Here is a 72,089-nt window from a genome sequence, read left to right as displayed (position 1 = left end):
ACTCAAATAAAAATGGTAGATGTAGAAATAAAACAGAAAAATAAGAGAATAAAATTACAGTGCAGAAGAATGATAAAAAAAAATGATAGAAAGCAGTGGCAGAAAGAATTTGACCTTTTAATATATGTAACCACCCTAACCCTATTTGAAAAGTAGCAACCTACAAGCCCACAAGCTTGTAGATGTGCTATTTTTGCTATTGTTTAGAAAAATGTTAGAAAAGTGCACAGATACCCATAAGGCCGGGTTACCTGCCCAGGGCTGTGTTCCAACCATTTATAGCACCACCATGAGGCTGATTTGAAACATTTGGGGTGTCGATTCTTCCTTGGCTGTCCTGGGAGTTTCATACCGATCGGTCCAGCAGTTAGCTGTTTACAGACAGACAGACAGACTAAAAAAGACCCTATCCACACACCCCTCAACCCCTGCCTAGACGCCCAGTAGACACGGTTTCTGACAGTTTTGCAAGGACCACCACACCCCCCAGGCCCATAAGGGGTGATGTCTCTTCACTGTATCTCCACTGAAGGGACTCTTTCCCATAGACCTGATGGCCCACCTCAGTTCCGAGAATCTGGAGCTTATCAAATCTTTACAAGGGAGAGGGAGACAGCTCACTCCCCCCCAAATCATGTGGGAAGCCCCCTTGGGGTACCGAGCCACAGGTTGAGAACCACTGCTCTAAGTGACATTTTTAATTTACATTCATGTTTGTGATGACAAATGAAAGTGGGGTTGGCAATGTTCCTGCCAAGGAGTGGTATTGGTGCAAGACAAAATACTTGCAATTGATCCACAATCATGATAAAATAACCTAGTTTGAACCACAGAACTCACACAAGGCAGAGTTAAAGGAGTAGTTAACCCCAAAAATTACTTATTTTCTATCAATTACCCCCCATGAAGCAATGAATTCATGGAGATTTTTTGATTTTATCGCATTCTTAAGCCAATAATTTGATAACCGGCTGTCTCTCCTCTAGAGACACAAAGAGTCTCCTTTGTGTCTCCTACCGGATACATCTTTAGTATCGTCATCAAATTATTGGAGAGAGAGAACTTGTGTGACCCTCAACACAGGATTTGAGAATCCAAGGGCCAAAGTATTAGTATTGCCACCACCAATAATGATAGTAAAAGCAGCATCAGTGCTTTCTGCATCTGAAAAACAACTTTCACTGGAACAGTGGAAACATCTACGGGGCATGCACGTGCACACTTAGACATGAAAGGGGGCTTGAACCCCTGCCCTCTTACCCGTCGGTAAAAAAGTGCCGTCTCCGGAAAAAAGAAAGAAATTTCAACTGCCCCTATCGGCCTAACGGTAAGGCAGACGGAAATGGCAGTGGATGTATTTAATTTGGATGCAACTTAAAGTGAAACTTAAAGTGAAGTTTGTCGCCGTACAACCTTCCTAGCCTGTGTTATTAAAGAAAAACGGGCGACAATGGCCAAAACTCAATCGAAAATCGGCGATCGAAAACCGGCGAAAGTGGACGTTTTCAAGATGTTTCGGCCATTATCTCTGGAACGGCAGGTCCAATATGCTCAGTTCACAGCGTGTTGGGTGCGTGACTTTGAGGACATTAAGCATGCATTGATACCTTTTCGGAGTTTTTGGGCCTAAAATTATGGTAATTGTTCGTAAAACAAAAAATCCAATAGGTGCCCTATTGACATTCCAGACCCTGCCTCTCCAAAACCCTCTGCTCGTCCCTGCTACGGGGCTATGGGTGTGTGATAATAAACAAATTATCAACACATTGTTGTTGCCCAAGGTTACCAATGGCAAAGTTTGCATAGTGACAGGGTGATTGAATATGCATTCCCATGGAAAAACCATCAAAAGAAAGGTGACAATGCTTGTAAGTGCAGTTGTACAACAAGCAGTAGAGAGGAAGGATGAGGAGGGAAGGGAATGGTTAGAGGAGGCGAAGTAGAGAGAACATCATTTGGAGGATTTGCCATCAGGAAGACAGTGACTGTCTGAAGAAGAGACTTCACCAAAACACCCGACTCAGAGATCTGAAACTCTCTACTGGCATCTAAAACGTGAGATCACTTTAACCTTGAGTTCATTGTTCATTAGAATAGTTGTTATTTTCAGAAGAGTTGTTTAAAATGTTTAGTTGTGTCAATGTTACATTGCACTCAAATCCAGCCAATATGTTTTTCTCTTCTAAACCCGTTGCAGGACACACACAGAGCCTTACGATGATCGACACACAGGGAAATGGCACCAACTCCTCCATCTCAGAGATCGACACCTATCGGGTACTATATACTGCTGTCAGCTCTATCAACATCATCCTGGGTCTCCCCATCAACAGCTACGCTGTGTGGCTGATACTGAGTGGAGCTGGTGGGACGATAGCCTCAGAGTTCTTTTATCTCAACCTGACTGTTTCTATGATCATCTCTTCCCTGGCCTCTGTCTTGACCTTAGTAGTGCTCTTCACATACAACATCATTGTTGGTATTATTACATTACATGACTTTGTTTTTGTTTATTTTTTCTGGTTCTCTGGTCCATGGTTCCAGTGTTGTATCTGTGTGGAGCGTTACATAGCGGTGGTTCACCCTGTGGTATTTCTCAGGTACAAAGCTCTTCGGTACAGAGTGGCCTGTTGCTGTGTTGTCTGGCTGATGAGTCTTGCATTCAGCTCGGTTTATTTTGGGTCACCAACAGTGTTGGGTTACATCTCTCTGGGCTTTAATGTTTTGTGCATTTCTGTGATGTCTTTCTGCTGCTTCTCGGTCCTCAGAGCTCTGAAACAGCCTGGACCAGGAGAAGGACAGAGGGACAGAGGGGAGGGAAACGACATGAAGAGAAGAGCTTTTAAAATTATTCTGATCAGCTTGATAGTAATGGTAGTGACTACACTTTCTAGTATTGTACATGTTACTTTTGTTGTAAATAATCTGGCTAATTCCATCGAAGTTGCTTCGTGCATCACATATACAATCGTTATGATGTCATGGATTGTGAATTCTTTGCTCTACATCTACAAAGCTGGGAAACTGCCATGCTTCAAGGGGTTCTAAAAGCAGGATAGATCTCTTACCAGACCTGTATGTAATATTATGTTTTAAATCTAATCTTAATCTTCCATGTCTGATTCAAATTATTCAGCTATTTATTATGTTGTTGTTTATTGAATTACTCATGGTACAGAAAACATTTATTATGAAAATGACATTGTAATTATAAAATGATTGTTCATGATACAAAAATGCATGTAATCCCATTAATTATTGTAAAAGTGTAAGCTGAAATGATCACTTCTCAAGTTCACTCTTATAGCAGGTGATTTGACACCACTTTTTCTGAAAGGATTGTTAGGGAATATTTAACCATCAGATCCTGTCTATCGATCAGAGGTGTCAAATGGTTATAGCCATTGGTGGAAAAAGTACTCAAATGTTTTACTTAAGTAAAAGTATCAATACTGCAATGTAGAAGTACTCAGTTACAAGTAAAAGTCCAGAATTCAAAATTTGCTTGAGTAAAAGTACAAAAGTATTGGTATCAAAATGTACTTAAAGTACCAAAAGCAAAACTACTAAAATGTTTGAAAATAGCAGATCAGTTGTGAGCGTGTGGATTGGATATTTTCAAGTAGCTTAGGTATAAAATAGGACTAAAGTGTTTAATGTATGTTTTATAATGTAATCATTTATATCTACAAAGTAACTAGTAAGTAAAGTTTATTAATTGTAGTGAAGTAAAAGTACAATATTTGCCTCTGATGTAATGGAGTAGAAGTAAAAGTATTGGAAATTAGACATGCTCAAGTAAAGTACAAATAGCTCAGCATTTTACTTAAGTAAAGTACTTGAGTACTTGTATGTACTTAATTAATTTACACCACTGGTTATGGCTTGCAGGTGGTTAAGTTCAGACATGGGTTTGATGTGGTTTAATTACTTCACTGTATTTAAGGTTTAGTGTAGAGTTTGGTGCAGGATCTGGGAAGAGTGTCTAAATACTTTAAACTGCTTTTAATTCATTCATTTTAAATCTACAATATGATTGTCATTGCAACAAAATAAAAATCTAGTAATTGTGTTGCTGTGTTTTGTCTGAGAGAACCACAAATAGACCTCATAAGCTCATTAGAATGTATCAACATAGAAACATTGGTTGGAGCTTCCCATTATATACATTAACTAAAGGGCACTCCACGGAGTGCAGGCCTTCACCAGGCTGGGTGGCCTACCCCAGGGCTGTGTCAGTCAGTGGTTTCAGGCAAAAGGATGTGAGGAAGCTGCGGGGGTGAATAGCATTTGTACAACAACATACGGTTGACCTTTTTGCATTAAGTGGAAGAGAACATGATTTTGGAGGTGTGCTCTAGGGCAGTGGTTCACAAACTTTTAAGCTCAAGACCCGAAAGAGAATTTAGACGTTTGCCAGGGACCCGAACTTGTGAAAATAGCAGACATTTTCATTTCACTTGTTCTGAAATAATTGTTAGTGAATATTTAACCATTAGATCATCTATGTTCTATGTCGATCAGGGGTGTGATCAAATGGTTAATAGGTTGCCTAAAGTGGGATGGCCTATTAAACATCCCACTTTATCCAGAATGATTGGTTATGAATATTTAACCTTTTTGCTAAAGTGCCAAATCACTACAAGTTGTCTCAAGACACTTTACATGTAGATCAGAGACCTGACATTGTCCTATCCTGACCAAGCAATTTCAACAAAAGTCCCCTTAACTGGAAGAAACGTCAGGCAGACCCAGGCTCTAGGGTGGGAGGCCATCTGCCTTAACCGTGTCTGGGGGGAAAGAGAGAGAGAGAGAGACAGATCATCTCTGTGTTTTGTGTGTTCAAATTTATAACTTGCAAGTGGTTTAGTGTAACCTAATTTCTGTTTACTTAGAGCTGGAGAGACAGGGAGACCTTTGTTACTGAACAAACACTCTATAGCAATGATCAATGATGAGAATGTAGACCTATTTAACACTTATCTTATCATATATATATATATATATATATATATATATATATATATACTGTATATACAGAAACATTTATTACGAAGATGACATTGTAATTATAACTAAATTATATTATTGTTCACGATACAAAAAATGCATGTAATCCTTTTAATTATTGTAAAAGTGTAAGCTGAAACGGGTACTTCTCAAGTTCACTCTTATAGCAGGTGATTTGACACCAATTTTTCTGAAATGATTGTTAGTGAATATTAAACCATCAGATAATGTGTGTTCTATGTCTATTGATCAGAGGTCTGATAATGGTTGTAGATTGCAGGTGTTTAAGTTCACACATGGGTTTGATGTGGTTTAATTACTTCACTGTATTTAAGGGTTTGTGTAGAGTTTGGTGCAGGATCTGGGAAGAGTGTCTAAATACTTTAAACTGCTCATGAACTACTTTAAATTCATACATCTTTAAATACATCTACATTATGATTGTGCTTGCAAACAAAATAAAAAATATAGTAATTGTGTTTTGTCTGGGAGAACCACAAATAGACCTCACAAGCTCGTATTATCAACATAGAAACATTGTTTGGAGCTTCCCATTGTATACATTAAGTAAAGGGCACTCCACAGAGTGCAGGCCTTCACCAGGCTGGGTGGCCTACCCCAGGGCTGTGTCAGTTGTGGGTTACAGGCAAAAGGAAATCGGCGTCTATGGGCTGCACAACCTCATTATGACAGCTTGAGAGCTTGTATATCGGCTATATTTGGTGAATTTTTTTTTTTTTAAATGAATACTTTACTAAATGTTACTGATTGTTATATATATTATAATATTATCCTTACAGTATTAAGCATTACTGTTACCTATCCACTTCGTGCCTTGTGGCACATAAGGCCTTAAGCATTATGTTATATTATATGTATTTATATTACAATTTCATTATGAATTTTAAGTTAAGAGCAGTGGTTAAATGTAGCCTATATTTTTGGGGTACTTAAGCATTCAGTCTATCCACTAGTGATGCACAGTTTTTTTTCATAATCCACCCACAAAGCTATTTGGCCGCGGACCCCCATCTGAAAAGGTTTTGTGCCAGGGATCCCCAGAACAGAGCAGAAGATTTATGTAAAATAAATGGTTGGATATAGCCTAGTCCAGTGTGTTATGGCTACTGGGATTATTATTGGATGTATGTAAATGATGAGAATGAATAAATCCTGTGTCTATACTATTGAAGTTCATGGTTTGTTTGTGTTCTGTTACTATGATAAAGGTTGCTATTGTGTAGTCATTGTGGGGTGAAATAACATCGACAAACTCTCTGTTTGTAAGTTTATGTATGTCATGTTAGTCCTTATTCAAAGTCAGTCGATTCCAAGTCGTGTTTCAAACCTTTCTTGTTAATTATATGGCGCTTTTTGGTGTTAATATGCTTTGATTGTATTAATGTTACGTCTATTAGGTACTTTGGTCATTATTATGTTTGACCACTTGAGGGCAACGTTAAGCCATATTATGGACCACATGAAGTCTTACAGAATGTAGTTTACAATTGAAGCATTAAGCAGACATTATTATACAGATTGTAGGCTAGCTGCTACTAATATGCACTGCATGCTGTACAACTGCCTGTTTGATACTATGAATGGTTGATGCGCAGCGCCACCTTTTCTTTACTCATGTATATTCCCTTGAGCAGAAAACTTTTACAGGACTCCTATAAAAGAACACACAAATATGAATTCCCCATTTTTTTTCCTAATACAAAAGTAATCAAAAACAAGTTCTTAAACTAAAAAAATATACTAAGGTCAAAACCGTGTTGCTCTGACCTTTGTCTTGACCATCAACTGAATCTGCAGTGCACCAACATGCTCGGGTATCTTTAATTAGATTCTCAATTAAACACAACCTAAGCTCTCTTAATGCCAAATAACAGTAACAGCATTGTTTTAACCTAAAGCTCATCAAATTGGATTAAACAAAATAAACTTGAGAATGAATTATCATTAACTTATTCAAACGTTTTAACTCAAAGCAGCACTATGTAACTTTCCTCTTCTACCCCGGATTTGAACCCAGTTTCCTGCTGTGCTGAAGTGCTGACATTTTTACCATTGAGCCAATAGAGCCTGTCTGCTTGCTCAGGGGATAAATTGAATCTTGACCATCAGGTCAAAATTCGTGTCAGACCCTGTGTCTAGGTGAGACATGACGTTTGACACGATCTATTCTAAATGTCTCAATAGAAGAGCAGGAGACTAAATACAACCACCCCAGTTGTATAAGTTATATTGTATTAACCTACTCTACCATACAGAGTGGACTGAATTACATTTTATTCATTCAAAAAAAGAGGCTTTAACTTATCACAAAAATAAAATAATTATTAAAATAAACACATATTCAAACTTGGCTCCCACAATACTCATTGTGGGATGTTTGTTTCTTAAAATAGATTTTCAGAACCACATTGAGCCAGTAATAAACCTAGCAGTGAGAAATACAAAGTTGTCATCATTCCTTGTTCTAACCAACCTCTGAGGGTGAATGCACATTCTAGTATCAGTCCTAGCTCTGAGCATATCGAGCCCCAATCTACAGATTTCATCTTCGGTTAGGAAACAGATATAGATTTAGATATTAATAGATTATGTACACTATGGCAGTCAGTGTATAGTATAGCGGCAAATAGAGACTCTCCACCATACTGTACGTGCACGTGCATGCGCATGCACGCACGCACACACACACACACACACACACACACACACACACACACACACACACACACACACACACACACACACACACACACACACACACACACACACACACACACACACAAACATGTGCGCACTTACGCATGCACAGTTTACTGTAGATATGTCGACAATGTTCTAAAACTTGTCTTGTCAAGGACCCACTAAATTAATAATGTATTTGGCCACGGACTCCCATCTGAAAATATGTTGTGCCAGGGACCCCACATCTGAAGATTTCTGTTTTTTTGCTTTTACTGCTTTTCAAGGTAAGTCAAACATTTTCAGCAGATCTACAAGCTCACTGTGTGTTTACTAGAGCTGGAGAGACCCCTCTATACTAGGGGTCTTTTTCAGGGCAAGGACCCCTTAGCTGAGAGAGAGAGATGAAGCAGGTACCCACAATATTACATATTTTCTAAGGATTTTTATACATTTGAAAACTATTATTGCTTATTACGGGGCCAGAGCTCAGCTCTGGACCTGTTTTGTTATTGGCAGTATTCTGTCACTTCTTCTTCTTCTTCTTCTTCTGCCACTTTTCGCAGTTCTGGCTAAACCGTGCAGTCGCTTTTTACGAAACTCGGCCATATGGTAGATGGTCATGAAAAACGATCAAGAAATAATTCTCACAATCTTTCGTCCAAAGGTGGCGCTATAGCACTCAATTGAAAATGGCAACTTTGAACAGGTACAACTCATGCCCTGTTTGACCTAGAGCCATGAAACTTGGATACACATATGCGTCTCCTCATGCTGAACAACTTTCACCCTCTGACTTTTGACCTCTGACCTTTAGATCTCCCACCATTTTGAATTATATGAAAAACAGTCATTGGCTCCTAACTTCTGCATTTTTTCACTTATGGAAAATCCGCTCCCTATTTTATGTCGGCAGAGGTCCAAAGTTCAAGTGTTAAACGTTTCGTGCAGATTGCTCCAAAATCCCAGGATTCCATAGATTTTAACTATTGCAGTTTTATGAAAATTATTCATCTGCGCCTAAAACATACATGCAGACTCACATTTCTTTGAAACTTTGCAGAAATGTACAGGGTCATTCCAAATATCACTGAAACCAATCTTACTCCAATTGGCCAAAAAGGGGGCGCTATAGCAATTTTTTGAAAAGGCAGACTTTAAACAGGCATAAGTCATGCCTCGTTTGGTCCAAAGTCGTGAAACTTGCTTACACATGTGCCTTGACTCATGAGGAACACATGTATCGATTTGACCATTAAGCTCCGCCCTTAGATTTTCCGCAATTTTGAGCAGTTTGAAAAATACTTGCTTTTGCCAGTTCTGGCTTAACCGTGCATACGCTTTTTACGAAACTCTGCCATATGGTAGATGCTCATGAAAAACTGCCAAGAAATAATTCTCACACTCATTCGTCAAAGGGTGGCGCTATAGCATTCAATTGAAAGTGCCAACTTTGAACAGGTACAACTCATGCCCTGTTTGACCTACAACCATGAAACTTGGATACACACATGCGTCTCTTCATGCCCTACAACTTTCGTGGTCTGACTTTTGACCTCTGACCTTTAGATCGCCCACCATTTTGAATTATATGAAAAACAGCCATTGGCTCATAACTTCTGCATTTTTTCACTTATGGAAAATCCGCCGCTTTTGTTTTGTCGGCAAAGGTCCTAAGTTCATGTGTAAAATGTTTTGTGCAGATTACTCAAAAATCCCAGGAGGAAATAGATTTTAACTATTGCAGTTTTATGAAAATTATTCATCTGCCCCTAACACATACATGCAAGACTCACATTTCTTTGAAACGTTGCAGTAATGTAGAGAGTCATTCCAAATATCACTGAAACCAATCTCACTCCAATTGGCCAAAGGGGGGCGCTATAGCAATTTTTTGAAAATGCAAACTTTAAACAGGCAAAAGTCATGCCTCGTTTGGCCGAAAGTCGTGAAACTTGCTTACACTTGTGCCTTGACTCATGAGGAACACATCTATCGCTTTGACCAGTAAGCTCCGCCCTTAGATTGTCCGCAATTTTGAGCAGTTTGAAAAACACTTAAACCCAGGATTTTTCAGCTTTTTGCGTGAAACTGTATCATCTGTGTGATCTCCTTTTTCACAGTTCCTTGTCTGTTGGGCCAATGGCGTCTCCCTTAAATGAATGCCTCACAATCTCAAGGTCAAGCCTCACTTGATGCAGACTTAATTTAATTTGAATTGCAAACAACATGACTGTATCAATGAATACATGTGCAAATGGTAAAGATAACCTGAAATGCTTATTTGAGAGTACGTTTTTTCAACGTATGACATACTTCATTCTGAAAATAGCTGATCTACAATCTCACAACTTTTCATGGTTTGTGAGCTTGTAGATCGGCTACTTTCACTAGTTTTGGTTCTGAGGAGAAGTACAATTTCTTCATTGGTAAATGGTTTGTGAACGAGTGATCTTAGTGTTAGTGAAACAGGGGCTTGGTTCATGAAAGAAGGCAAGAGTTTATGATCTTCAACAGACAATATCAGCGTGGACAAAGCTATAGCACTATAGGTAGTGTTGCAGCCTATTAGTCTGAAGGTTGAGAGTTTGAATCCTGTTAATGGCAATAGGTTGAGATGTCCAATCAAACCATTATGTTTCCATCTCTCTCTCTCTCATCAATCTATTGTTTCCATGTCACTCTCTCTCTCTTCAATCTATTCCGTTTCCATGTCTCTCTCTCTCTCTATTCACTGGCCCCGTATTATCGCTGCTTGCAGCTATATTTGCTTTTACTTTTGACACTTTAAGTACATTTCGATGCCAATACTTTTGTACTTCTAAGTAGATTTTGAATTCTGTACTTTTACTTGTAACAGACTATTTCTACATTGCATTATTGATACTTAAGTACAAGATTTGAGAACTTTTACCACCACTGGTGGTGACAACAACAACAAAAGCTCCAATGACTCTGGCTCCAGTTCAAAGCTGTTTTCAGGTGGAGTCAGAACTTTACATAGTGACCTCATGGTTCCACGGGTCATTCTGCCTGCTGTTGTTTTAACAGGCAGGTGATGGATGCATCATGGAGCAGCACATCAATCATTATTTGAATCATGTCACACACAGATCAGTGCCAGATTTTGCGAGAGAAATAATAAGCAACCAGCTTCACAGAAAAGCAAGCCCAAAGTCGATTATAATAAGCAGACCTGGCAACGCTGACACAGATATATCGTTTCAGAAAAAAACACACAAGGGTGTTAAAAAAAAGCAAGGCTTAGGTGAGGATAGTTCATTTGTTTAGCAGCACATTTCAACAAGTGCTTTACATAAAACATGAAGCATTAAGACATCAAGACACAGAGCACAACACATTATAAAGGGATTTTTGAAAATAACTCAAATAAAAATGGTAGAAGTAGAAATAAAACAGAAAAATAAGAGAATAAAATTACAGTGCAGTAGAATGATAAAAAAAAAAGAATAGAGGCAGTGGCAGAAATAATTTGACCTCTTAATATATGTAACCACCCTAACCCTATTTGAAAAGTGGCGACCTACAAGCCCACAAGCTTGTAGATGTGCTATTTTTGCTATTGTTTAGACTAATGTTAGAAAAGTGCATAGATACCCATAAGGCCGGGTTACCTGCCCAGGGCTGTGTTCCAACCATGTATAGCACCACCATGAGGCTGATTTGAAACATTTGGAGTGTCGATTCTTCCTTGGGTGTCCTGTGAGTTTCGTACCGATCGGTCCAGCAGCTAGCTGTTTACAGAGAGACAGACTAAAAAAGACCCTATCCACACACCCCTCAACCCCTGCCTAGACGCCCAGTAGACACTGTAGTTTCTGACAGTTTTGCAAGGATCCCCCACACCCTCCGGGCCCATAAGGGGCCATGTCTCTTCACTGTATCTCCACTGAAGGGACCCATCTTTCCCATAGACCTGATGGCCCACCTCGGTCCCAGAGTCTGGCGCTTATCAAATCTTTACAGGGGAGAAGGGGACAGCTCACTCCCTGGACTTCCAGCCCCCCTCTTACCTCCACACCCACACCCACACCCACCCCTTATATTCAGAGGTACCAGTCCTTTTAAGTCGGTGGTTCTCAACCTTTTCAATCCAGTGACCTCCAAAATAATATTTGAACTGGGGACCCCCCACCCTGACAAGCACTTGTAATTGTAGGAGTTGAGGCATTACATTTAGTTTGACTAAGTTCTGCAGATTATTGTGAAAATAGCCGCTCTACAAGCTCACAATGGCCCACGTTGCAAGGCGTTTTGAGCTTGTAGATCGGCTATTTTAAAATGTTTTGCCTTTTTCTTATATTATTTGACAATTTGGCCAATGTTTGACCAGTTTTGACAGTATAGTTTGTTGATTAGTCACTTTTGATGGAGTAATAGTATTTTTCCCCTTATTTCTTTTTGAGGTATTAAAAAGGTCTTAAAAGTCTTCAATTTTCACTCCACTGTCATTTGGGGAACCCCCCAAAAATCATGTGGGAACCCTAGGGGTCCCGAGCCACAGGTTGAGAACCACTGCTCTAAGTGACCTTGACCCCAGAGGAATTTGACATTGTGGAGCAATATCTCGTAGTCTGAGAAATAGAAAAAAAAAATAAAGCAACTTTTTAATTTACATTCATGTTTGTGATGACTGGGAAAGTGGGGTTGGCAATGTTCCTGCCAAGGAGGGGTATTGGTGCAAGACAAATGCTTGCAATTAAACCACAGAACTCACACAAGCCAGAGTTAAAGGAGTAGTTCACCCAAAAAAGTACTTATTTTCTATCAATTACACACCCCATGAAGCAATGAATTCATGGTGATGTTTTTGTTTTTATCGCATTCTTAAGCCAATAATTTGATAATCGGCTGTCTCTCCGGTAGGAGACACAAAGAGTCTCCTTTGTGTCTCCTACCAGATACATTAGCATCTTTATTATCATCATCAAATTATTGGCTCAAGAATGTGACAAAAACTAAAAAATCTCCCATAATTCAATGCTTCATGGGATGTGTAATTGATTGAAAATAAGTATTTTTTTTTGGGTGAAGTACTCCTTTAAACATTTGCAATTTTTCCCGCATAAGATTACATGTACCCCAACTTTCAGCAGCTCTCACTGGTCTGCTTAGGGCAGTGGTTCTCAAACATTTTGTCTTGAGACCCAAAAGAGACATTTGGCGTCTCCCGGGAACCAAACCTACAGAAATACATCACAAATTAACCACTTAAGTGCTGACTCATTGTTTGGGAAACACTGCCCTATAGGAGAGGTGTTTTTACATTTTTGTTTTTTTTATGTGTGACTAGACACTTTACAAACACATTGGTGAAAACATTTCTAGGTACAGGTAATCCCCTGACTATAAATGTCAATTGTCCCAATATGTTTGGGACAATTGTCATATTCAGCATAGTGGTGGCTGCCAATTATGAGCTGGACATACAGAATATTTGGATTCAGCACTTTAAATAAGCATATTTTCTGAAATCTAGACTATTTCACAGATGTGATGCAGCCCAGACACTTTGATAGAGAGAGAGAAGTTGTGTGACCCTCAACACAGGATTTGAGAATAGCAGGGTCAAAGTATTAGTATTTCCACCACCAATAATGATAGCAAAAGCAGCATCAGTGCTTTCTGCATATGATGAAAAACAACTTTCACTGGAACAGTGGAAACATCTACGGGGCATGCACACAAGCACGCAATGGTACCTTTTCGGAGTTTTCGCGCCTAAAAGTATGGTACTGTACTTGTTCGAAAAACAAAAAATCTATAGGTGCTCATTTGACACTCAAGCCCCTGCCTCTCCAAAACCCTCTGCTCGTCCCTGCTACGGGGCTATGGGTGTGTGATAATAAACAAATTATCAACACATTGCTGTTGCCCAAGGTTACCAACAGCAAAGTTTGCATAGTGACCGGGCGATTGAATATGCATTCCCATGGAAAAACCATCAAAAGAAAGGTGACAATGCTTGTTAGTGCAGTTGTACAACAAGCAGTACAGAGGAAGGATGAGCAGGGAAGGGAATGGTTAGAGGAGGCGAAGTAGAGAGTACATCATTTGGAGGATTTGCTATCAGGAATATGGTGACTGTCTGCAGAAGATACTTCACCAAAACACCCGACTCAGACATCTGAGACTCTCTGCTGGCATCTAAAACGTGAGATCACTTTAACCTTGGGTTCAATGTTCATTAGAATAGTTGTTATTTTCAGAAGAGTTGTTTAAAATGTTTTGTTGTGTCAATGTTACATTGCACTCAAATCCAGCCAATATGTTTTTCTCTTTCGAACCAGCTGCAGCTCACATGCACAGCCTTAAGATGGTCGACATCGACACACAGGGAAATGGCACCAACTCCTCCATCCCCTTCATATCCTCAGAGATCGACACCTATCAGGCACTATATACTGCTGTCAACTCTATCAACATCATCCTGGGTCTCCCCATCAACAGCTACGCTGTGTGGCTGATACTGAGTGGAGCTGGTGGGACGATAGCCTCAGAGTTCTTTTATCTCAACCTGACTGTTTCTATGATCATCTCTTCCCTGGCCTCTGTCTTGACCTTAGCAGGGCTCTTCACATACAACATCATTGTCTCCATTATTGCAACGTTTGCTTTTAATTTGCTCTGGTTCTCTGGTCCATGGTTCCAGTGTTGTATCTGTGTGGAGCGTTACATAGCGGTGGTTCACCCTGTGGTATTTCTCAGGTACAAAGCTCTTCGGTACAGGGTGGCCTGTTGCTGTGTTGTCTGGCTGATGAGTCTTGCGTTCAGCTCGGGTTTTTTTGGGTCACCAACAGTGTTGGGTTACATCTCTCTGGGCTTTGACGTTGTGTGCATTTCTGTGATGTCTTTCTGCTGCTTCTCGGTCCTCAGAGCTCTGAAACAGCCTGGACCAGGAGAAGGACAGAGGGACAGAGGGGAGGGAAACAACATGAAGAGAAGAGCTTTCAAAATTATTCTGATCAGCTTGATAGTAATGGTAGTGACTACACTTACTAGTATTGTACATGTTACTATTGTTGTAACTAATCTGAATTCCATTAGAGTTGCTAAGTTCATCACATTTACAATTGTTATGATGTCATGGATTGTTAATTCTTTGCTCTACATCTACAAAGCTGGGAAACTGCCATGCTTCAAGGGGTTCTGAAAGCAGGATAGATCTCTTCCCAGACCTGTGTGTAATATTATGTTTTATATAATCTTAATCATCCATGTCTCAGAGTAACTGATTCAAATGATTCAGCTATTTGTTATGTTGTTGTTTATTGAATTACTCATGGTACATAAAACATTTATTATGAAAATGACATTGTAATTATAACATTATTATTGACTTGATATATATATATAGGTGGAAAAAGTACTCAAATGTTTTACTTAAGTAAACGTATCAATACTGCAATGTAGAAGTACTCAGTTACAAGTAAAAGTCCAGAATTCAAAATTTACTTGAGTAAAAGTACAAAAGTATTGGTATCAAAATTTACTTAAAGTACCAAAAGCAAAACTACTAAAATGTTTGAAAATAGCAGATCTACAAGCTCAAAAACGCGTCGCGATGCGACACGTTGTGAGCGTGTGGATTGGCTATTTTCAAATAGGTTAGGTATAAAATAGGACTAAAGTGATTAATGTATGTGTTATAATGTAATCATTCATATCTGCAAAGTAACTAGTAAGTAAAGTTTATTAATTGTAGTGGAGTAAAAGTACAATATTTGCCTCTGAGATGTATGGAGTAGAAGTAAAAGTATTGGAAATTAGACATACTCAAGTAAAGTACAAATAGCTCAACATTTTACTTAAGTAAAGTACTTGAGTACATGTACTTAATTAATTTCCACCACTGGTTATAGCTTGCAGGTGGTTACGTTCAGACATGGGTTTGATGTAGTTTAATTACTTCACTGTATTTAAGGTTTAGTGTAGAGTTTGGTGCAGGATCTGGGAAGAGTGTCTAAATACTTTAAACTGTTTTTAATTCATTCATTTTAAATATATCTACAATATGAATGTGATTGCAACAAAATAAAAATCTAGTAATTGTGTTGCTGTGTTTTGTCTGAGAGAACCACTAATAGACCTCACAAGCTCATTAGATTGTATCAACATAGAAACATTGGTTGCAGCATCCCAATATATACATTAACTAAAGGGCACTCCACGGAGTGCAGGCCATCACCAGGCTGGGTGGCCTACCCCTGGGCTATGTCAGTCAGGGGTTTCAGGCAAAAGGATGTGAGGAAGCTGCGGGGGTGAATAGCATTTGTACAACAACATACGGTTGACCTTTTTGCATTAAGTGGAAGAGAACATGATTTTGGAGGTGTGCTCTAGGGCAGTGGTTCCCAAACTTTTTAGCTCAAGACCCGAAAGAGAATTTAGACGTTTGCCAGGGACCCGAACTTGTGAAAATAGCAGATCTTTTCATTTCACTTCATCTGAAATAATTGTTAGTGAATATTTAACCATTAGATCATCTATATTCTATGTCGATCAGGGGTGTGATAAAATGGTTAATAGGTTGCCTAAAGTGGGATGGCCCATTTTATCCAGAATGATTGGTATGAATATTTAATCATTTTGCTAAAGTGCCAAATTACAACAAGTTGTCTCAAGACACTTTACTTGTAGAGCAGAGACCTGACATTGTTCTATCCTGACCAAGCAATTTCAACAAAAGTCCCCTTAACTAGAATAAACGTCAGGTAGACCCAGGCTCTAGGGTGGGCGGCCATCTGCCTTAACCGTATCAGGGGGGAAAGAAAGAGAGAGACAGATCATCTGTGTTCTGTGACCGGCTCTTTTGATCTGGGTTGTGAATGGTTATAACTTGCAGGTGGTTTAGTGTAACCTAATTTTACCAAGGAGCTGGAGAGACAGGGAGACCTCTGTTACTGGACAAACACTATAGCAATTATCTCTAAGACAATTTAGAGCTATTTGACACTTATCTTATCACACACGCACACGCACACACACACACACACACACACACACACACACACACACACACACACACACACACACACACACACACACACACACACACACACACACACACACACACACACACACACGTGAAAAGAATGGAGAAAAACTGATGGATAAAATGACTTCAGTGTTTTATTTTAAAGAGAGGTGTCTTAACAAAAACAAACAGGGAAAAGGGCTGGTGAGTGCCAAATCAATAATACAAATATATTAATAAAAAAAATAATATATATATATATATATATATATATATATATATAATATATATTCAGCGATACAGGGGCCAAGGAATAAAAGGTCAATATAGAATAATAGCACAACAAGAATTGTGTCATAAATTCTGTTATCATTGAGTTTGCAATTTATTGTAGACAACACAGATGTATTGTCTATTTATTTCTAGACAACACAGATGGATTGTAAGTATTCTAATTCATACATTTTGTCACCGTAGCGACAATATGTGGTTAGTCGGCTTCATATTCCGACAGTGGATGTCGGGGGTGCCCTTCTGCCATTGTAAGAAGTTAACTTAAAATATAACTAATATAAAATATGCTAAGTAGTGCCGGCACTTTGTTTTCAAGCACAGCAGGGTGGACACCTACTGTACATTAACACAAGCAATGCAACAAACTAAGTAAGCTGGTGAGGAAGTTTCATAGTTGAGAGGTAAACAGGACAGTCTGGAAGTAGCTACAGAGGGGAGGATGAAGAGGAAGCTGGCTATCCTGATGAACTCCTCTAATCCGTTCTATGTGCTAGTGGGGACGAGGAGCAGTCAGCCACAGATTCATCCTCCCAGGGTCAGCACATCATGATTTGATCAGTCCTTTGAGTAGCCAGTATCCATCAGGCTCCATAAGTTATCTATTAATAGCATGGTCTCCTTTCTCTCAAGCTCAGTCGATTCTGTTTCTATGGCTTATTGCTCATATTGTATATTGCGCTTTGCATATTGCATTGCTTGGCCCCCGTATTGCTGCTTGCAGCTATATATCTTTTGTTTGTTCTTTTGTTAGTTTGTTATAACTATAAATAACCTATACAACACATAATCACCATATTGAAAAGATAAGTATCCGTGCACTTCTTTCTTATTGGTTGACGCCAGGTCAACCAACGTTCACCAATGTTGAACTCCACACGTTGAACGTGACGTATGAACGTGGAGGAGCCTCTTTCTTTAGTGTTGATGAAGCGAAATTATATCATTATATTGCTTGGCACTGATGATCTTGTTTTCCTAAAAAGCTGTGAGCTGAGAAACAGGGCTTAGTCTGCTATCCGCTAGATAAGGGCCGGAATGTACAGGTCGCAGGTGCAGCTGCCAGCAGGAGAGCGGGCCCTTGTTTTACGACTGTGCATGGGAGAGAAGATAGCACAAACCAGCTCAGTAGAAGAGATCAAATGTTTTGTTGTTTTCCTTTCTTAGCCAATTATAAGCTGACAGTCAGGGAAGAAAAAGTCAGTCTATCTGTGTGCGTTGCTGGTGTAGGATGTACGTGTATGTTGTGTGACTGTTAAGTCTTTCTATTATCATTGTCTCCGCCAGGCCGAAAGGCATGGCGAGAGAGTATGTTTTCCACCCCGTCCGTCCGTCCGTGTGTCCGTGTGTCCGTCTGTCACCAGCTAATCTCCGGCACCGTTGGCCCGGTCGCTCCAAAACTGTGCACACACACTCCCTGGATGCCAATTCAGAACCTCTTACCCAAGTTTTTCACATGGGACTGTTATAGCGCCACCAGGAGGCCGATTTGTGCAAAACCCATTTATTTACATTACTCCTACAGATTTTATCCAAACGTCATGCAAATCGGTACACAGTATCTCTATGGTCATGTGATCAACACGGATCTGTCCGATTTGCCATATTCCATCCTCATTGCCTATGGTTGGCTTCCAAAGTTTGCAGGATTGGTCCGTTTTGAACAAAAAGCCTCAAACTATGCACGCAGCTTGCGATTTCCGTGAAATTTCACACGCACATTCCCACTAGGCCGAGGAAGAAATGCCACCCTTTTCACATTGGCCTGTTATAGCGCCACCAGCAGGTCTAATTTAGCAAAACACATTTTTGGAACAAAATGCCTCAAATCATGAATGCAGTGTCTGATTGCTGTGAAAGACCTAAGAATAAATGACACCCTTTTCACATTGGCCTATTATAGCGCCACCAGGAGGCCAGAATAACGTAACTGACCTGGCGGAGACCTGTGCTCCGAGGAGCACTTTTTCTAGTTTAATATTGTATCTGAGTCAAGGTATTTGCTGATCTTTTGAGTTTCAATTCCGCTAGACTTTTAGACTGGAGTCTAAAGCAAGGATTTCCACATCAGTGTTTTGCCAGTTGCCAGTTTCCAGTTTCCAGAAATGTTTTCTTAATATTCAGTTTTTTGTTATTTAAACAAAAACTGCAACTATAACCGATACACCTACATGATCAACACATAACGACACATAATCATAATGGAGTATTTCGTCTCTGTCGGTCGGGTGGAAACCTCATAATTCCAAAACAGTAACTTTTCAGGATTCAGATCTACAAGCAGATCCACACGCTCAAAACGCTTCTCGCTGCGTTTCACAGCTTTGGTTGCTACTTTGAAGATTTTGATTATTACAAATGTTCACCAATGTTGAACTCCACGTGTGGAATGTGACGCGTCAACGTGGCTTAAAGGAAACTCCACTCCTTAACAGCACCCATAGAATGGTAATAACAGACAACCACACTAATCATCATAAATATATGACGATAAGCTCCTCAGCTGGTTTATTATTAGTTATTTTTTATAGATATATATTTTTTTACAGACACATGCATATTAAAACCTGGGAACTGCCCAGTACAACCACAGTCTTGTACTGATGGTCACTGAGAAGCTCCACTGGAGTAGTTGTGGATTCAGTGCCTTGGAGTGAGAATCAGCAAGTATACATGAAGTGTTCACTTCAGCGGGTTTTGCCGAAGTGTTGACTGACTTATCTGTTTCTGTTATTGGATGGACCGTCTCCTCAGGCTATGGGATGGAAACTACGCTGTCGACTCCATATACACGTAACTCCATATATGGGCATAAAAGGGGCACAGGCAGAAAGATATAGAAATCTCCATATATGGGCATAAAAGGAACACACACAGACAAACGGGTACAATGGCTAAACCATAACAGGGTTGGGCATGCATTAGCATTTCATTGCTGTCGGGCAGAAACCTCTTATCTCCATAGTCTAACTTTTCGTGTTTTTTTGTAGGCTAAATTAACGCCCTACTTGATCACACTACAGCGTCACACAAACGCATCAAAAGTAGCAGATCTGCAAGCTCAAAACACGGCGCGAAACAATAACTTCTCAAAAAGTGCTTATCGAAAAATGATCAACGTAGTATGGAAATGCTCCGAATATTTCCAGCTTCTCTGAAACATAATCAAAAGAAAATATTGGACAGTATTGTCAAACGGCACACGCTCATTTAGGTCAAATAGCTTAAGGGTTACAATGGAGAGAGAGCATACCCCCCCCCCCCCCCCTCAAGGGGCGCTCTTTGGCGGTGACGCATTTGCCGGTCTGAGGCCTATCTGTGACATCCGTGATGTCAGTACTATGACATCAGCACTCTGAGTCCGTCTATATATTTCGGTAGACACGTCGATCGGCTTGTTTTATCGTCTGTACCCGTTTGACCGAGTTTGGCAGTTACGACACCGCTGGGATTTCTTTCCGATTTTGTACCGTGAATATGGTTTCTGAAAACGAGACGATCGCTTACGGCAAGCCCAGCGACGAGGAGGAAGATGAGGATGAAGATGAAGAAGAAATGGTGGACCCCATAGAAGCAGTACGGGCCAAGTGTGAGCAGACACAACACTGTGCCCACCTGAAGGAGCGTCTGCAGACGTGTGCAGACCGGGTGAGCTCCAGGTCCAACACACTGGAGGACTGCACCGAAGAACTGTTTGACTTTCTGCATGCACGTGACCACTGTGTACCAGGCAAGCTCTTCCACAAGCTGAAATGAACCTCATGTCCATATCCTACTACTTTAATTGAAATTACCTCCAAAACTTTTCCGGGGTTGGTCAACACACGAACACTCCACTTGCTCCGAAACTTGCCACAGACTGTTGATCAGAGCTCTGGCTATTATTTAGGCTTCTTTCTCCGCCTTCAATGTATTTACATATTGTACGGTTAATATAAAACTACATTTCCTACTACATCTTAACATTTTAGCCACAGCAGCTTTCCTTCTTTTGATCCGGCCTAGATGTGAGGGCCACGAAGCGGCCCAAACCTCTAGTCTTCTTAATTACAGTCATGTGTTGTTCCACAGTGGTAGACAAAGTACTTAACCCCAGTACTTGAGTCAAGTGTAGATACCTCCTGGTCAAATGTTGCTCAACTTAAATACTGTACTTGCTTTTATTCAAAAAATCTTTTTAATATCAGTACATTGCTGAATTGAAAATACTTTCCAAACATAGACAACAAATGGTGAAAACAGCCGATCTACAAGCTCACAACGCATTGTGATGTGACACGTGAGACTCCCCAGAAATAAATAAAACATAAATCGAGACTGTTTTTGAAAATGGCAACCGCGTTGTGAGTTTGTGCAAGTGTGGGAACGATACAAATTGGGAATGCGTGCCCCACCCGTTTATGCAATACCCATACCTGTCAGAGCACTCATTGTACCCGCTTGTCTGTCTGTGTTCTCTCGTTCTCTATCTGTCTGTCTTTATCTCTTTTATGCCCATATATGGGCACACAGAGATCACTGGCTCTTTCATAGCTGTATATCTGAATATCTGAATGGTCTTGATCTACAGCAATATGCAAAAAATATCTTATATCCAATAAATGCCCAAAATCTCTGTACGTACTGTACAGTTACCACTACATATTGAAACAGGACAATGCACTGGAACAGAATTAGACCAAATACTACGTGGCTACTTTGAGCTTTGTGAATCGGAGGATGAAACCCATTTTCTACTGTACTGTTCATTTTATGACGATTTAAGAAAAACACTCTTTGACAAAGTACCATCACATTTGGTTATTTGATAACCATACATTTGCAATTTTGAATTATATATCCATAAAGCCTGGAACATGCAAACTTATATGCATAGTGGCACAGATGGATCATACCAACTTATTTTGTATTTCTAAGCATTGTTTTTTTTCCAGATCTACAAGCTTAAGGTGCGTCGCTTCACGCTGCCTTTCGAGCTTGTGGATCTGCTACTTTTGATGCTTTTGTTAAAGTTAAAATATGGAGATAAGAGGTTTCTGCCCGACAGCAACAATATGGTTATTGGTGCTACTTATATACTACAGTGGGAGGGTCCCCCATCCCACCCCTGTTCATCTTTCCTGACAGAAGAGGATGATTTCCAAGATCGTAATAAGACACCACTGATGCCTTGCATCTGAAGACCTGGGCCTGCTGAGGAAAAGGTCTTGCTTCAGGAGCATGCCTAACTTCCTTCATCCCTACTTTATGTTCCCTCAGCTCTAACCCTAACCCTAGCCATATAGATCTGAGAGAACATAGGGACTGACAAGATGAACACTCTGATCCATCACCCCCAGCAGCAACATGTTTCCCTACACTTATCCATCAATGACAACAAGCTACCTGCATGGTTGCAAAGCTGTTCTTGTTGACAGCGTTTTACGTTTGGAGAGGAAACGTATGTGCGCATGTTGGTCTTCTAGCATCATATTCCAGATATTGCACCTCTTCCTCCTGTCACGAGTGAACTCCGACTCTCAGACCCCACCCTTATCTGATCTTTACTCACCTCTGTACAAAGATGTTGTTGATTATGACAAAGCTAATGATGATACAGTTGAAAGTGAAACTTGTGCTGGTAATGATGCTCATTCATAAGCCAGCTGTCACTCTGTAGTTTTTAAGCTGAACTGGAAAACATACTTCAACATCAGTTTCATGCCCCTTTAATGCCCATTTAAAAAAATGCATTTTTTAAATGCATGGTGTAGATCCTTTAAGTTTTCAACAGTCTCATTTGGCACAATGTTACGTACATGCCCACCACCACGGAGTCTGGGTTCTAATCCATCGTGATGCATCCGGCTTTGTCAAGTGTCTGTTCTAACACAATAGATCTATTTGAAAGTTATTTAAAAAAATCATCAATCATTTGTACAGAGTTACAATTGTGTAATTAAATTAACACTGAGAATTCTACTATGTGTGTGTGGGGGTAACACTCGCATGGAGCCAGAAAAGGCACTCACTTTTATGGGGTACAACAGATACACTTTATAAGTGTATCTTATAAAGTTTCTCTCCTCCTCTACTGATTCTCCCTCTGTCCTCAAACCCAGGTCCAGCTCATCAGTGAATAACCTTCCCTCAACTCCGCCTCAACATCCCATTGGTTCCCCAATAATCAGTCCACCAATCATCTCCATTCAATTCCTATAAATACACCTGTGAACTTGCAATCAGCCCTTCTCCCTGGCTTCCGCCATGCTCAGACAGAGACAGTTCTGTTTGTGTTCAGACCTACAGTCTTGTGTCAAATCCAGGCCTGTTTCATGTGTGTCACAGCCTTCTGTCAGTATATTGTTTCAGGGAAATGTTAGGTAAGATTTGGGGTACCCTGTACATTTTCATCACATAGTTAAACACATTAGCTAAGGTGTGAGTGCCAACCTCTGTATTTTTGATTGTTAATGTAATACGTTTAGTTTAATTGTGTTTAGAGAAGTCATTTTTGAGTGGTGCCAACCACTCCTATATCTGACTTTGTCCGTGTGTCCGTATGTATGTATGTCCAATAAACAAACATTGATGATAACATCAATACGGGGGTCAATACGGGGCTCATCAAAGGCACCACTCTCTTCACACAGGGTGTGATTTTTTTTTTGGTTTTATGGTATTTTGATTTGGCACTCACAAGTCAGTTTTCCATGTCTTTGTAAAGACGCTAGTTATTAAAACACTATTCATTTTATCCATCAGTTTTCAGTTCCAACCAACCAAAAAAAAAAAAAAAAAAAAATCTTTTTTTCATTTTATTTTTTTTATTTTTCCACACAGAACCAGGCGATAACATGCATACAAACTGGCTCAATAGCGCCCCGTGCCAAACAGGACAATGTGGTATTGCAGGTGAAAGTGCTTTATAAGCCAGAGAGAAGTTAGTTGGAATGAGTATATCTGAGGCTTGATTTAGGCTCAAACCTTTTGAAAAACGTTTGAGGGACATAAACAATATGATAATAAATATTATTATTATTTTTTAAATTCATGGTGTAGACCCTTTAATCCCCTAGACCGCCTATTAGGGACATAACAGTAACATGTAAATATTACAGTATGTATTTGTATTCCGTCAAATGTTGAACATAGCTGACAGACCTTTTTGATGGGCCCATCTCTCCCTGATATGGGAACCAAAATGCTAGTATTTCCTGATAATTATAAAATGTGTCCCTGCGGGACATGTGAACATACAGTAACAGTTGCAGGAGCGACTTAGAAAGCATAATGACGTATGTTTTCCTTAGCCACCTTAAACCAACGTCCATATTAATAACGAACAATCTAAACATCGTTATACATTCTCTGAATGAAGGTTATGAAAAAAAATACATGTATCTCTAGAAATGTTATCAAAACATATTTTAATGCTGACACATCTTAAAATAATCAGGATTAAAGGAATGGCAGCCATATTGTTTGTTTCCACTGAAAATAATCTGACCAGTCACATGATGTGGATGTTTATGTGAGCCGTGTCACGTGCGTAAATGGATGGCTGACTGAGCCGGGGTTCTCCTTCCATTCCGACATCTCGCCACTCCGACTAGTGGCTTCCGCGTGCGGTTAGGGTTAGGGTTAGGTATAGGGTTCGTCAACGTCGGAAAGGCAACATGTCGGAAAGGCGAAATGCACCCGACTGAGCCATTTCAAAAGGTAGGAGGGACATACTGAATGTCCCTTGGAATTAATAAAGGTTTATGATAAGTGATAATAATATGCATACCGTTATTTATAAAGCGCTCTTCAAAACAGTGTTACAAAGTGCTTTACAGAAAGGATAAAGTAACATGATAGAACTAAGGAGTTAAAACAGTCAAGTAAATAACAAACATCACCAATGGCATCAATAAAACAAGTAAAAGCACACAGCAATGTACGATATAAGAATGTCTTGGTGTAATATGCTTTCAGGGGGGATTTAAACGATGTCGCAGACTTTGCTAGCCATAGATCCTCAGGCAGGATGTTCAAAAGTAGGGCGGTACTACCTAAAAATCTATGGTTCAGATAGAAGCCACGCGGGCAAGCTTGGAGAACTTCTTAGACCTTGTCTCATCATCTTCTTCTCGATGCCCTGCCCTGGAGAGAAAAACAACAGGTAGACTTGATGTATACTCCATCGCATAACGGCATCGCTTACTGACAAGAACAGTTCTTCATGCTAACAATGCAACGCGCCGCCACATGTTACTGTAGCGTGAAGTTCTGTTCTCGTCGGCAGGCGACACTGTGATACCACGGAGTAAAGAACGGATTAACTCATGGATCGAGGGATACATTTCCAGCACGGCATTGTTCTTCAATTCACTGTACACTTGAGTTCAAATTTCCGAATGAATATTAGATGTGTCAGTGATGCTTACTTGTTGCTGAATTAGAGCTAAAAGAAACCTTTTAATTCTATTTGTGCCATCTAATGCAGTGGTTCTCAAAGTGGGGTCTGGGGTTCCCCAGGGTCAAGAATTACCCTGTTCAGGTCGGCACAGTGTTGGGATTTTGTTGTAAGTTGTTGCAAGCGGTTGCAAGTTGCAACTCCTTGCATTGCAAATAATTGTTGTGGACTGGGCTTTAGAGAGTAGCACCGTAAAGACCATAAAGGGGCACTCGTTGGACCGGAAATCTCCACCAGGAGGCATGCCCCAACTACACAGTGTGATGCAGTAACGTCAAACTGTTTATCCCACACCCAGAACTCACCTAACCCCTGCTCATTATGGACAGCGTAAAGCAACTTGTAATGGAGCAGAGGTCTTCAAGATAAAAACGCTCACCCCAAAACACAGTCGCCCCGGGGCATTCCGGCAGTATTCACCTGGTATTCATAAACGTAACCTCAGTAACCAATATTTAAACCTAACCTTATTACTAAATGTAACCTCAGTAAAACTATGCTTAACCCTAAACTTATTTCTAACCTTATCCTCAGTAAAACAAATACAAGAATATAGCTGCAAGCAGCAATAATATGGGGCCAGTGAATGCAGAAAGAAAAAAGAAAGAAGCAATGATAAGTAAAATGCACAATAAGCCATAGAAACATAGAAGACTGTTTCAGTTTTGGTTTCGGACCATGACGGAGCCGTGCAGTCTCCGTGAAGGACCACCGAGGGAGCTAAAGCGACCAAGTTGCCGTCCTGAGCGGTGCGCCGTTGGAGTTATGTACCGATAGGCACAGAATCGTAAATAATGTTGTGGGGACTGCTCCGCCTCCAAGTAGGTCAGTAGCTCCTGATTACGGCCAATGAATGATCTGACAAATCGTGGGTAGGTCCGTATATCGCCTACTCGTCGCCTACTCGCCCATGCAATGGTCTGATAAAACGTGATAATCTCCCATTCAATGCATTGATAGCATTCGAAGCCGGTCAACCAGCGACCTACGGACTCACAGGCTGCCTCTCTTCTCATTGAGCTAGATATATGGCTTCCCTGACAGTATCTGTTGACATGTATAATTATTTCCGTCCATTATGAACCAAGCCTCTGTGTCCCGAACTACTCTAGATCACTGTTTCACAAACCATTTAGCAATAAAGCTTTTTTTTGTCTCCTCGGAACGAAAACTAGTGAAAGTATCCGATCTACAAGCTCACAAAGGGTTGCTATCTGAAAAGTTATCTTCATGTTATCTTTAAAAATTGCACATGCATTATTTGATGCAGTCATGTTTCGTGCGATGCAATTAAAAAGTGGAATGACTCACCCACAGACAGACAGACAGACAAAAAAGCAAAGTGCAATAATAGCACAATAACACATGGAAACGGAATAGATTGAAATTGAGACAAAGCAAATGATTCCAACAGGCAAACCTACTTTTCAGCTCGACCCAGCTGAGGTGGTCATACATAGGATGCAGGGGGCAATCCCAGGTTAAGAACCTCACTCATGGACACCTCAACCTATTGCATTGACAGAATCGAACTCTCAGGCTGAGACACGACCTGTAGTGCTATAGCTTCGTCCAAGCTGAAGTTGTCTGTTGAAGATCATAAACTTTTGCCTTCTGTCATAAACCAAGCCCCTGTTTCACTAACACTAAGATCACTCGTTCACAAACCATTTACCAATAGAGAAATTGTATGTCTCCTTGCAACCGAAACCAGTGAAAGCAGCCGATCTACAAGCTCAGAAACACGTTGCTATCTGAAAAGTTTTGAGATTGTAGATCGGCTATTTTCAGAATGAAGTATGTCATACATTGAAAAAACATACTCTCAAATAAGCATTTCAGGTTATCTTTAACAATTGTACTTGCATTAATTGACACAATCATGTTGTGTGCAATGCAACTTAAATGAAGTCTGCATCAAGTGAGGCTTGAACTGGCAACCTTGAGGTTCTAAGGCACATACTGTACTTAAAGGGATTGTAGGCAACATTAAGCCTAAATTAAAAAAAATATTTATATATATATATATTTTGCATTTTCTCCTCTCTATCAGCCACTATATAATGATGCTGGGGTGTTTTCCTGCATTGAAACACAGTCCTCTTTATGAAATCCGTATTTTCCCTACTGTTTATGTTTATGTTACGTTTGTCCGGGTCGTAAATTAACGCACGCATGTGCGCGTCCGTGCGCGTCCGTGCCCGTGTGAACTTTTTACTTTCGGTTTTAAAACGCTCTCAAACTTCGTTTTTGAGGCACAGAATTTACTTTTAAGATAGCGTGTGGATAGAATTTAGTTGTTTAACTTCATATATGTGGTCAATTTATCATGAAAGAGCCTATTTAATAATAAAAATTCAGAGAACCGTAGGGGCGGGCAGTTCCGCGAATTGTATCCACATGAGGCAACCTATTTTGGGCATGGCCCATTTTAAAAGTCCCCCCTGCGTCACCCCCTGGTGGTCGGGGAAATGAACTGCTGGAGGGGCGGTGTTTGACAACAGTTTTTTTCTTTGATTATGTCTGAACTCGCCTACAATCCCTTTAAGCGAGAAGCCATTGGACCAACAGACTAGATCATGTGAAAAAGGATCACACAGATGATACGGTTTCACACAAATAGCTGAAAAATCCTGGGTTTAAGTGTTTTTCAAACTGCTCAAAATTGCGGACAATCTAAGGCCGGTGCTTACTGGTCAACGTGATAGATGTGTTCCTCATGAGTCAAGGCACATGTGTAAGCAGGTTTAATGGCTGTCGGCCAAACGAGGCATGACTTTTGCCTGTTTAAAGTTTGCATTTTCGAAAAATTGCTATAGCGCCCCCGTTTGACCAATTGGAGTAATATTGGTTTCAGTGATATTTGGAATGACCCTCTACATTACTGCACATTTTCAAAGAAATGTGAGTCTGCATGTATGTGTTAGGGGCAGATGAATAATTGTCATAAAACTGCAATATTCATTGGCTCATTAAAGCTTCATTTTTTCACTTAGAAAAAATCCGCCCACAACGTTTTGTCGGCATCGGTCCAAAGTTGATGTGTAAAACGTTTCGTGCAGATTACTCAAAAATCCCAGGAGGAGATAGGTTTGAACTGTTTTTCATATAATTCAAAATGGTGGGAGATCTAAAGGTCAGAGGTCAAAAGTCAGAGTGTGAAAGTTGTTCATCATGAGTAGACGCATGTGTGTATTGAAGTTTAATGGCTGTAGGTCAAACAGGGCATGAGTTGTACCTGTTCAAAGTTGGCATTTTTAATTGAGTGCTATAGCGCCACCTTTTGACGAAAGATTGTGAGATTTATTTCTTGATAGTTTTTCATGACCATCTATCATATGGCAGAGTTTCGTAAAAAGCGTATGCACGGTTCAGCCAGAACTGCGAAAAGTGGCAGAAGAAGAATCGGGAGAATAATGCCAATATCAAAACGGAGCCATGCTGGCAGCCTGGCCCCGTAAATACAAGAACCGCTGGTCCGCGAATAAAATGGGGGCGAGTGTGTTTTGGGGCGAGTCTTCCCTTTGATAGATCTGTTTATGAATGATCTTGGTATCTGTCATCATTATCACATTCTAGTGTCATCTTTGGCCTAACTCAGCCTGGCCCCATAAGTCTTTTCACGGTCAAACTGACACGTTTCACCTAGAAGTCAGGGCTTTTCTACATGTGTCTAATAAACATTTTGCAGTAGACAGATTTCAGCCTGTCTGAAGCTTTGTTGTTGCAATTCGGCTTGAGGTATGTCATAATATTGTTAGTTAGAAGGAAATGTTGTCAGCACACTACTATACAGGAGTTTTGTGTCCCTCCAACGCAATAAGAAAATCGCACCCTGTGTGAAGGAAGCGGTGCCTTTGATGAGTGGCCTCCTGGTGGCGCTATAATAGGGCGGGGCGGGGCTTCAGCAATTAATGCTCGTCCCTATTGGTGGTGTAAGTCCACAAACCAAATTCGGACTGGGTGGCATGCTGCTAACTGGAGTTATGGCTGTTTAAAGCCCAGCCAATAGGAAGACAGAGGGAGCGGGGCTTACTACATTTCAGTTCGTCCCTATTGGTGGTCTGAGTCCACGTACCAAATTTGTACTCAGTAGCATGCTGTGAACTGGAGTTATGGCTGTTTAAAGCCCAGCCAATGGGAAGACAGAGGGGGCGGGGCTTATGTAATTACAGTTGGTCCCTATTGGTGGTATTAGTTGGACTTGGTGGCATATGCTGCAAACTGGAGTTATAGCTGTTTAAAGCCAGTGGCCTCCTGGTGGCGCTATAATAGGGCAGGGCGGGGCTTCAGCAATCAATGCTCGTCCCTATTGGTGGTCTAAGTCCACATACATGCTGCGAACTGGAGTTATAGCTGTGTAAAGCGCTGTTTAAAGCCAGTGGCCTCCTGGTGGCGCTATAATAGGGCGGGGCGGGGCTTCAGCAATCAATGCTCGTCCCAATTGGTGGTGTAAGTCCACATACCAAATTTGGAGTTGCTGGCATGCGAACTGGAGTTATAGCTGTGTAAAGCGCTGTTTAAAGCCAGTGGCCTCCTGGTGGCGCTATAATAGGGCGGGGCGGGGCTTCAGCAATCAATGCTCGTCCCAATTGGTGGTGTAAGTCCACATACCAAATTTGGACTTGCTGGCATGCTGCCAACTGGAGTTATAGCTGTTTAAAGCCCGTGCTCAAACGGACATCCGAGCCAGTGGCCTCCTGGTGGCGCTATAATAGGGCGGGGCGGGGCTTCAGCAATCAATGCTCGTCCAATTGGTGGTGTAAGTCCACATACCAAATTTGGACTTGCTGGCATGCTGCCAACTGGAGTTATAGCTGTTTAAAGCCCGTGCTCAAACGGACATCCGGGCTCAAACGGACATAACGGACAAACGGACATACGGACGGACATAGTCAAGAGTAGAGCGGCTGGCACCGCTAAAAAGACATTGGGACGCTGTTTAAACTGTGATAAACTGTGCCACATCATCATCATCTTCATCCTCATCTTCCCACTCTGACCAATGGAAGGAGTTCACATTGCGCCCCGGAACTCATCTGTGTCTAAACCTATGATGCCATTATTTATGTTACCGACCAGATAAGGGTCTGTTTATAACTCCTTGCATTTGACTGTTTGGGAAGGGAGTGCCACTTAGCCTAACAACATCTGGGTATCCGTCAACCTCTGTCCGCTCTCTGGAATAAATGTAAACAATGGCTGCCTGTCTGTGAGTCTTCTTATTATCTCTGTGAAATTAATCTGAATCTCATAGGGTGATAAGACAATAGCCATTACCCTTCAAGATGCAAGGAGACAGGGATACCCAGATACGTCAGACTACTTCAATAGCATAAAATACACACACAGGCACAACACCAGAAGGAGCTCCACTGATATCACTCAACCCAGATTCAGCACAAACATGGGGTCAAATTCGTTCTACTACTATGCCACCAAAATGTGATTTTGACCAATCTGTATGGTAGAGTATGTTAATACAATATAACTTATACAATTGGGGTGGTTCTTTCGTCTCCCTGCTCTTCTATTGAGACATTGAGATCCTGTGTCAAGGTAGACATAACCTTTGGCACGATCCTGGTTTGACACCAATTTTGTGTAGAAAAAGGAGGAAAAAGTAAATGTCCACACATGATAGGTTGCTCTCCTGTCTTTTCTTTATCATTTTAACCAAACAACGTTTTGCCCATGCAGGCCTTCATCAACTTGATATGTTGTTGTTTGATTAAATAATAAATGACGGGAGAGCAACCTATCGTGTTTATTTCCTTTTTCTTCACTTGATAATCTTTTGGGTCCAGCACCAGGTTTAAAGAACTGTGGGGATGTGCATTTCCTACACCTTTTTTTTACCAAAAATTTGACCTAAAGGTCAAAATTATTTCTTTCCACAGAGCAAGCTGGCAGGCTCTATTAGCTCAGTGGTAAAAAAGGTCAGCACTTAAGGCCTTTGCACACAGGGTGCGATTAGTCAATCAGTTTTTACTGCGAAAAAACGCACAAATCGAACTGGGTTCGATTGAAAAAAAATCGCATCGCCGCATCGCATCGCCGCTCCGCATCGCCGCACGGGGTGTGCATGAGGTCATTGAGAACCATGTGTTAATTTAAAAAATGATATTGTCCATTTTTTCCTTGCGGAAAATCGCACCCTGTCTGCAAAGTCCTTTACTCAGGATACCCGGGTTAAAATCTAAGATAGAACAAGGAAGTTACAAAGTGCAGCTTTAACACTATCAATACTTCACAATTTTCACTAGTAACTCATTCAGTGCAATTGATGTGTTTCACTAGCCTGGTTCCATACCATAGACCCCGCACACTCTCTGAGTGGACTGCCTCTTGGTCTGGAGTTGTAAATGTGAACCTAAGACTTCTCCGGTACAAAATGCGTTGTCCAATGAGAGGCGGAGGTGGGCGTGGGGATCCATTAGGATTGGTTTAGGGAATTTCTAATCCCCTCCCCCTTGTAATCCCCGACACTGGAGCCAATTTCAGACTGAAGCTCCACGCAGCTTCAGTCTGATAATCAGGCTAGTGTTTCACTTGTCTTTTCCCAAAGGCCCTCGGTGCCAATGACGTGTTTGGCGTGTTTTTGTTTTATAGTGGTTTTATAAAAGATTGCGCTGTTCTCTATCACCCGAGTGATCACTTTCACTTTCAACTCACAAGGATCCGGAAACAACGTCATCCGAAGAACTGTTTAGCTTTTTCAAGGAAACAGCTGTATCTTGAGTTGACTTTGTTTGCCCTGGATTTCGCGAGACATGTTATTTTCAAATGTGCTGCTAGAAGAGAAGGGGCCGTCACGGTTGGAAAGTTTGTTATCTGGGCGACACACACTGCTGCCGGGTGTGTCCACATGTGTGTAGTGGGTTTTGTTGAATTGTCTGAATCAGACTATGTTTGTGTTCTTGCCATTTAGCATTAATAATTAACACTATCAATACTTTAGACTACTTAAAGTTCTATTATGTATTTTTTTTTGTGACAAAAATGAGATTTTCTCCAATCTATATGGCAGAGTATGTTAATACAATATAACTTATACAATTGTAGTGGTTGTATTTGGTCTCCCTGCTCTTCTATTGAGACATTTAGATCCTGTTTCTAGGTTGGACTGGACAAGACCTTAGTCGATCCTGCTGGTTTGACGCAAATTTTGACCTGAAGGTCAAATTCTATTTATCCACAGAATAAGCAGGCAGGCTCTACATATATGTGTCCCCCCGTATCCCAGGGACTGTCTTCTCGCATAGGCTGATTTTCCAGCAGAGCTGAAAGAGCAAATGAAAAAAAAAAAAAAAAATCCTCTAAAATGTTCTAAACCCACTATAGCAATCTGGTAATATCAGGCTACATATCACTTAAATGTCAGAGCTTAACTCGGCATGTAAATATGAAATAAATGAGTTAATGTGAAGTGGAATCGAAACTAACAGTAGGTCCTCCGAGCGCTAGCCGACTTTGGCTAATAATTAGCTTGTATGAGGTTACTAAACACACTCTTTTTAGCCAAACGCAGTAATGTCCGCTATCGATTACTTATCGACGCAAGTCGCGTTATTACTGCCGTAATTTTCATGTATTGTACATCCCAAAATAAAATGTATTAACCATGTTATGGTGCTGTAATGCTTAATATTTTTGCAATATAATAATGTGTATTTTTCATGGGGCTTGGAAAGAGGATCACTTCCGCATGTTCTTCTTCGGTGGTCTAAACAAAGACACGGTTGCCAGATCTTTGAGAGAGAAATAAGCAACCAGGTCAATGAAAACAAGCCCAACGATTTAAGTGACTATTAGGCTATATGAGCACTTTAAACCTATACGCATCGGCTATTTGAAAATAGACGATTTGGAAATAGCCAATCTACAAGCTCACAACAAAAATAATAATAACCAGGGGTGCACACAACTTTTTAGGTCTGGTACGCAGAAGAGCACCTGGAGATGTGACTTGGTGCGCATGGTCCCGTTCCGTTTTGTCAACGGGGGGGGGGGGGGGGGGGGGGGGTTCAGCACGGTGCCCACCGGACAGTTTTGTCAACGGGGGGGGCGAGAAAAAAAGGACGCTCTGCTTCTAAATTCCGCCGATTTTCGCCGTTTTTTTTTCTCACGCTGTTAGGTAAAGCCCCCAAGGTCGGTGCCCTGTGCTGCTGCGCTGATTTTATCCGCCAGATTGGGACGTTCACGGCATATTTTGCACCATTACGGTGCGTTCATCATCGGTGACGAGTGCCTCTAACAGCCGCTGCTGGCTGCGTGCACGCAGCGAGGCAATGCGAGGCGATGCGAGGCGACGCGAGTCATATCTCTACCCCTGTGCCTAATGGCTGTACATGGGGCCGACGGGTGCTTTAGAGTGATTGTGTGAGTGTGGCTTCAGGAAGTAAATTCCTAGCCTCGATCTCCAGGCTTTTATTTTTTAGTTTTGCTAAAAAATAAAAGCTTGGAAATTCCTGTCCCAGCTGTTGGTGCGCAAAAGCGCCTCGCGTCGCCTGATGTGGTGCGCATTTTTTATTTTGGGTGCGCATGCGCACCTGCGCACCAGTTACGTGCACCCCTGATAATAACAAATAAAGAGCAAATACCAATATTTGCAAGCAACTGTACAGAAAACGAGGTCGCTTATAATTAGTATACATGGCAACACTAGTTAGAGAGCCGTGTGTGTGTGTGTGTGTGTGTGTGTGTGTGTGTGTGTGTGTGTGTGTGTGTGTGTGTGTGTGTGTGTGTGTGTGTGTGTGTGTGTGTGTGTGTGTGTGGGTATTGAGGAATGCAAAACAAGCGTTTTCTTTGCAAACAAACACATTTATACTAGCGTGTGTGTCACCTACATAGTCAATCTATATATCATTTACAGGTACGGGCCTTGTGATTAAAATGATGCAAACCATTCCAAGATAGCATCAAAACTGACGCTAAAATCAGCGTAACAAAACATGTTTAATGAAAATAGCAGATCTACATGCTCACAACGCGTCGCCGCCTTGTGAGCTTGTAGATCTGCTATTTAAAAAAAAAAGATTTAATACTTTATTTAGAAAATACATTAATGAAACCAAATGGACCTATTTGGGTATTTTTTTTCATGTAAGCCAATAGTGAAAATGTTAAATGTTAAACAACTCAAGCCCTGTTTCAAACAGTGAAACAGTGAAATTAGAAGACAAGTTGTGAGCTTGATTGATACTTTTACTTAAGTAAAACATTAGAGTACTTTTTCCACCACTGTTGATGTTCCCAACAGGGACTTGGTGTCCAAGCTATCAAGTTTCAAAGCCCCCCCCACCCCTGATTTGAGAACAAAGCACCCTGGGACAGCAGATTGCTTTTTACCCCCGGTCTCAGTAGCGGGGGGCGGGGCGGGTGCGGGGAGAGACAGGCGACTTGAGTGAAACGAGTTGGGGAAAACACAGTCCCCACAACATCATTTACGATTCTGTGCCTATCGGTACATAACTCGGACGGCGCTTAGTCGACTAGCAGACCATCGGCCGGTCGTCGCGGGCACTCGCGCCTGGAGGCGCTCGGGCGCGACTCCTCGGCCTCAAGGTCTGCTGAGTTGGCGCGCCTCCGTCATGGTCAAAAACTATACTTTATCGGCGGAAAAAAGTAGTCCGCGGTTGTTTGAAAAAGTATTGTCCCAAGCAGGAGTCGAACCCAGACTCCCAATGCTAGTGAACTGAAAGTCTATTGACTGGCGAGGTGCGCCACTGAGACCGATGCTGAGATTGGGTATTTGGGCTGAATTAGAATGTGACAACCCCCAACGTTCCCAACTCTTCTAATGTAGAGCGAAAGAAGCACCGCCCAGTAGGCCCCTACGGGGCCTACAGGGCGGGGCTACTGAGACCGGGGCAATGCTGCTGGGATAGGTGTTAAAATCTCACAGATCAGAGAAGAGGCACTTTGAGGCCTGCTATCTCAGTTCAATGAATTTAACTGAATCTCTACAAGGCATCATTCTATAAGCCATATCTCGAAAACTGGTGGGTCAAACTGCACAAGCATGTCAATTTGTAGCTATGATTCCCTGCTTTCATATGACATGAAAAAACAAGCATGAAAAAAGCCTAGATGACTTATCCGTTGACGCGGTGGGTCACATATTCTATTAGCTCAGTGGTAAAATGGTCAGGACTTGCACAGGAGACTAGTGTTCAAATCCAGGATAGAACACGAAATTAGTGCAGCTTTAAGACAACGTAACACTATCAAGACTTAACACTATTAATACTTAACACTACTATCATTCTAGCTACTACATACTGGCTACCAATTACCGAACCCACACTGTTTATTCAGGAACAGCAATTTCTAGTTCAATTCACATCAATCTCATTGTTCTCCCCAGTTACCTTTGCAGATGAGTTCAAAGAACATACTCACTTGGCATGTCGGTAGAGAACGTCCCATGTTTTGATAGACTCCCTCTCCTTCCCCCCTCGTTTGCCTTCCTCTATGCCCTGGAGAGAAAGACAACTGATAAGCTTCATGTACTTTATATTCCATCGCACACCGGCGTTGCTTGCTGACAAGAACAGATCTGCAATTCTGTTCTTGTCGGCAAGTGACGCCCATCATACCACGGTTAAATATTACAAAACATTTTAAAGAAATATACGGAAGTACTTCCATGACCTACAGGCAGCATGTATAGATGGTGGAGAAATTGCCTCTATTTTAAGTTGAAAGCAAAACACACCCACCCCCATTTTTAAGATTATTAGAATAAGAACTATAATATCTTGATATCTGATTTTATCCAAAGTGGTATTAGACCACCCACTCAATAGAGTACACTCATACCCTCCTGTGCATCAACTATAGGGATGCCCACGTGGTTCAAGTTCTGCATGTGCTTAATCAACACCCATTATGAGGACGTCCTGGACCTTACCTCAGCAAGGGTCTTCTGGCTGAGGAAAATATCCCTACTGATAGGAAGATCTGGTCCCCTAAATGCCTGTATGGTACTTCCTGTGGTGCCTAGCTTGTCAATTCAGGAACAGCAATTTCTAGTTCAATTCACATCAATCTCATTGTTCTCCCCATTTACCTTTGCTCTCTTGCTCTCTTGCTCTCAACGAAGGCGGTCGCACTTTTCTCTCCTCCTCTCCTTCTCTCTCCTCCCGAACTCTATCTCTCCACCTCGCCTCTCTACACTACTCTATCCACGAACAACCTCGGGTGAAAACATGGATAATCTTATTAACTGGTCCTTAAGCGCCATAGACAAAATCTTCTCAACCCGGAAATCTGGACCGGAGGACCCCAACTGCCCCGATGGAACTCATCTAGCTGGATACATGGGGGACTCCGAATTCAAATGGAGAGTTCTGTGTCTTGAGATCTTATCAGTGGAAGACATCGAAGATGTTTATAATTTCGCTCTTATGATAACAGGTTTTTTGCTGATTGGAGTGGGCATCGCACTTGTGTATCGAAAAATTGGCAAGACAGCTGCCCTGGACGGAGCTCCCAGGCTGCCGGTAATGATAGTAGAGCTCGGCAGAGCGCTGGCGACTCAGACGGGTGTGACCACTGAACTGAAACGCGACACGAACAACATGGACGAGAGAGTCCACAAGATGGACAACAAGCTGGACACCATCCTGGCATCTAACTTGGAGAGAGAGTCCAAGCTGGACATCAAGCTGGCATCGCTCTCTGAGAAAGAACACGTGTGGGAAAACATCAAGACATCGGTCTCGGACATGAAACGTGTCGTGGATGACATCTCAGCCAGAGGCCACATCATTGAAATCATCGCTGAGAGAGTCACCGATCTGCGCGGTGAGATGAACACAATTAGAAACAGGCTGGAAGGGCCACAATGAAAAAGTAGATAAATTGTCTGCTTTCTAAACGGAATATGGATGATTTGGATCGATTTGGACCCCCCCCCCCCCTGGACTTTCCTCCAGTGGCTACAATGTGGAGAAGCCCCCCAATCCACTCACCCACCCAAGCCCCCCCCCACCCCCCCCCCCCCCTCACGGACACCTGTTGTTATGACTTTGGGTCGGATCAAGGAATCAAGGACGTCTCCCACAGCTTCACAACTCGCTGTGTTATCGCTCTGACACCAGCGAACGCTCTGACACCAGCGAACAAGATAACGGACTGGGTGAAAACACCAAGGACAAATTCCAGGCCTCCGCACATACTCACACACACACACACACATGTACTTTCATGAACTAACATATCCCTGCACACACACGCCTTCGCACCTGCTCCTCCCCCCCCCCTGCTCCTCCCCCCTGGGCTCCTTTTTTTCGCTCCCCTCACGCACTGCCCCCCCCTGAGGCAGGGCGTGAGAGTAGTGCTTTTTTGCCCATCCTATCCCCACCCTCATTGCTCCCCATAGTACTCATTGCTATAGAGTGTTTGTTCAGTATTAGCAGTCTCCTTGTCTCTCCACCTCTTTATTAAACAGAAAATGCATTTTCGTTTCAGTTTCAGTTTCATTTCCAATTTTACCCAACGGGTAGTGCACCCTATCCAACCAGGACAGAGAACTCAATCAGGATATAGATTAAACAAGTGAAATTAGAAGTGATGACACTAAGAAATGAGCAGACAAAATTGGAACTGGAACACTATACAAATGAAGCTTAAACATGGGTACTTTCTCCTGATTGGTTGAGATTTTGACACCTACCGAAAAATGTATTTTCTGTTTATTAAAGAGCTGGAGAGACAGGGAGACATCTGTTACTGAAAAAACACTCTATAGCAATGGTTACTATCAAAATATAGTATTTTAACCTTTTAACAAAATACTTTTTGTTTTAACCAAAAAATATCACTTACCCTACCTTTAAAGGTAGGGTAAGTGATTTACTTTGGTTAAAATAAGTGTTAAATAGCTCTATATTCTGATAGTACTCATTGCTATAGAGTATTTGTTCAGTAAAAGGAGTCTCCCATGTCTCTCCAGCTCTTTATTAAACAGAAAATGCATTTTCAGTGCTCTCTCCTGATTGGCTTAAAAGTTGTCACGTATACCTGAAAATGTACATTAATTCTGTTTACTAAAGAGCTAGAGAGACCCCTGTGACCGAACAAACGCTCTGTAGCAATGATTACTATCTAAATATAGTACTTTAACCTTTTTAACAAAAAAAAGAAAATTACCAAAAATATCACTTACCCTACCTTTAACACAAGCCAAAAAACAAGGTCACTCTGAGGGGCATGAGAGGGGCTCAAGGCCCCCCTTGGTTTCTACCTTCTCAATTGCCACCCGGACCTCAGTCACGTGAATGATATCCTGCTTCAGGTACCAATCTCGTTTGATCTGCACCTTGACTGCCTCAGGCAGGCGTGGGATCACGTAGGACAAGACAAATCTTGTCACGTACACAATTTGCTGTAAAGGGATGGAATAGATGGTTCCATTAGATGGATGGACGAACAGACAGACAGACAGACAGACAGACAGACAGACAGACAGACAGACAGACAGACAGACGGTATGTAGGTAGGCAGGGGGGCAGATAAATAGATTAACATGCAATAAAAGTAATTAAAAAAAGTTATAAAAAGGTAATTAATTATTATTGTAGTATTATGTATTAATTCAAAATGTAAATTATAGATTACAAAACAAACCGTTTATACAACTGATTGTTTTGTAAAATAATACATTTTCAGCCTCAGACACATTGCTTCGGTGGCAGAGCATGTGAGCGGAGCGACCCCATTTTGACTGGAGTGCGGAGTGCGTCCGATGCCACTCCTATACCACATGTTTGAGCATTACCGGTCTCATAGTCAGATACACAGTAAAGGTCCTGCAACAGGAATGCACAACGCATCCTGGTCTTGTAAGATCCTGTGCATAGGCTACTGTAATTCAATCTGAACAGATTACATTATTTACTCACCTCTACAACAACAATAAAAGCCAATCTGGCGGTGAGGACATGCCAGTAGTACTTATTGAACTCATACTGTCTTGGGTGTCCTGCTGGATAGCGGAAATCTCGGTACCTGACGGGGGACAACAATGTCTGTTACACCAAAACAGAATCCAGGAGAACCAGCTTAAGAAAACGGTGGCTACTGGCTAACAATAATGGTGATAATAGCAGATCTACAATCTACAATGCGTTACATCACGATGTGTTGTGAGCTTGTAGATCGGATAGGTCTTAACACTGAGTGCCAAACACAATAATTGTCGTGTTTGCAAATACACCCGTCGAGTGCCATAAACGAGAATTCTCGTGTTTGCAATTTTTATTTTTATTATTTTCACAAGGGGCGCTCTAACGCAATGTAGGAATCATCCTAGGTCCCTGTAAGATGGAATGGACGGATGTGACAAGGTCCCAAAAAACGTCCTCTGAAATGTGTATAAGTATGCAAAAATACAAATACTCAAGTACAGTTCCTCAAAAAAAAATACTTAAGACCAGTATTCACTGCTGGAATCAGTGAAAAATATCTGAAAAAATTAATAAAAATGATAATCCATACCTGCAGGTGGTGCTGTTGGCGAACCAGTCTGGTGTGTTTGCTTGAGTGGGTTTGCTCTGCTTGGTGAAGTCTGCTATGTTGAACACAGACAGGGTGTTGTTGATGTATCCCTCCATGGTGTAGTGAGGGTGGTCTCCATACGGGTAGACAGAGAAAGACCAGTAATACACCAGGCGAGGGATCATGTCTGATGTGAAGGCGATGATCATCACCTGAGTGAGAGGGACATAGAAACCACAGGTGTGCAGTGCAGGATTAACGGAAGGTAGAGGTCTTCGGGTAAAGCATGTAACCCGAAGTACCCGGGTTCCGATCCGGACCCGGCTCGGTCACGGGTCCAATTCACAAGTTGTGACTCCGGGTCCGGGTCGGAACCGTTACTGTTTGTCTCGGGTCTCAGGGCTCCGACTGTGAAATGGACGGCTCCACTAATACCCGAGTGGACACGGCGAAAGGGGGGACTCGGGGCTCCGACTGTGAAATGGACGGTTCCACTAATACCCGAGTGGACCCGGCGGGGGGGGGGAGATTATTGTTATACAGTAATCCTAACCCACCAGGGAGGGAGATAACATTTCTCCCCATCCGCCATGTTTTCTAGCACTGCATTAAATCAGGAAGTATTTCCTGCCATGAAGATTTTTTGTTTTACGTTCAGCCCGGGGCACCAACCTCGGAGGGTTACCAAAACCTTTGCCGCATGAAATGTTCAATGAAGGTTCAGTGAAGCTTTACTGGCACATTGTGAGGAAAGCTTTACTGTGTTTGGATAAACCAATTTCTGCATTGTGGCAAAAGCTTCAAAAAAGTACCTTCATAGAAAATACGCCCCTATTAGCCAAAACCGGTCATTTATCATTACAGCTGAAAAAGCCTCAGAACATGCAGAGAGACAACATTTTAGAGTCTTTTTTTTACATTTTATTATGAAAACTTGGACCTTAACTAATAATATATTTGTGTAAAAGAACATAAAATATCCACTTCAAGTATTGAATGGATGGATTAAAATATAAATATATATGTTTTTACAACACCTGAACGAGTTGTCAACACTCACATTTGTTACCACGGCCAGTGTTGTGATACCATGCAGGATGGGCATCCAGACTCTAATGTCCTGGACCTTATCTGGTACCATGCGGCGGAACTGGGAGGTGATCTTCCAGGCATCAATCCGGATCATGAACAGGTTGTTGAGCAGAGCCAGGACCGGAGCCAAGGGGAAGGCGGTCGCAAACATAGTCACAAAGCCAAACTGGATCACTAGGAGATGAGATGTGCACAACTCTAGCTGACTGTCTGAAGATACACACACAGTCGTGCACGCACGCAGGCACGCACACAGGCACGCAGGCACGCACGTACGCACGCACGCACGCACGCACGCACGCACACACACACACACACACACACACACACACACACACACACACACACACACACACACACACACACACACACACACACACACACCCCATGACATTTCCCATCACCTGGCTTACCCATCTCCAGGTATTCATTTAACAGTCCCAGTTGTTTGTTTTCCACCAGCTGGTAGTCTTGTTCCCAGCGTGGAATGTTCTCCGGACCTGAGGCCACACTGGTGCAACTCCGACATTTCAAGTAATTCACCAACCGGGTGAAGAACTTGTTACCACTCCAACATCTCAAGTTCTTCACCCACCTCCAGAGGGGCCTAACAGACAGAGATGTTTTATGTACATTACTAATTCATTGCTTTGCCAAAGCAGCTTGTGATTGTACTTGTAGTTACTGTACGTACGGTAGCAAAACCTCCTGGAGGTTGGTCAAGATGGCATTCCCAGCCATGATGACAGCCAGCTTCAGGGTCAAATCCTGCATACAGCCATGAGGCGCACACTGCAACACCAAGTAACCGTTACAAACAATATAACTTGTTATGCTTAAATGTAGATATGTTTTGAAAGAAAGAAAGATCCCAGGGGGTACTAGTTTGTCTGTCCACCAGGAGGCATTACTCCCTCAGACTACAGGGTCTGATTCCTTAGACATTCATCAGGAGCATCACATAACAAATATGACTAATGGACAGGATAACTAACTGTACCTCCTCATTTCGAAACGTTCCCAGGATATAAACAGGCTTTCCTGGGTGGCCAACCACCTTCCCCTTGATGAAGCCAATGTAGAAACAGGCTGAGAAGAAAGTAAAAAACTGAAAAAAGAACATCTTCAGGGTCAGACTGTTCTCGTACTCCGTCTTGGTCCGAGGGAACTCTGTTTTAGGTAGATCAGTGAAAATAAAATTATGCACTTCAACATTGCTCATTTGGTGTGTCTTGTTTGTTGTTTATTTTGGCTATACTGTATGTTGTTAAAAAAGAAGAAGATTTAGACAGGTTGAAGGTTCAAGACAAATTCTTTGGAACAATGAAGACTTGAACCTGAATCCTTGAATCTACAATTGTGTTACTTTCCAGTAACTTAAAAGTAGATTTCAAACTGTATTTAGTCCATCATTAGTGAAATTGACTCACTGCAGTCTCTAATTTTCTTCATATGTTGTTAAACTATTTTGCTTCTCATTTGGACGTTTCTGTTTTAAATATACAAAAGCACTCTCACCAAAGTCTGTGATGTACACAGCCACCTTCCCATAAAATGATTTGATGACTTTCTTGAGGATCATGATGCAGACCAAGATGGTGACTGAGGCTTTGAAAGAGATGGCCATCTGCCTGTCTGCATATGTTGAAGTGGAGTTGGAGCTGCTGAGGGAGTTACTCAGTCGATCAGAGAAGGTGAAGAACACATGTAGACGAAATATGATGATAGCCATTACCGTGGCCGGGATCAATAGCAGCTGTTGGAGAAAAGAGGGAAAAAATGGCCAAATTGTTACGCGGCAGATAATAGCATGAGATTTTATACATGTGTCATAGGTCATCCTAAAACATCCTAGAAGGGGTGCCCAAAAAAATCTTAAACAGGAAGCGCGTCATGGACAAAATTCAAAATGGCCACCTAAACTGTTGACCGTTGACTCAAAAGACACCAAAAGAATCTCCAAAAAGCACACAATTTGGCACATATGTCCCTTGGGTCATCCTAAGACATGCTATATAGTCCCCCCAGGAAAACGCCATTCCGCGATCGTGGAAATTACAGCAGATTTCAAGGCCATCCGTGGATTTCAAAGCCGTCCGCGGATTACAAGGCATAGTGCAGAAAACAAGAAAAATCTCTGTAAAACACCGCCGTATGGAGAAGTATTCTCTCTCTGTGTCAGGGCAGTGCGAGCTGCTGCTAAACTCCCCCCGTCCTCGTCCTCCTCTCATACACACAGGCACGTAGAGAGAGAAAGAGAGAGAGAGAGAGAGAGAGAGAGAGAGAGAGAGAGAGAGAGAGAGAGAGAGAGAGAGAGAGAGAGAGAGAGAGAGAGAGAGAGAGAGGGAGGGGGGGGGGCAGAGAGTGCTGCGCAGAACTAGAGCTAAACTTCAGAGCAAGTTAACGATGGCTCGTTGACTCCAATTTGACCACTAGGCAATCAACACTGAACAGCACTCATGGCAGCTGTGATTCTTGTGTCTGTCCGTGCAGCTTAGATATCAAGTAATTCCCTGTAGAGGGACCCTCTCCCTCATGTTCAACTTCAAGTGTGACTTCTAAGTTCTACTTCTCCTCAAAAGGACAACTTTATTATTTCCCATCCTGAATGACAAGCCTAATATTATTATTGCATTTGGCGGCATTGTCAGTATTTGTCTTAATTTCATGAATTCATATTTCTTTAGTCGCCAATAATTCAACTGTAAGCCAGTGTTTTGAGACATATTGTCTTGTATTGCTACAAAATAAATGGTAAAAATGCATTCTACATGCATAAATACAATAATAATAATACATAAAAAATGATTGGATCGGTGATTGCTATCGGCCTGATCGGACCACCTCTATTTATAACCAGTAACATTGACTCAATTACTATGTTCCACAGTATTTTAGTGTTTTAGAATGATATAACAATTAAATTTCATTATGGAATTTACTTGATTATTAAAACTTAATCTATTTTTGCTTGTTTTTTAATGCCCGCGGAATATTAACGATAAGCCGCGGAATCAAGAATTGCTCTCTGCGGAATCAAGACTTGCTCTCCGAGGAATCTAGACTTTTTCTACACGCTTTCCTGGGGACACTACCTAGAAGGGGTGCCCAAAGGAATCTGAAACAGGAAGTGAGTTATTGGCAAAATTGAAAATGGGCGCCTAGTGTTGTCGATTGACTCAAAAGACAACAAAATAATCTCATAAAAGCATACAATTTTGCACACATATCCCTTGGGTCATCCTAAGACATCCCAGAAGGGGTGCCCCAAAAAATCTTAAACAGTAAGTGAGCTATTGACAAAATTGAAAATGATCGCAGCTGCTATGACCAGTTTAGGTGGCCATTTTGATTTTTGTCCAAAACTCACTTCCTGTTTAAGATTGTTTAGGGCACCCCTTCTAGGATGTTTTAGGATGACCCAAGGGACATCTGTATCAAATTTCATGCTATTATCCGCCGCGTAACGATTTTTCACATAATTCCCCCTACTATAATAGTATACAGAGAAAGAGATGAACTAGCTTCGTTATGTATAGCCGATCCCGGTGTGAATTACGTTATGTATGCACAACAAAATGCTCAGTGTTAGTTTATCTCTAATGATGTAGAAATTGACCTACTGTACAGGATAAGAGTCCAATCTTGACAAAGAAATGTTATGTGGCCAGACATGACTGACATTGCATGCAAGACTGTTGCAGTTTTTTAATGACACCTTATAGAAGTATTGTCAGTTGAAAACTCTAGGTTACTAGAGTGATCCCGGTTCTTTGATATCATGAATCAGATGTCTCATTTATAAGTAACAGCGCCTCCCGGTTGCATTTTTACCAATGTTTAGCAGTGTTTCGCTAGTAACCTTAACCTTAACCTTAAGTTCAGTATCTGTTACTCGCTCAATGTCTCAATTATGGGTAGAGTTCATAAACTCCCATAATACCCAGAATACTTATCTCAAATGCTTGACCTGCCAGCCTTGGAGGTTCATCCTCCTATCTGGAACTCACACTGAGGACTAGTATGCACCAGAACCTTGTGAAATTCTAAGGCATGCAAGCACATGTGCCGCAGCACATCTGTACAATATGTCCTGGATAGTCACAGCCTAGAAAAGGGCCCAAGACAACCATTCCTCTAGTGGAAGAATGTGCTCGCAAAACAGCAGGGACCTGCAGCCCCTTGCTGGAATATGATAAGACCATAGCTTTCACGATCCAGTGGGAGAGTTGCTTACTTATGGGGTTGCCAGTGTGAAGCTTAGCCCATAAAACAAAGAACCTCCTCAGGCCCTTAGACTTGTTTATATACAGTATGTAGCCTACTCAATACTCTTACAGGGAAGAGTGAGTGTAGCCTTTGGTACTCCTGTAACGAGAACGGAGGGGTTCTACCCTCCATAAAAGGGTTTTTGTGTACAAAAGCCGTATTCTTAATTAATATTTCCGCCTTGGCTCCTGGTCACACAGGTTGTGTGTGCAAGAAAAGACACTGAGCAATGGTCTAACTCTGAAGAATACTCTACACCAGCCATTTGTTAGGGTTTTCCAGCAGCGCATGGTGCTGTTACATTTGAAATGATAAATAAGAGTAGCATATCAACCTTACCCAGAATAGGACAGCCACTATTCCAAAGGAAACCAAAGCACGTTGTTTACAGGGTTCATGAGGCAGCATCTCTTGTTTCTGAAACATTGCAATACAATTACTGATAACATTGACTTATATTCTTGTTTTTTTTTACACAAGTGGATACAGAGACAAACATCTTAACTTGACCCTTGACAGGAAGAGAGACACATTTTTTACATAGAGGCTATAATGTTGTAACAATCCAATGCAGACTTATCACGAGCAATGTCATTGTCGTCTTCAATGTCATTGAATGTTCAACCTTCAATTATGAAGGTTGAAGATAAGAAGAAGTAAAGCAAGCTACAGTAAATGATCGATTGGTTGGAGGCATTGGAATGGTACAGTATGCGTAATGGTTAGTAGTGAGTGAGTAGTTCCTTCAGTCTTGTACCGTCAGCTTTTTTGTATTTTCCAATTTGTTTGACCTGAATCAAATGGGCTATGGTCATGATTCATCATGTTGCAGGTTGGCTTGATTCCATGTTTAAAACTCTCTAAGGATTTTCTGAAACATCTATGGAGTAAATTAATTGGAAATTCTCTTCCAAAACCATGGGTGATCATTGTTGAGCTCAACTGATATGATTTCATATGTCTCAGTGTGTTTCTTTAATTTAACCAAAGTTGCAAGGTCTGTCATACAAACTCCATTTCCCATTCCTTGGATCGTGACGGCTGCACCCTGTGACTGACACAGCCCTGGGTAGGCAACCCAGCCTGGTGGAGATCTGCGCTCTAAGGAGTGCACTTTTCTTGTTCTGATCATGTGACCTTGAAAAAACAAGGTGGCTCGCAACTCACTTCAAAATTCTCTAAGTCTTCATTCAGCAGCAACAGCAAAACATTAACAACGTTTCGACCTTGCAGTCATTGTCAAGTTGTTCATGTGACCTACCTCTGTGACAGGGTTGTTCCAGGGGTAGCCAGAATGCTTACACTTGTACTCATATTCAGGACGAGGCGGTTCGTCCTGTTCCAGGAAATCCATGGTGCCCCACTTGTATTCCAGCTTTGCCTGGTACCGCTTCCAGAGCTCCAGGAACAATGTCACTAAAGCAAGGAAAAAGAAAGACAGCATTGAACGGGCTGGGAGAGAAGAAAACCATTGTCTGAATAACAGTAAGCTGCTATTCAGACATATATCACAAAAGGCTTGGAAATAAAATAACTTGGACATGAAGGATGTCTAATTTATTAAGGGCCTCACCCCAGATCGTCATGAAAACAGCAAACATCAGGGTCCCATAGTTGTCAAATATAGAATGTATCTGAAAAAAAGAAGCAGCATAAAACAAATTAGATAGGAACTGGAACTGATCTGTTTTATAATGATAATTCAACCAAAGCAGTGCGTGCTGATGTATTTTTGATACATCGCTGTGTAGCCTTATAGCCTACTTTCAGTGTGTGTGTACATGTCAGCCTCTCGTCTATCTAAACAAGCCAAACCACAACCACTTTTGTAACATTTTCAGAAAACAGCAAAAGGTTCCCCACAATTCAAGCAGCATGATTATTTTTATCGCATTCGGGATGAACACACATGAAAAAAGATATGAAAACACCTTTTAAGGGATGTAAGTCTTTAATCAACAACATTGTTTATAATTATAATTCAACAGTGTTTGCAAAATTGTCAGCATGGCACAATAGTATGATAAGATTTAGCAATATTTTTTTTATTTGTCTTCATCATGAACTCACTTTAGAAGTTGCACACGTGCTGTTTAACGTCCAGTAGGGGCACTCTTTGTCACATTGGGGGCACATCACTATAGTCCCGCCTATCTCTGGATCACATACCTCTTTACTATCCAATAAGAGAGGAGAATGGTTAAACACTGTCCAATCACAAGAGGAAGAGGTTAAAGACTGCCCAGTTACAAGAGAGGTTAAACAGAATGAAATAAAGTAAACTCAGTGGTACTAAGACCTACAGGTGCTATAATTGCCAGTCAAACTAAATGCTTGCTGCATTTGCAGGACAGTTATGCAACATGGATAACCTGCTACTGCTACCATTGTAAGCTACAAATGAGGGACATTTACAATAGCTATACTTTTAATGTACATGATGGATAAAAGGTTGATTTAACAACATTAATTAACATAACTAATACTGTGTGATTTAATTATGGATTATAGTTCAACAATTCTGAACTGGTGATGTGAGATACTGAAATATGCACATGAACAGATTCAAACTGTACCTCCAAGTGGTTGTTTCAAGAGTCATTAATCCATAAATGAAACAGAGGACGCCCACGATGGCAGCGAGGACCAGCATGTTTGTGTAAAATCCCAAGAAGGCAAAATATATGCCTGTTTTCTCCCCATGGTACATCCTGTGAACAGCATTAAAGTAATAATTATTAGGGATGGGACGTTAAGTAACTCTGTGACTGTGACGATATTTGGCCCTCGATAACGATGATATCCCGATCCTGTGATAATCAATGTATAGCAATACATTTTTTACAATATTTCCTCAATAAAATCTCCTGTGCAAATTAAATTTACAGCAAAAGAACATGTAAAGCATGTGCTAAGCACAAAACATACTTAAACCTGGACAGTGCTTTCTTAAAAGGATCCCTGGCTAATAAGCCTTCTATACCTTTATACATTATAATTGCCCTCTGTAACAAAAAATAATAATTAAAAACACCTTTGAAATTTTATTAGAAATAGTTCATCTTTTACTCAAGGGAGCAATGCCCGTCGCAAGTTGATGATGTCATTTATCCATGTGTGGTCCAGCCTTATGAAATGTATGGAATGTGCTAATAAAGAACAACTTAATACTTCCTAAGGTTAATCATCAAAACCATATTTTCAACTAGAAAAAGTGCACAGGTCTCCGCCAGGTCAGGTAGGCTATTGTGGCCTCCTGGTGGCGCTATAATAAGCCAACGTGAAAAGGGTGCCATTTCTTCTTAGGCCTTGCACGACAATCGGACACTGACTGCATTCATGATTTGAGGCATTTTGTTAAAAACAAGCCAATAATGCAAACTTTAGATGTCAATCTTAGCCAATCAGTATGGAATATGAAAAATCAAACACATCCGTCATGATCACATGACTATAGAGATCATGTGTACCGATTTGTGTGAAATTTGGATACAATTGGAAGGAGTAGTATAAAAAAATGTGTTTTACATAAGTCAGCCTCCTGGTGGCGCTATAAAAGGCAGATGTGAAAAATGCAGGGCAAAGGTTTTTCCTTGACCTCTAGGGAGTGTGCATACAAAGTTTTACACAGATCGGTGCAATTATAGGTAAAAACACAAATCGGCCTTTCAAATGGTAGTTCTTTCTCTGCCTAATGGGAATGAGCGTGCAAAATTTCACAGAAATTGCATGCTGTGTTCATGATTTGAGGCATTTTGTTCAAAACGGAGCACTCCTGCAAACTTTGGAAGACATTTTTAGCCAATCAGGATGGAATATGAGAAATATGAAAGACCTGTTTCGTTTAATGACTATAGAGATGCTGTGTACCGATTCGCGGGATTTTTGGACAAAATCTGTAGGAGTACTGTCAAAAAATGTGTTTTGCACAAATCGGCCTCCTGGTGGCGCTATAAAAGGCCCATGAGAAAAATGTGGGGCAAAGGTTATGAATTGGCATCCAGGGAGTGTGTGTGCACAGGGGCGCTGTGATCAAGCCAACGGTGGCAGAGATTAGCTGGTCACAGACGGACGGACGGACGGACACACACATAGACACACGGACGGACGGACGGGGTGGAAAACATACTCTCTCGCCATGCCTTTCGGCCTGGCGGAGACAATTAGTTTTATTTGCACATGCATTCCATACAGTACAGTCCTTAGGGCTGGAGCACAGATGGACAAATTACATCATTTTTAGCCAGGGATCGTTTTAATAAAATATTGATATTTGCCATCCCATTTTTGTCCCACCCCTAATAATTATCTCTCTCAGTAATGGATAATGCCTACAATCAATGGTACTGTATATGAGGGCATTTCCACCATCAGAAACACGACATGATGTAAGAATTAGGAAATGGGGGGTTGTGCAGTGTAAGGTAGTTAATAGGGTACATATTTGCCAGTCATGAGGTTGTTTATTAAGTGTATGAGATTGAGAAACACTCACACACTTTGGTACAAGCTAGAGTTGACATAGCAATTGGCAGAAACATCCCATTGGTGTGAATGGAGCTTCTGTGATTGAGAAAAGAGACCCATTACCTAATGAGATCAATTGGTTGTGGCTTGTAGAAGTTTTTGAGATGAGCCCATTTTTGGTAGAGTTTAGACCTTTTGCTGGAGCCATTTTCTTTTGACTTGATGACAACAACAACAACAACAACAACAACAACAACAACAACAACATTAACAACTCTGTAATTAATAGTAATAAAGAGATGTGTCTACTGAATGAATTATGAGTCAACACTCACATCATGAAGAGGAAAGGCATCCTTGTACACTCCATCGGCCAACAGCTTTGTGATGTTAGGCTGTTCAACGCCTTCAGCTTTGACCCTTAAGCTGAGGATGTAGGAAGCCTGCATCACATGAACAATACATTGAGAAGTGTGCTTAATATTAATGTTTAACAATTCAATGTTTCCCCCACTGTTTTACAGTGTTGTTTAACACTTAAATACCAACTACCTTGCACTATATACTTCACTGTATTGTAGTCTTTCATCACAGTGTTCAATAAACGATTGTTTGCACTGCTTTGTTTCAGTTTCTCATGTGTTTTGACAACATGACAATGAAATGCATGAATTTGAACGTATGCCACACTTATATTAGTATTAGACTGTTATTTACATTTATTATCAACCTTTTTTAACATTATAAACTGTTGTGAGCAAGCATTTTAGGACCAATTTAAGTGAGACATTTTCTACTAAAGGGATCTGAACCAGTTTGAGAATATGATGATGAGTATTTTGAATAGTCAATGTCATATAACCTGAACCAGTGTGAGAGGGATAACATAAACTGGACTTCACCATCCTAATCCTCATGGACGGTGTGAAGGTCGCATCAGGTTCATTGAGGTCAATGTCGAAGTGCTCCATCCGGTACTTCTCAAAGGGGACGGTGAAAGACTTCTTGGTGCTGAGGTCATTGCTCCGCAGCTTGATCTGGAGCCACTCGGCGCTTTCGTTGCTCAGGTCCTTGCTGGTCTTATCCTTGCTGGACGGGTCCGTGCTGGACGGGTCCTTGCTGGACGACTCAATGCTGGACGGGTCCTTGCTGGACGACTCAATGCTGGACGGGTCCTTGCTGGACGACTCAATGCTGGACGGGTCCTTGCTGGACGGGTCAATGCTGGACGGGTCCTTGCTGGACGACTCAATGCTGGACGGGTCCTTGCTTTGCAGTTTGATGGGTAGCTTGATTTGGAGCTCCTCTGCGATTTTGCACAGCAACTCCCACGGCATGTGGATCTTCACAAACGTAAGCAGCTTGTCACTCTGAAGGAAAATGGGATGATATTAATTGGTGATTTCTGATAATATCATGTTCATGTAAATGCTTTTTTTTATTACAAAGGATATGGGGCCATGTTGTAAGACTGACAACAAACATTAATTAACCTTTTTTTTTTTTTTTTTTGGGACCAAACCCTAAATGTTTTATAGGGACGTGACAAACCGATTAATTACGATCACCATTTTTGGTGTCAAGCTTAGAAGACGTTTCTAGGACCAGTTGCAAATTACAGACAGGCGGTTTTGAAGGAGGGTAGGGAGTCACACTTTTTAATGGCTGTTGGTAAGGCATTCCACATTTTGGTGGCATAACAGTAGAAAGAATCAGACGATCTTGGTATCGGGTGCATGCACCTTAATATGTGTTTGATTTTCGGTATAGGCCCCCTGGAGAAAAATGCTCAAGATATTGTCAAATAACTGAACAGAAAACAGGATGTTTTATTTAGGTATTTGAGGAGAAAGCCATAAAGGTTTTTGTCAATCTTCATCACCATCTTAAAAATGGCCACTTTGTGCAGACTGCCATGCACTTACTGATTCTGTTTTCTCCAGCTTCATTCCCCACTTCGTCATCAGCATGTCTTCGTATTTCTCCTGGAGAGAGAGAACAGAGCACACAGGAAGTGGTCTGAATGAGCCATATTTGTCTCTGAATCAATTCAATTTTTATTATACTGCCAAATGGAAACAAGTTGTCTCAAGAGTCACTTAGCATAGAGATCCAATGTTCCCCCCCTAAGCAAGCATTTGGGTTAGGGTCCCGTTAAAGGGTCCTTTAATAGTGTAACAGAGAGAGGTCCTCTGTTACTTCTGTTATACTTATTTATTGAATGATGTTTGCACAGCATATTGGCACTTTAGGCATTACATGCCTAAAGTGCCATGCAAATTTTGCATGGCGTAATTTGCACAGTTGTGTTTTAAATGCACATGATTTTATTGATTGAATACATTTTCAGTGGTGTTTCCTGGCCACTCGGCCAATTAGTTCCACCTGGGGAGACAGAAATGTTGAGTCATGATCATGATGAGCAAGTGTAATACAGTATGTGTAATATGTAGAGACTCAGGACCCTATTATGTGTGACTTAAATCCATGTCTTAGGCGGTACTTAAATGATAACGCCACCATTTTACACACAATCCCTATTTTGCAAGTTGCGCTGAACGCAAACACTACTCCCCAGCATATTTTACGCATGGGGGAGTGCTCATATGTTAATTAAGGGCGCAATGCTGTATCTACTATTTTGCTCCTCATCGCATACCGCTAAGATGTGGTACAAAAAGAAATGTTTGGTTGTAAGGACACCGGCAGTTTAACTAATCCGTGCTGAGTCAATTCTAAACCGATTGTTAAAATTCAAAGCAGGGGTCATCAACATGTCCGTGGCAAGACTTATTTTTTTAATTTTTTATATGCACAATATAATCTTAAACATGTGTTTGAGTCATTTTGATGACTCATAAAGTATTGGGATGACATGCTTATTAATATGTTATATATTATATCAATATGTTAGATTTCTGGTTTTGTACGTGAACGCCTGTACCACGAACGTCGTGCTGTGTGAGTCAAAGAGTAAAAACATGGCATGTCATCTGTTGAGAGATCTGTGGAGGGCAGAACTGGACAAGTAAAGAACATTTTGTCAGTTGAAAGAAAGTGTTTCAAAGTGTCCAATAATAACAATAATAACTAAATTATAATAACACTCAACAAGCATAATGCATGGAAACCCTTGATCCACAGCCTCACTATCAGACCTCCTCCTCACCTCAGATCAAAGTTAGGTACCTTTGCATCAAACTATTGTGACACTGCATTCCTTTAAATCCTGTCATGCCCTTCATTAATCACTCATCATGTACATAATTATCTGTTTTAACTCTCAAGTCTTTTCCCATTGTTTCATCGGCATACTTTCTCATCAACATATCTCACCTTAATGGAAACCACAACCATTGAAGCTACGTTGACAAACAAGTTTAGCTGGAACTTACGGTGCGTTTTAACAGCGGGCAACTCTGGGCGATGCCGGGCGATATCGCCCAAAAAGATAAAGAAAATCCATCTTTCATCGCCCCCCCGCCCACTTCGCCCGATCGCCGGCTCTCATAGACTTTCATTATATTTTGGGCGATGTTGCCCGGCATCGCCCGAGAGTTGCCCGCTGTTAAAACGCAGGGTTACTGTCTCCTCCTGTCCTCAAGTGACACTGTCCTCTGATAGCCATCTGTCTATACTGTAATAACCATATGAAGTATAATACGCACCCATTCACATTTGCAGCTAATTGGCCCTTTTGCTCCTGCAATGTAAGATGGAAGCACTGTCTGTACTGATAAGACCCAATTATTGAAATCCCAAACATATACTTGGACGATGCCACATTTAATGCCTGTCTCAGGACTACCACTTTCTAGTATACAGTGGATAACTTCCCAGTCTCCAGGTTTTCTAAAGTATAGCTAACCACTTTAACCCTGACATCCCAATTTTGGGCATAGCATTATAGGCTTAAAAGAAAAGATAATTGCTGATCTACATGCCGTGATGTGTTGTGAGCTTGTAGATTGTCTTTTCCCCCAAACTAATTTAGTGGCTCGTTTTAAAATGTGTAGTGCAGTGGAATAGAGTAGACATTATGGCACATCAAGAGCCCATCAGTACTGTATACATGTGGGGCTAGGCCTATGTGTTTCTGATAATATTATTGATCACTTGTTTTGCTAGCCTGGAAACCCTCCCTCCGGAAATCTTATTTCCATTCTGAAATCAAATGGAAATGAGATTTCCGGAGGGAGGGTTTACCAGGCTATTGTTTTGCATGTCCGTGGCAAAAATGTAATATTGATGGAAATGTCCATAGGGTAAGGATAGAATCATTGCGTGGATCATGGATACTTGTGGGGGTTACGGGTATTTTAGTATTTATTGTGTGTTTATTTATCTAGTTATGTATTTATTGTAAGGTTTAGATTATAACACACCCCTTTGAATGGTGCAGATAGCTCGCCTGTGTATAAAAGGCTGCTGCCAGTTGACGTAAAGGAGAGCTGTGAGTGAAGAGAGATGTGTTCTTGTGCGTTGTGCATTGTGTATTGTGAATAAATACAGCTTTTTTGTTGCACGATACCAAGGCCTCTGTACTGAATTCCAGCCGCAAATTGAGCATTCTCACAAATGCGAATAAACCTCAAGCAAAATCATGCTTTGCGTTGGCAGCCAGAGAGAGAGAGAGAGAGAGAGAGAGAGAGAGAGAGAGAGGGGGATCGTATGATTCAACTACTGCCCTGGCTGTTCACTGCTGGGGTTATACAGTATGAGAAACGGGCCAAGACTGCAGGGATATAGATGATGGAACATCAGCAATGGGTCTCCAAGGGGTCAGCACTTACAGTATATTCAGTATAGAGAACATGAGGTTGAAGTTGAAAAATACTATTACAAATCATGCAAAATATGTAGAATATATTAATATCAATTGAATATATGATCCCTCTCTGAGACACTAAGACAAAAATGAGCTCCCTTCCCTGTAAAAATGCAAATATGCTAAGTTGAGTGTTTTGTTTTCAGACTATCAAGAATCATCATCCATCTTTGTCTGCCTTGATAAAGAAACACTCTAAATCACACTTTAAATGCTGTTTATGCTTTATGTTCAATAGTAGATAAAACAACAACACTCACCCTCACCCCCTTCTTGTCCTCTGTGTCATCCTTCTCATGGACCAGGATAAAATCGATCCTCCTATTACCGTCATTGAAGAACGGTGAGTCTGGGTCGATTAAAGGCACAGTCAAAGGCACACCCAACTCATGTTCCTCCATGACGGTATCCATCAGAGTGAGGAGCAATGCATATCTGTGCCGTGTAAAGGCCTTTTCACATGTGAAGCGATTGACACGCCTATTAATGACATTCAGTGACAGGCGAGTGTGCAGGTAGGGCGGCGTAGAAGGAGGACGGAAACTTTTTTCTATGTGACACATAGAAGCATGTCTTTTTACACAAGGAATGGTTTATCAGGAATAGGAATATACTGTAGATAGTTGTGTTTTTCCTACTTTAGAATGAACCTTTTTAGACCAGTAATACTTTAACTTGACCTCACACAAATTGCAACTAGAGAAGTGCTTTGGAAGGCCGTTATAGTCAATTGGAATGGAATATGAACACTTTGATATATATGATCACAACACCACAGAGATAAAGTGTACCAATGTATGTGAGTTTTGGACAGCATTTCGGAGTGGTAGCAAAAACGTTGTTTTCAAGAAAACTTTTGTCTGGCACAAATGGCCGGACCTACAGTACGTGGGGAGTTGTGTCATATGATCCAAGGAATCCAGGGGAAACATTTGTGATTGTGTGACCTATATGAATCAAGAGTTACAGGCCTGTCTTGCTCGCTCCTCATGCATTGAAGGAGGCAGGAGCTCAGTTCCGGGCTCTCCCTAGGCTGGCAGAGGGAGAGTAGCGCCCAGGATTACATAGGCAATTGGCACTGGGTGAAAAAAAATGGGTTACAAAAATCGTGGGATAAAAGAAAATGTGAGGTAGCCTGTTCTAGTGCCACAAATATTTGGTGAAAGGTTCTTCTCCGGCTTACTGGGAATGTACGTGCAAAGTTCCATGCTGATCGGTCTAATAGAGTCAGAGATTAATTCACACAGACGGACGGTCACAGACAGACAGACAGACAGACAGACAGGATCATCAGTTTCCATCCGGAAACTGGCCGAGCTCCGGCCAGCTCCAGCACAAATTAAGCCCTGTCTTTCAGACTAATGCCATGGCACCATAAGGTGCTGTCAGGATACAGCACCAAACTATAGTTGACACTGTATTCCTTTAAATCCTGTCATGCCCTTCATTACGTACTCACTCATCATGCATGCATCTGTTTTGACTCTCAAGTATTTTGCTTGTATTGGCATAGCTTACAATCCTCGGTATGCATGGAATCACAGCGATGTTCTAAGACATCACCTAAGTAAACTATAACAGATGTATTGAAGCTACCTTGCCAAACAAAAAACCTGTTTAGCTGGTGGTATACTGTAGAACTTGATCTGCTCCTGTCTTCAAGTAATCCCACCACAAAGCAAGCAATCCGCAAATAATGTATAATAGTAAGTAGTAAGTTTATTTGCAGACAGCTTTCACAGACATTCAGAGTGCTTCACAGCAATAAAAGCTGAACATAATAATGCAAATTATAATAAAAGAGACAAATATAAAACGATCACCATTTAACCAATTAACCAGTGAAATGAAGGAAATCCAGCACATTTCTCATTAAGAGCTATGCAAAGGCCTGTTTGAATAGGACAGTCTCTTAAAGAGGTCCACAGAGGCCACAGTTCTTAGGTCTATAAGGGGAGCTGATTCCATAGCCTATAGGGACGGAACTCACAAAGGCTCCATCACTGGGTGGAGCCGGTCACATAAAAAGCACTAGCCCACCTTAGTAACTTATGTATTGCACACACACACACACACACACACACACACGCGCACACGCGCACACACACACACACACACACACACACACACACACACACACACACACACACACACACACACACACACACACACACACACACACACACACACACACACACACACACACACACACACACACGCATGCACAAACGCATGAATGCACAAATGCACACATGCACATATGCACACACAGCCAAAAGCTGGGGCCAAATATTCTGTTTTGTTGACATTGAAGTAGTCATCCTCATACCACAGGGTGACGTGTGCAGCCGTGTTGAAATAGTCCAGGGCAGAGTGCTGTCTAGCAGTGGTGTAAAGTAACTAAGTGCATTTACTTAAGTACTGTACTTAAGTACAATTTTGAATTATTTGTTTTACTTTGGTTGAGTATTTCCAATTTTCAATACTCTTACTTCTACTCCACTTCATCTCTAAGGAAAATATTGTACTTTTACTCAACTACAATCATTTGAAAACTTTAGTTACTAGTTACTTTTTAGATTTTTATTTGTATCACTAAACATACATTAACCACTTAAGCTCCATATATATTTCGGGTATTTGAAAATAGCCGATCTACACGCTCACAACGTTGTGAGCGTGTAGATGTGCTATTTTCGAAAGATTTTGATACATTTTGAAAACTTGAAATGGGACATTCTGCATAAAGAGTACTTTTACTTTTGGTACTTTAAGTGCATTTTGATGCCAATACTTTTGTATCTTTACAGGCTTTTACTTGTAACAGAGTATTTCTACGTTGCAGTATTGATACTTTTACTTAAGTTAAAGTTCGAGTACTTTTTCCACCACTGCTGACTAGTAGGGCTGTGTGTCATCTGGGCATTTGAGGAATAGTATTAGGTAGTGATGGACTAGTGGTGTAAAGTGAGTACAGGAATGGACTCAACACACTCCAGCACTCCAGTGTCAGTGGCAGACTTAGTGATTTGGAGGCCCTATAAGAGGCCCTTGCAGCTGCACATGCTTAGCACACTTAAACACCAGAAATCATGGGTCTTCAACAGGGGGTCCGGCAGGTCCTCAGAGTTACTACAGGGTGGCCACCAAATCTTTGTGTGATCATTTTGTTCCTCTTTTTTTTTTCATTAACCACTTGAACCCCAGCATCTCTATTGTGGGGAAAATATTTGCAGAAAATAGCAGATCTACAAGCCCACAACTATTGTGAGTTTATAGATTGGCTAATTTTGGCAAAGAAATGTGGTGTTTCATGATCTAATCACTCAAGAATAAAATGAATGACTGTAATGTTGCCAATGCTGTAATGAGACTTTCTGAATGGGGAACATAAAAGCTGCCTTGCCAAACAAAAAGCTTGTTTAGCTGGTACTGTAGCTGCTTCAGTGCCAGAAACTTTTTGAAACAAAAAAAACCTATTGAACACCCTTTACGTCTGTGTGTTGGTAAAACAAATATTGAACCAAGTTCTCAAAGTATTAAAAAGCACTTCTGACAAAACCAGCTAACTCCATTGGATCTTCAAACTTTCTGCTTTCTGTAGAATATCCCAAAAAATCTATAATCTGTACATTGAAACTATACACACTAGGATGCCAGGTTAACAATGACCTGGCATCTGTCTACATAACATGCCATCTAAATTACATTTTGGCCTTTGCATAAGCTTGCAGGGCTAGGGCAAGTACAAGTACGCACGCACGCACGCACGCACGCACGAACGCGCGCGCGCACGCACGCACGCACGCACGCACGCACGAACGCGCGCGCGCACGCACGCACGCACGCACGCACGCACGCACGCACGCACGCACGCACGCACGCACGCACGCACGCACGCACGCACGCACGCACGCACGCACGCACACACACACACACACACACACACACACACACACACACACACACACACACACACACACACATACACTTTCAGGTGACATGGTCATCTAACTACCATTACTGGGAGGTCATTTCAGTAACATGGGCCCTCATCTTGGGGACATCGAGTTAATTGGAGCCCAGCTGCTGCATGCAGCCTTATCCACAACTAATATAACCCAGTAACCATTTTAGATCCAACCGATCTACAAGCTAAGAAATCTCGTATTGTGAGCTTGCAATGTTCGTGCAATGTTTGCCTGATATGCCCAAAATAGGGACGACAGGTGGTTAACTAATGTCAAGTTTTTAAGGAACATACACCAAGATGGTAGAGGAGTAATGATAATAATACTGACACATTTTGATTTCATGCTCTCATGGGGACGGATTAACCCCCGCACGGGCCCCTGGTCTGCCAATTTTTTAGGCCCCCTGCCTAAACATTTTTTTTGGGGAACATTTTTATTTATTTATTTATTTTCCTCAAAGGGCCCACTTTGAGAGGTCCCCAGCAGGCCTCTCAAGGCCCCCCGCCTGGGGCCCCAGGAGACCTTGTCAGGGCCTCAAACCCAGCAAGAATCACTGCTGTAAATACAGAGGAGGGGCCCACACATTTGATATTTGATTTACCTATACACTGTACATTTCATTTTAGTAAATTGTCGCTGGCAGCGCGGCCCAGTTCCCGAAGGGCCCCTGAAAGCCAAAGGGCCCCTGGAACACGGCCCCGGCGGCCCAATGGCTAATACAGCCCTGCTCTCAGGGTGAATTTGTGTGAGTTTTGTGTTTTGTTTCAAAGGCTGTGTATGTGAGTGAAGCAGACCGGGACAGAATTAACTAGACCTGGCTGGAAAGGCTTCATACTTGTAGCCATGGCATGTTATCTCATGTACACTCACTAGGGCAGGGTTGTCAAACTGGCGGCCCGCGGGCATTTGGCGGCCCGTGGAAAGGTCCATGGCGGCCCGCGAGATACTTTTAAAAATAGTGGAAAAAAAAAAAAAAAAAAAAATCATGATGGCTACACCATGTGAATTTGCCATTTTTTAAAATATAATAATGGTAATAGGTAGTTAAAAGCATTAATCATATATGTGTTAAAAACGTATAAATGTATCAAAGCTGCTTCTTTTATTTCTCAGGAGCTTGCCCAGTGAAATCCTCAGTGTTAATTGAACGTCTGTGTCCAGCTAACTCCATTTTCAGTTTTTTTTTTTTTCATAAATCAATGCTATTGAACCTCCTTTACATCTGTGTAAAGTTTTTTTTTATAATAACCTATGAAAAGTATTAAAAAGCGCCTCTGACGAAAACTCCCAACTCCATTGGATCCTCAAGCTGTCCGTCAAAAACAAACAACTCCCCCCTCCTCTCATGCTCTCCACTGCTGCATACTACAGGGTTTTTGCCAATTGTCAAATATAAATACTACAGATTTAAAAAAAAACGTAATTCAGACTTGTTTTTGGACCAATTGTCAGATATAAATTTGGACAGTTTTCACTGTGTAATTTCAGCGTTAAACCAATATGCAGAATGTGACTGAATATCACTCATGTCAGACTGCATTCATGCTTTACCCTCCACCTTTAGCAGAGACTTTAAGTGAACAGTCATTTGCTCTCGGCTCTGGTCACCGTTTTGCGGGGTGTTTTCACCAACCCAGTGACTGGAAGGTTTAGGCAACACACAACACACAACAGTGTAATAATAAAATGTTGATGGATAGGTAAATGCAACTGTGGTTGTTATTGTTAGTGCAGTAGGCTACAGATTTGATAGGCTACAGATGATCCCAGGTAGCTACTGTACCCACGGTCAGTCCTCTAGGGAAAGACAGGGCCACTCAGATCGCTTTCCATGAACTACTCTGCCTGAACACGGGGAGGCTCTGGCACGTGGAGGGACTAGGCTCTGTGGATGGCCTCCTGGCCGGGCTCCTCCTTCGTCTCACCAGGTCCATGACCTGAGCGCTGCGCCAGATCCGCTGCACCGCCCCGATCCAAACATTTCCTTCTGCCGTGATGGTTCCTTGGGCCGACACCACTAGATTGGGCCGTCTAATGGTATTAGCTCCACTCCGCTGGAATGGCTGTCCTAAAGGCCTCACCGTGGGTTTGTTGGGCTTCTTCCTCACGGAAGACGCAGCCTGGGGGCGCTAACCCATACTGCTCCATATATGTATATATATACTAACCCATACTGCTCCATATATGTATATATATATATATACTAACCCATACTGCTCCATATATGTATATATATATATATACTAACCCATACTGCTCCCTGGATGCCGTCTACATTCCGGCTGTCACCCGTCTCTCCGGTGGTCACCGAACTATTCCTGGTTGTCACATAGTCTAAGTCCTATGAGCCACTATAAATAGAGTCACTGACTATAAAGAATACATCATATGGATGCACCTGGGATGTAACATCAGAGTTGTTGCTGAAGTGGTTAATGTATGTTTTGTAATATGATGATGTGATATTTTAAATCTATAAAGTAACTAGTAACTAAAGTTGTCCAATAATTGTAGTGGAGTAAAAGTATTATATTTGCCTCTGAGATGTAATGGAGTAGAAGTAAAAGTATTGAAAATTGGAAATACTCAAGTAAGGTAAAAATATGTCAAAATTGTACTTAAGTACAGTACTTGAGTAAATGTACTTTGTTACTTTACACCACTGGTGAATGTGTGGAGGAGACATAGGGCAGAGGATAGTTGGTGGACACCTCTGTGGGCTTTGGCACAGAAAGCCACACGGTGACCGGGGCCACAGGTTCGATTCCCATCTCTGCAAGCAAGGCCACAGGTTCAAGTCCAGCCTAGCACCGGCACCGAAGCCAATACTCATGGATGTACTCAGTACAGTGGGGGCGTTGTTTCCACACAGTAAAAGTGGGGGTTATGGCAAAATAAATAACTTTTATGTAACCAAAAGGTAACGATGACAATCAGGTGAGGTCACTTCCTCCCACCTAACTGTTTGATGTCTGTGCCAGTGGTGGAAAAAGTACTCACATTTCTTACTTGGGTAAAAGTATTAATACTACATTGTGGATATACTCCGTTACAAGTAAAAGTCCGGAATTAAAAATGGTCTTGAGTAAAAGTACAAAAGTATTGGTATCAAAATGTACTTAAAGTACCCAAAAAAATAAAAATAGCCTATATAAAATAGGGTTTTAAAATATAATAATTTATATCTGCAAAGTAACTAGTAACTAAAGTTTTCAAATAATTGTAGTGGAGTAAAAGTACAATATTTGCCTCTGAGATGTAGTGGAGTAGAAGTAAAAGTATAGACAATTGTAAATACTCCAATAAAGTTAAAAAAAAAAAAAAACTCAAAATTGTACTTAAGTACAGTACTTGAGTAAATGTTCTTAGTTACTTGCTTAGTAACAAAAAACAGTGACTTGTCATGGACAGAGTGGAAAACTGCTGTTTGGACGCCATCTAGTGGCCATCAGCAGACACTAAATGTGTCAGGAGATTATTATGGATCAGTTCTCAAACTTTTACATGTCAAGGTCATTAATGTATGCATTTGGCCCACGGACCCCCATCTGTAAATATGTTGTGCCAGGGACCCCCAGAAGAGAAGATTCATGTTAAGAAATGCAACATTTTTCAAACTTTTCCAAACATTTTCGAGATTTTTCGAAAACATTAAAAACATATCAGATCTACAAGCTCACCACCGCACACCATGAAGTGACGCGCGGTGAGCTTGTATATCTGATCTTTTTTGAAAAGCCAAAGTATAAAATGTGGAGCTTTCTGACTCCACACAGGCAGTGGTGGAAAGTAACTTGTACATTTACTTAAGTACTGCACTTAAGTACAGTTTTGAGATATTTGTACTTTACTTGAGTATTTCCAATGTCCAATACTTTTACTTCTACTCCACTACATCTCAGAGGCAAATATTGTACTTTTACTCCACCACAATTACTTGAAAACGTAGTTACTTGTTACTTTTCAAATATAAATTATGATATAATGAAACATACATTAACCACTTTAACCCTATTTTATACCTAAGCTATTTGAAAATACAAGATCTACAAGCTCACAACGCGTCCCGATGCGACGCATTGTGAGCTTGTAGATCTGCTCTTTTAAAATATTTAGTACTTTTACTTTTGGTACTTTAAGTACATTTTGATGCCAATACTTCTGTACTTTTACTTGTAACAGAGTATTTTTATATTGCAGTATTGGTACTTTTACTTAAGTAAAGAATTTGAGTACTTTTTCCACCACTGCACACAGGTGTAGATGGTTTAGTGTTGATGACTTGAAAGCAGTCTGGGGATCGATTCACTCTGCAGGTTGAACATCCGGTTCGAAAACGGAAACGGAAATGCTGTGTCCGTGTGGTGAACTTTCCCAACACACCGGATCCAGTAGGCGGGGGTTTAAAATGGACGCAGGCTCACGACGCTCGTTTGCTTTGAATTGTTTGGTGTGCAGAGCACAACGGCCCTCTGTAAAAGGTATTTATATCAACATGACACGTTTTTATCACCAATATTTAACACCATTATTATTTAAGCTTTCAAGGTGTTCTAGGACTGTGAATTATTATGACACCAAACATGGACAAATGTGAAATATTGTGTTTTATAACCGAGGGAGAAAATGCATCAAACTCATTTTTATCGAGTCTGACTTGAAATTAAATGTGTAAATCGATTAAATACATCTATTATAGTTTTGATCCAAGGGCAAGGCTATCATCAAACAAACATTTGTTCCAAGTGGTCACAACTAAATTGTCACCTAAAGTTTAAACCTTAAACCACACTCACTGTGAGGGGGTTTGTAGATCTAACCCCGCCATATATACATTAATGTGCGTTTATAATCTATTTAAGCCTTGGATCAAGACGGTCAGGGATTTTATTTATGGTGATCGAGTCTCATGTTTGTTGGTAGTTTTAAACGGCTCATAAATCCCCATAAATGAACCCTATCCAACACTTAAAGTGTTTAAACACAAAGCCACGGATGTAACTCGTCCATACGGGTCAGTTGTGTTCCGTAATATTAGGTAAAGTTTAATAAAGACGCGTTTTAATCCCGTGTGTGTCTGAACGCCGTTCTATTTCCACGTTTACATGGGGTGTAGTAGCCTACCTGCGTTCACCTGCTGTAACAGCGCCAAATAGTTTGTGGTTCTGTGTTTAAGGCTCGTGCGTCTACATTTATGTATGCATTGTAAATATAAAGTGATAATCTTAAAGCCACAGATGTTATCTGTATATACGGGGTGTTAGTGTTCAGTTAATGTTCAGTATAGTTTAATAAAGAAGTGTTTTAATCCCGTCTGTGGATGAACGTCATTGTATTTCCTGGATTACATGGGGTGTAATACCGGCGCTCACCTGCTGCAACTGTGCCACTTACACCCATTGAATGATATATATATATACGGCAGTTCTGAAACTTCATCATGTCAAGGACCCCCAAATTGACACTTATTAGCTCGCGGACCCCCATTTGAAAAGATAAGCCAGGGACCCCCATAAGAGAAGATTTTTTACAGCTCTAGCAGTAATTCTCAACCATTTTAATTTCAAGGACCCCCAGTTTGACATGCATTAGGATATGGACCCCCATATAATGGCATTTCTATGTCTGGGTCCTGGGACCCCAATTCATATTGTAAAATCAATGTTAATTTAACTCTGAGAGTGTACACCATTTGTACACTCTCAGAGTTACAGACCTGTAAGGGTCCATTTGGTTCCATTTGTACACTCTCAGAGTTACAGACCCATAAGGGTCCATTTGGTTCCTATCCATCATTTAGCAGGGGACCCCCTTGAACCCCCTCAAGTACCCCCGGGGTCCCGGACCCCACTCTGAGAACCAATGATATATAGTGATGTTCAGACAGACCAGATTGAAACATTTATTAATTGAATAATGTAGAATATTACTGAACATAAAGGGTCCGTATGGTGGAATAACATCTGTGGCTTTGCTATAAACATTTTATATTTAGAATGTATACATTTATGGATTTATGTTTGCTGTGGTGTAAAGTAACTAAGTGCATGTACTCAAGTAAAATGTTTAGGTATTTTTTACTTTACTGGAGTATTTTCAGTTTTCAGTACTTTTACTTCTACTCCACTACATCTGAGGCAAATATTGTGCTTTTACTCCACTACAATTATTTGAAAACTTTAGTTACTACTGTAGTTACTTTGCAGATATAAATGATTACATTATAAAACATACATTAACCACTTTAGCCCTATTTTATACCTAGGCTATTTGAGAATAGCAGATCTACAAGCTCACAACGCGTCGCGATGTGTCGCGATCGTAGATCTGCTATTTTCAAACATTTTAGTACTTTTACTTTTGGTACTTTTAGTACATTTTGATACCAATACTTTTGTACTTTTCATACTCAAGTAAATTTTGAATTCCGGAAATTACTTGTAATGGAGTACTTCTACATTGCAGTATTGATACTTTTTTACTTAAGTAAAACATTTGAGTACTTTTCCCACCACTGTGTGAAAGCCTAAGGATAGAGATAACAGAGCTACGTTGTAACATAACACTCAGGCAGGAGAATAAGTAATCTAAAGTGAATATCCATATCAAAATCAATAACAATAAATCTATGAGTCTTGATCCAATGCTAAGATGAAACTATAATATGGTCTCTATCGGGAGGAAACCTCAAAAAACTTTTACTTTTCAGGATTCAAAAATGGCAAAAGTAGCAGATCTACAAGCTCAAAACATGTTGCTTTGTGCGTTTCAAGCTTGTAGATCTGCTACTGTTGATGCTTTTATGCGACGCTGTAGTATGATCAAATAGGACGAGAGGTTTCTGCCCGACAACAACAAACGTATACTTAACACTATAGCATACATGGGCAACCGGCCGCCCGGGGGCCACATGCGGCCGCCACCTTCACTTAATGCGTCCAGCAGGTTAATACTGATATATTATTGATATCAGCTGTTACAATTCCAAACATGCAATCATGACCCGCTTTAATTACTTCAGTCTATATTATCAGTTTAAAGGAGTAGTTCACCCAAAAAATTACTTATTCCTAACAATTACACACCCCATGAAGCCTTGAATTCATGGAGATATTTTTGTTTTTGTCGCATTCCTAAGACATTCATTTGATGACCAGCGGTCTATCCGGTAGGAGACACAAAGAGTCTCCTTTGAGTCTCCTACCGGATACATAAGGATCTTTATTATCATCATCAAATTATTGGCTTAGGAATGCGACAAAAACGAAGAAATCTCCATGAATTCAAGGCTTCATGGGGTGTGTAATTGATAGAAAATAAGTCATTTTTTGGGTGAACTACTCCTTTAATGACTTTATGTCCAATGTATTTGTATTTAAGTTCATAAAGTTATCTTAAGTAGATATCTTAAGTAAATCCATTTGAAATTAAATATAAAAAAACTTCAGGATTCCAATTAAAAAATACCCAAAAAGAATTCAGGATTCCAATTCCAAAATAGCAGATCTACAAGCTCAAAGCGTGTCGCGGTGCGCTTTGAGCTTGTAAATCAGCTATTTTTGCTACTTTTGTGTGACATACTAGAATGACGAATTTAATTTACCAAAAAAAGTTAAAATAAGGAGATAAGAGGTTTCTGCCCGACAACAATATGCAGTGTTCCTCTGCAGTGAGTGTGGAAATATAGTGGCTCTATTTTCTATTATTGTTTTTATTATTATTATACAATATATTAAATGTAATGTTGGTTTATATCTGTGTCTTGCAGGTTAATCATGAGGTGACCTTCAGCAGAGTGGACTAAATCTACTTCATACAGTGAGTTAAAAACGCTGAGTCATGGCTTCTAGCTATGACTCAGCGTTTGACTCGCTGTATGAATGCTTCAGGGAAGGTTCAAAGGATGGATGGAGTCATCAGGAGATAGCTGGTAATAGAGTGTCTGTAACTCAGGACAAGGGGCTTGAAGATGGAACCTCGATGGAGTCGACGCAGCAACCAGCCCTGAGAGCTGAAACGTATAACGGTGCCAACGAACGCTCTCCGTCGAGATACAAGGCGTACGGTGCTCGGGACGTGGTGCCATACAACCTACGCGGCTCTATTAATACCAGCTATCTTCAACCGAGCGGCGGGAGACCTCACACGGTACGTACCTGGATCACACCTGAACACTATAAACCAGTGGTTCTCAAACTTTTTTATGTCAAGGACCCCCAAATGGACACTTATTAGCCCGCGGACCCCCATTTGAAAAGATACATTTTAAGGACCCCCAGTTTGACATGCATTAGGACTACGGACCCCCGTTTAATGGCATTTCTATCTCTGGGACCCCAATTCATGTTGTAAAATCAATGTTATCTTAACTCTGAGAGTGTACAAATGGAACCAAATGGACCCGTTAGGGTCCATTTGGTTCCATTTGTACACTCTCAGAGTTACAGACCCATAAGGGTCCATTTGGTTCCTATCCATCATTTAGCTGGGGACCCCCTGGAACCCATTCAAGTACCCCTGGGGGTCCCCGGACCCCACTTTGAGAGTTTTTATAAACTATAGGGCTGTGTCACCATTAAGACCGGGAACGCATCTGTGTCAAATGGCAGATATACAAGCTCATAGTGCCGCGCTCTATGAGCTTGTAGATCTGCTATTTTTGGGGATAATCTTGAATGTGTGCAAATCATTGAATTTATATATTTTTTAACTAACATTCTTACTAAAATCTTTGCTTCTGGAACAAAATATTTTGAGATGGGGGTCTGAGGGGTCTGAGGATTTCTACATTTGTAGAATCCCCCCAGAAGCAAAGATTTGAGTTACAAATGTTTGCTTAAAAATATATATATATATTTTCAAAGATTTGCACACATTCTCACGATTTATTTCGAAAAAATTGCAGATCTACAAGCTCATAGCGCGGCACTTGGTGCCGCGCTATGAGCTTGTATATCTGCAAAAAAATGTATAGCCTATTAAGAAATCTAAAAATGACACGGATACGTTCCCGGTCTTAAAGGGTTAAAGGAGAATTCCAGTCATTTTAGATGTTTGCTTTGATGCGTCGCTAATCACTCACCAACATACAAAGGGCCGTTGAATTTTTCCAGAGAAGCCCCTGTTGTCCATTGTGGAGACCCCTTCCCCTGGCATAATGGAGTAATGTGTATAAATGAAAATCGCCGATTTTAGCAGCTCCAAAGTTCGTTTTTTTCCCACTAATCCTCATTTTGCAGTGTACTGACACTTAAACATGCACTGAATGTCCCTTATGAGCTGCCGTTCATGCAGAACGACGTGAAGCTTGTCCCCGGTGTTGCCAGATTCTGTAAGAGAAACAAGCAACCAGCTTGTTTGATAAGGGAGCCGTGTCAAGGGCGCATGTCTGATAAAATGAATATCAAATGTCTAAATACTGAATCAAGCAACTTAAAAACGGTCTGGGGGGCTCACAAAAGCCTGAGTAGACGATAAAATGACCCAACGTTTTTTTTGAAAATGAAATATCCCTTTAACTCCGAGTGTACAAATGGAAACAAATTACGGGTCCATTTGGTTCCATCGGTACACTCTTAATTAGTATCATTTGTAACACCTGTGAAGGAAAGTACGGAAGAGGCCCAATCCTTGGTCAAATGCATTTTCATTTGGGGTCCTTGATATGAAAACCTTTGAGAGCCACTGTTTAGTTGTTTCTAAAACAAGATTAAATGCTAAGCATTGTGTATTTACTTGAAAATGGTGTTTGATACAGGAATAGTGGGCACGTCTTTGTTAAATTGGCTATTTTTGTTTCTCAAATGTTAAACAAATTAAGAATTTGCTAAATGGTCTTAAGTGATGTAAAGTATACATGATGTGAACATGTGTACTGTACATCATTATCAGACCTAAACGTACCCTTCAACGTATTGTTTTATGGCCACAGTGGCTGTATTAGGCCTTATTCACATCGGGTCACGTGACGTCTATTTACGTCCTGGTTTCCATTAGGAGGGGATCAGTCTATTTTCTCCATTGACTTACATGCATTCTGCTCATCAGACACAAGCCAACTAACGTCTTATTTCGAAAGGTAAAGTTATTCTAATACTGTGTGCTGTATTATCTTGTTTTCTTGATGATGTTATTGTTCTTTTACATCTTACCATTTGGAAATTGACTTTAATAGATAGATTGAGAATGCTAGCAATGTTACCTGCCTGTGTAGAACACATAGGCTTATTTTAGCATTTCCTTTTTATACCAATATATATACTCACCATACAGTGGTGTAAAGTAACCAAGTACATTTACTCAAGTACTGTACTTATGTACGATTTCTTAGGTATTTTTTACTTTACTGGAGTATTTACAATTTCCAGTACTTTTACTTCTACTCCACTGCATCTCAGAGACAAATATTGTACTTTTCACTCAACTATTGCATTGTGAGCTTGTAGATCTGCTATTTTCTTAAGATTTTTGTATACATTTGAAAACTGGGACATTCTACATATGTACATAATGCGTACTTTCTACTTTGGTACCTTAAGTAGCCTACATTAACATTTTGATACCAATACCTTTTACTCAAGTAAATTCTGCATTTCTGACTTTCACTTGTAGCATATGTGTGTATGAATGTATGTATGGTCAGAAATTCAGAATGTACTTGAGTAAAAGGTATTGGTATCAAAATGTTAATGTAGGCCACTTAAGGTACCAAAGTAGAATGTAATTATTATGTAGAATGTCCCAGTTTTCAAATGTATAAAAAATCTTATGAAAATAGCAGATCTACGAGCTCACAATGCAATAGTGGAGTGAAAAGTACAATATTTGCCTCTGAGATGCAGTGGAGTAGAAGTAAAAGTACTGGCAATTGTAAATACTCCAGTAAAGTAAAACTTGAGTAAATGTACTTGGTTACTTTACACCACTGTATGGTGATGTGTTCTACACAGGCAGGTAACATTGCTAGCATTCTCAATCTATCTATTAAAGTCAATTTCCAAATGGTAAGATGTAAAAGAACAATACCATCATCAAGAAAACAAGATAATACAGCACACAGTATTAGAATAACTTTACCTTTCGAAATAAGACGTTAGTTGGCTTGTGTCTGATGAGCAGAATGCATGTCAAGTCAATGGAGAAAATAGACTGATCCCCTCCTAATGGAAACCAGGAAGTAAATAGACGTCACGTGACCCGATGTGAATAAGGCCTATTGTCGAATGTGAGGAAATTAAATGGCCAATTACACATTGAAGTGCCCACTTTTCCCAGGTGCCCACTCTACATAATCGCAAATTATTTGAGGTAATTGCAATTATTTTGCATAAAATCGTCATAGTTTCCAGTTCATAAAATGGAGGAAATGGCCGATCTACAAGCTCACACCGTGCCGTGATCGCGACACGTTGTGAGCTTGTAGATCGCTTTTTTTTTTACATTAGAAAGTCAAGTCAGGTAATATGGCATTCATTTAAGTTATTTGTCATATCTGCCCTGTTTACGAAGTTTAAAAGCCAGCCAAAAATATATTATTTATGTTCAATGCCAAACAAACACAATTGAATCATTAATTGCAATTATTTGTGACAATTAATGAAGTAATGTCATAATGGTGACACAGCCTGTCAGTGACTAGGTTATGACATGTCACTATGGCTTCCAAAATGTCACCCTGTAGGGCCGGCACAACTCAACCTTTTGTTTTCTTTTTCTTGTGTCTTTACAGAACATGAAGTTGACAAGAAGACTTCTGTAGATGGCAGGAAGGTAGGAACCTTTTGATTTCTGCTGCTGCTTGTTAAGGGGGCTACATGCTACATGCTACCATACCATGTATGTCGTCATTCGCGTCGTCTATCGTATAGTTTCACGTCATTTGCGTTGCCACAAATGACAAATGTCTGTCCAAATCACATTTATGTGATTTATTTATCGTTTCACATAATTGTTCGGCTAAAGCTTTGGTCACGTCGGTCCACATCACATACGACCATATGTGGTCGTAACTTCTCCTCTTTTCCTCTATTCTTTGCTTTAATAAAGCAATGACAAAATTATTTGTTTTTATTCACTTTTGTGTCTGAGTTATTTGATCGATTTTTTGTTTTTGTCTTTCTTTTCACAAACACATTTCTTTCTTCTTGCCTGTCTATTGCACTAGTTCTTCACTAGTGGTTTGTGTGTACAAATGTATGTGATGTGGAGCTATGTGATTTATGTCTGGTATCATTATGGTAGCATGTAGCCCCATTAACACTGTGTTTACATCCATCTGTGCTGTAGGTCTGTGCAAACTAATAGAGAAAGCAAATGATGTGTTGTGTCATTTGCTTCTTTCTTAGTGTTTTTTTTTCATTTGCTGCTGTTTGAGTCGTGGCTGCTGTTGAAGGTAAGTGCTAGTAGTGACACGGTCTATCATTGGTTGTCGGGCAGAAACCTTGTATCTCCATATTTAAACATTATTTTTTGTAAATACATTTCTTTACTTGGTCATACTACAGTGTCACACACTAAAGCAGTACAAACAGCCGATCTACAAGCTCACAAAGCAAAGATCATGATAATTACATTGGCTACATTGGAACACAGTTTATTTTGTGTCCATTTTAAAAAGTAACAGTTTGGGACATAAAAGGTTTCTACCTGACCTCCATACTTTAACTTTCCCTCTTTTCTCTTTATTATTTGCTTTAATAAAGTTATTACTTTTTTTCCCCCTAGTGTGTCTTTGTGGTTTTTGTGTGTACAAATGGAACCAAATGGACCAGTCATTGGTCCATTTGGTTCCATTTGTAGTACTGACAGCATACGTATACTAGGCTGTTTATGTAATGACAGGGTACAGTATATGTAGGCCTACGCTAAGCTGTATAATATAGTGACAGGGTACAGTATATGTATACTAGGTTGTATAATATAGTGACAGGGTATAGTATATGTGGCTCTTGGTCACATAGCAAACTCACATAGTTAAACCTATTTGCGCTTTATCTATTTTTGATAAAGTTAAAAATATAGCTTTTTTTTGCCCTGTCATAGTATCAAGTAAACCTTTTTTAGTTTTAACTGTAAGATTTGCACTATCAGCGTCATTCGCTTAGCGCCGCTTGCGTTGCGTCATTTAACGGGTGGCGGGCCAGCGGTTTGCGTCGTTTGCGTTCAATGCCCGTCATTCGTGAAGAATAAGTAAGAAGGGACTGGAGTGGACCAGTGTTTTTTTAATATTGGGTCACGGCCAGCGTTTTGATTTGATTTGCGTCGCGTCTCAGGATTTCACGTAACATCCGTGCAGGTAAGTCATCACGTCAGCCCACATCACATAAGTCCATGGTGTAGTGTAGTGTAGTGTAGTATGTGATGTGGATTGATGTGATGTATGTGTTGTCATTTCACAACACATGCGGTTAAAAATTACATTTGATTTCACGTCGCTTCCGTCATATGTAGGTAAGTCTTCATCACGTCAGCCCACATCACATATGACCGTACAGGGGGGCCGTATGTGATGTGCAT

At 40.9% G+C, this 72,089-nt stretch overlaps 2 protein-coding genes across 2 annotated transcripts; one reads left to right on the top strand and one right to left on the bottom strand.

Annotated features, from left to right (window-relative positions):
• The first annotated feature begins 20,270 nt into the window (after positions 1–20,270).
• Positions 20,271–20,974, top strand: LOC311049667 (cytochrome b-c1 complex subunit 6, mitochondrial-like). The gene has a single exon (XM_084063428.1). The coding sequence runs from the start codon at positions 20,477–20,479 to the stop codon at positions 20,753–20,755; it is 279 nt and encodes a 92-aa protein (XP_083919554.1). The 5' UTR covers positions 20,271–20,476; the 3' UTR covers positions 20,756–20,974.
• A 17,669-nt stretch (positions 20,975–38,643) lies between these two features.
• Positions 38,644–61,345, bottom strand: LOC311048418 (anoctamin-6-like; the record flags this gene model as incomplete). The annotated part of the gene is made up of 20 exons (XM_084061676.1): positions 38,644–38,832; positions 39,350–39,455; positions 39,945–40,156; positions 41,005–41,210; positions 41,450–41,643; positions 41,731–41,828; positions 42,037–42,206; positions 42,555–42,792; positions 45,645–45,722; positions 46,567–46,721; positions 46,879–46,939; positions 47,376–47,481; positions 47,882–48,016; positions 49,896–49,990; positions 50,108–50,215; positions 50,675–51,142; positions 51,698–51,757; positions 54,861–55,150; positions 60,126–60,214; positions 61,233–61,345. 20 exons carry the CDS (start codon positions 61,343–61,345, stop codon positions 38,644–38,646), a joined length of 3,171 nt encoding a protein of 1,056 aa, XP_083917802.1.
• Positions 61,346–72,089: the final 10,744 nt, after the last annotated feature.

Source organism: Gymnoscopelus microlampas (assembly GCF_963454915.1).
Source record: "Gymnoscopelus microlampas genome assembly, chromosome: 7".
Classification (NCBI taxonomy): Eukaryota; Metazoa; Chordata; class Actinopteri; order Myctophiformes; family Myctophidae; genus Gymnoscopelus; species Gymnoscopelus microlampas.
This window is presented reverse-complemented; position numbering and strand designations above follow the sequence as displayed.

What these genes read in the sequence shown, in the direction of transcription:
- LOC311049667 (XM_084063428.1), top strand. Translation starts at nt 20,477, where the DNA reads ATGGTTTCTGAAAACGAGACGATCGCTTACGGCAAGCCCAGCGACGAG.